At 33.9% G+C, this 72089-nt stretch overlaps 1 non-coding gene across 1 annotated transcript; it reads right to left on the bottom strand.

The window, feature by feature from the left end:
* Positions 1 to 49824: 49824 nt before the first annotated feature.
* On the bottom strand, positions 49825 to 49930 carry LOC121218100 (small nucleolar RNA R71). The gene has a single exon (XR_005914363.1). It is a non-coding gene; the product is annotated as a small nucleolar RNA R71 (small nucleolar RNA).
* Between the last annotated feature and the right edge of the window lie 22159 nt (positions 49931 to 72089).

The following is a 72089-nucleotide window of genomic DNA, read 5'->3' as shown; positions in this document are numbered from 1 at the left end:
TCAATTTTTGGACTAAATTGAATAAAATGCAAAACTTTAGGAAAATTATGTAAAATGAAATTAAGTTGTTATATGCATATACTAAGATGTTATAAGGCTATTGGAATTGATAAATTGTAATGAATTATTATAGATTTGGAATTAAATCAATCGAAAGTTAATCAATGAATAAAAGAAAATTTAGATTAGTCCCTCACACTTTGTGGTTGTCATTTTCTAGGTAAGTTCATATGGAACTTATTGTATTCTATTATTATGTTTGAATTTTGTGTTTATACCTCTTAATTATATATATACAAGTGTAATTTTGTTATTAATACGAAATCTGTCGGGCTAAATTGTAAAATAAGAAGTTTAAATGTTAATAGTGAATAAATGAGTAGTATTGATTGATCAAAGCTATAATATGATGGAAGGATGTGTATATGATGATAAATCACCATAAATGTATGTGAATTATTATCGAAACTAAAGTGAGTATATGACTATTGAGATTGAATTAGTATGAATACGATGATAGTACTCTATAAAATGAAACAGTTATGAGAAACGATGATATGTATAGAATGATTATTCAAAGATCAAAATGTTATTAAGACAATGGTAATGCTCGTGTGAACTTAGTGAATGATTAGGATACAAATGACATGTCATTAGGGTTTTAAAGTATCATGTACTATGTACCGGTGATTATATTATATCAGGTACTATGTACCAGTGACTATATTATCTGGTACTTTGTTTCGGTGTTTGTATTATATCAGGTACTATGTGTCGGTGTTTATAACTTATTAGGTACTATGTACTGGTGTTGGATACCTTACCGGTGGTTGAGATCTAGTATTCGTTGTGGATTCTCCACAAATCATGTGAGCAACATCAAGTAAAGGTTAATATCCATATTTGCAGCTCGTATGAGCAATTCTATCTCGAGTATCCAAGGTTAATTTACTATAGTTCTCTTGGAAAAAGCAGTAAGTAAATGGATTCAAAATGAATAGGAATATTAAATGAGAAAATCGGTTGTTACATGTATAAACTGAGTGTGAATAAGAGATTGAATGTATTAAATTGTAATGTTGCAAAACGAGCATGATTGAATGTGATGTGAAAGAAAACTTAAGTATTTGTGTTTATAAATAGAGCATGAATTTGGATATCACATGATTTGCAATATTAAATCATTGTATAAATATATGTGATTTGCATCAATAGTTCTTGATGTATTAATAAACTAATGTAAAAATAAACTAACATATTGGTTGTTTTTGAGGAAATGAATACAAAAGTAGAAGGAAGACAGGGATGCCATATTAATTACCAAATTGGTTTAATAGTTTCATTTAGTTTAAGGTCAAGCTATGTTGTGTGAATTCCATAAGAGCTTACTAATTATTCATAATGCTTATCTTTTTTGCTTTTCTATCTCTATATAGGTTATTTTGCAGAACACGCCGGTCAGATCAATCTGAAGCTCACACTATCTACCTTCTGTTTTAGTAAGCTTTTCCTTGTACTAGTCTAGGTTATGTAGCATGTATATAGGATTGGATTTGCAATTATATGGTTTTGAATAAATATAAGCTTGGCCTAGTGATGATATAGACCTTGGGATGATTTGGTAAGTTGTGCAAATGTGTGTGTGTAAATTTGCATTGTTGCAAGCCATCTGTGTGATAAGTGAATGATTAGGTCCTAATGTTCCACAAGTTGATATAACTGGTTTTGATTGCTAGAATTGTTTAGTTTTGAATCTGATTTGATAGTATAAGTTTTGGTATATGAAAATGATATTAAAAATGGTGTTAAATGGTAAATTTTTATATATAGGCTTAATATGTATAAGTGTAATTTGGTATGCAATGTTTTGACATTTGCATGACACTTGTTCATGACCAGAAGATGATATGTTTATGGGCCTTGCTAAATGGTTGTGTTATCTTGAATGTGGTTTGTTATGTGATCAAGGTGAGGAAATGTGTAAATGTGAATGTGAATTCAATATTAAATGAGGTGCAATGGTAAGCTAGTGAAAATGGTATAAGTTGCTCAAATGGATATAGTTGTAACATGTTATATGATATGTTTACAAGCCTTGATAAGTGTTTGTGTTCGTGAATGGTTAAATGTCTAGTTGATGGATATAGACTGGGATGAGTATTGATGTATGCTTGGTGGTTAATGGAATGAATGTTTTGATATAAAAATGTTTAGATGAATTGAGATGTTTTGCTTTGGATTGAATGTGATTGAGTTGCCTTGAGGCATATTGATTAGAAATAGGATATGATTATATCTTTGCCATGATTTTATACACTTTGAACAAGTTGAAATGTCGATAGTTAAATATGCATGGAAAATATGTTAAATTCGTTTTGGTAACTTGCTTTAAAATGGCATGTTTTTGCATATTCAGGCTAACATATGGCCGTGTGTCACACATGGGCATGTGACAAAGCCGTATCTAGGAAGTTCTTGTACTACACGGTCTCAGCTTGTTGCACAACCCAAGTACACAGCTGTGTGACTTTTAATGTTTTTTTTTTTGCATTTAGGTTCACACGGCTTCAATGAGATACACAACTTGGCTACATGATAATGCAACTCCAGTTCCACACAGACACAGCTTACCACACGGCCTAAGTACACAGCCGTGTGACCTTTATTTGTAGAAATTTCCATGCATTTTGTTAAGTTTTTATTTAAGTCTCTATTTGTCCCTAGGTTGATTTAAGAGCTTTCGTAAGCTCGATTAAGACTTGAATTTAAGTTTATATTACAATATTTGAAGAATTTATCTATGATATAATTGATTTGAAATTTTGAAAATGTTTCAATTTAGTCCTAATTAAATTTTGGGTCGATACTAGAGCTTATGTAAGCTCGTATAAAGCCGAGAGAAATTATATTTGGTGATTATATATTGATTTGATTATTATTATATGATTCATGTTTAAATTAAATGATAATTGTGTATTTATGAAGTAATTCTATGTTTATTTGAATAAATCAATGTGAATTGAATGCGTTCTATTCTAGCTTGACCGTAACACTGCATAGCTCAGGTCCGGTGACCAGACCGGGTGAAGGGTGTTACACAACTAGTAAGAACATGAATTTCCATCCAATTAGTGCATAAACCTAATTCCTTAGGCAATTACACATACTAATAATCGTGTAACTTTTAGCCATCATTCTAACTTAAGTAGAGCTCCATGGGGAGTTACTTAACTAGAAAATCTTGAGTGTATAACCATCAACTCAACATCTATTGCATCATGCACTACAAATGAGTCATCGTGGGAAAATCTCACTGAGTAGCATGCTTTGACTAGTTGTCCTCATTTGAAGATATAATTTCTTGACCTATCATACGATAATGCCTACCACAAGGGTCAGTCCAATTATCATTTGATCACAAAAGAATTCATCTTTCTTTTAGGAAATCTTCGTGGTTAAATCCATGCAGCAATCCTACCATGGTGTAGTGCACTTGTCATGCCATCACAAGAGACCATTGATGGAGGCCGTAGGTCTTGTTTAGGGACCTTCTCCCACTAAATATTTTAAAAACATACAAGATTTTTAATTTTTTATTTCAATCATAACTTATTAATATATACATGACAAGTACATGTGGCATTCTTTCGAAAATAATATGGCATGCTTAACTCATATATACATGACATGATTTGGAAATTTTATAATATTCACATTCATTTATTCACAAAATCAACAATTTTGATTCTCTACAGTTTTTCTTTTAAGGGAAGAAACTAAAGAAGTGAATGTGAACCGTGCACCAGGTAGGGTCCTAAGAAAGAGAGGTGGGTCATATTTGACCACTTAAAAACCAAGCCTTTTGCTTTCCAGAGCCAATCCTGGACATGCACCTTCTCATTACAACACTTTTCATAGTAATTGAATAACGTAAAGAAGTGAATAGAACAATACAACACATGTATTTTCTCATTACCACACTTTTTATCTTTAATCGCTCAAATGTGGATTATCTCATACATTTATGTCAAAATTATATCTTTAAAAAATACTAAACATATATATAAGGAGATGGGTAATTAAAATAAAATTTCCATCCAAGGTTTCCATGGCTTTATTTCTAGAAAATAAATGAAAAACCAAAAATTACATAGATTCACCACAAGGGTTTCCTTGTGTCTTCAACCTCCATCGCTCCATCTTCTTCTTGTCATGGACTCATTTTGAGAAAATTACATTTAAGTCCTATGACTGTTTCTGACTCACAAGAATTCTATATAAAAAAAATCCTACTTGGAGATGATAGTCCATGATCTATTTCCTAAAGACCACAAACTTCGCAAAAAATAACAATTATATAACAAATATATAATATCACATTCATTCTCATATATTTCCCTCAACATGTGAAAAATTATAGGAACGTCACATCTTTCCAAATATCAATCAAACAAGATGAAGAGAGAGATTCGGTCTCATTCTGCACTATAAACATAGAACAACCTAGATCTAATACCAATTGTTGGAAATATCTTAGTTTGAAAATGATTTTCTTGCACAACCGAGAAATATTAAAATTTTAAAAATTGACCCGATTTTTTATATTTATAGTAGATAACCCTAATAGAATTCATACCTATGTTTTTGGCTTAGTGGACGTTCATTGTTCCCAGGTTTTAACCAAAAGACCTTCTCCTCTATTCTCATACGACAATCTATTTCGAGTGTGGGCTCAAACCAATTGGATCGAAATACAGAACTAGGAAAATTTTTCTCTCTTTTTATTTGGGGTGAAAAAGAAAATTCTCTCTTCTTTAATAGAAACTAGTAGAATTATTATTCTAGAAAAATATATTTAATAGTTGAGAATAATTTCTCTCTATTTTTTCGTAGAGCAACAATCTCCCAAAGTTGTGTTAATAGCTCTTCCAGTGCTATCTATTTATAGGAAGAGAGGGTAGAACATTTGTTAACTTATAATGGTTTGTTTCAAATAGAAAAATAACATCCTATTTAGAGTAGTAGTGGGGTGGATGACACACTCTAGTATTCCTACTAGGTTTGTCGCCTCTTTCATGTTATATGAATGGTTTTGGGTCTCTCTCACATTGGGTCCAATTACGAGTGCTTCCTGGGCTTTTTCAACCCAATACTCTGTGATGTGATCTAACCCGATTTGATTTTTTATATTTCCCAAAATAAACTTTTATATTTTATATTTTATATTAAAAAAATTATTATCCTTATTTTACCCCTGGTAAAAATCCAAGAAAATATGTTAAATATACCATAACTCAACCTACTAATTATGACTAAGTGATTTATTTTCATTTTTGGTCTTCAAAATAGCTCAAAAATATAAACTCATTTTTCTGGTCATATTTAAGCAATCCATATATAATTGCAAATGAATCATTTCCATTTCCATTTCCATTTCCATTTTGGAAACCTACATTCATATTCAAATGATTCCATTTTTCCATTTTAGAAAATACCATAATTATTCCTGAATGTTTTCTATTTCTCTTTTCCTATTTATTTTGTTCATTTCTATTCAAACAAGTAATTCATTTCTAGTTTCAATGAGCTAGCGGAGGGATCGATTGGACATACGTAATTAGGGCTCAAACGATTTATAATTAAGTTTCAAATTTTTGCCTATTAATTATAAACTCATTTAGTCACGAAGTCATTCCACTACAGTTTCATGGCTAAGCTCTCCCTAATGACATATCGTTATGAAAGTAACTACTTAGTGCTCTTCCAATGACCTTGTTATAAGTGTGTTACCCTCATAGGATATCCTTGATCTCTTTGGGATAATATTCATTCTCCCAATATGATCCTATTTTATCTCTTGGTAAACATTACATCTTCCTTTTTGAAAATTCAATTATTATCAAATAGTAATTAAGTCATTCATCACAAAGACAGAAGACCCATGAACGTGTTTACTTTTCATCAACCATGTAATGCTAGTTAGAGGATATCATTTACCCATGTCTTGAGTCATTAATTCCACTGTTTTGAATTATGCTACATACTACAAAAGTTGTACACCTAATACTCCAGCTTTTGATTCCTTATCTATTTGAACTCAAGCTTTTACTTATGTCAAGGTGTACAAGTCACGCATATATAGTCTGCCATCTACTCAGGATTTATGCCACACTATGAATGTCACAAATGAATAGATCCATTAAAGGATTCAGGATCTATTCTACTTAGGCCTTGTCCAATGCACTGTCAGTCCAATCAGTCATATCTATGTCTCTATCTTCTTGGAGTCATCCGCTCTGATGCCTAAGACAAAGCATCTCCCCAATTGGACTTGATAGACGACAATATTATTCTTTCAATCAATTTCTCATTTTCGAGTAAACCAAGGACATGTTTAGGTTCATCTACTAATACAAGCTGTGTTTTCCTACTACGACCCAACCATGTAATACCGCTTAGTATTTATTACAAATTAGACAACCAATGAGTAACATTTGCTTCCATTTTTCTGTGCGTTCAAAAACCATTTGGGGACAATTTATACAATGTATATTAATTTAATTAATGAATTTATTTTATTAACCAAACTGTTCGAAATAATTACAAGTGTATATGACGAACATATTACACTTAGGGCACCGAATCCAACACAAGAATGTTTTTATTTATTTATTTGTTTTTAACATGTTTTATAATAGTGTAGTTTCGAGGTGTTTTGAAAGTTTTTTTTGACCATTAAAATGTTATTTTTTAAGTTGCTAAAGCTAGATTTTTTATATGGTGAAGTTTTGGGCATAAAAATTAGAATTTTGGGGGAAAATTTTAACCCAAGGAGTGATGGTATCAGTACCTGGCCCTAGAGGTAGTCAAAAAGAAGTTTGAAGGCCAAAGTGAGTAGCTTGATGAAATTTTAACTTCAAGAAGATTTAACCAAACCATAAAGGACTTTGTTATATCAATAAAGGTATGGAACCTATCACTTCTACAATTTTTGTTAAAGCTAAAAATGTGAGTTCTTATTTATTTGATGTGAGTAAAAAAGAGAATAAAAAACCTAATTGTTATCAGTGTAGAAAGGTTGGACATATTAGATATTATTGTTACAAGTTGATGACTGACCAAAGATGGAGAAATATAAAGCATGCTTAGGCTAATGTTTGCAACATTGAATAAAACATCACTTAGACAACAACATATATGTAATAAGAAGAAAGGTAAATCCATATGATTTTATTATTGGAAAGAAGGGCACATCAAACCCTATTATTTTAAGATGATGTAAGATTGGAAGAAGTTTAAGTCTACTATAAAATATGTTACAATGACAAGTGGACTAAGAAGAATGTGATAGAAATAAATTTGGGTGAGTAAAGATGGACAACATTTGATTTATGAAGATCAACAATCTATTGATGCTCATGTGAAACTTGAGGTTGCAACTTATGATGATCATATTTAAGATATTTCAAAAATCCAAGTTACTTCGTTTCATGAAAAAGATTATTTTTGTTCCTTTACCTATAAACCCTATTGCTAATCAGGTAGTGTTTAATCTTATCCCCTCTAAACAAAATGACGAAATTTGATAAGGTATGAATAGAGTTAGAGGGAGTAATGATGTTAATTTAGTGTGTCTGTTTACATTGGTTTCTAGTTATGCTACTATGGTTGTTTTAAATTTGCTTTTGACACATGTTATTTGACATGGTGGCTCTAAATGAATATATGAAAGCTTTTATTTAAGAGTGGTCAAAGTAGAAGTTGATGGAATCAATGGAAAATTGTGAGACCAAATTGAAGAAAACAAGGATTATTGAAACCCTATTATAATAGAAGATTGGAAAACCTTGAGTTTACCTACTATAGCTGCAAAAAAGGCACAAATTTTAGATCTCTTGAGAGCTAAATTAAACTCAATCAATGTTGAATTAAGAGTTTGATTGTCTATAAGATAAAGTTTGTTGAGATGATTTGTGATCTGGAGATGATCTCTTTGTAAAGCGAGGAAAAGTAACAACAAATGTTTGAATTTGAACTAAGATGGTGATTAATGGTTTCTAGATTACACTTTGCCAAAGGAGGGGACTTGGTGCAACAACTGGAAGCATTTGGTCAATGGTTCTACACTAATGTTTAAGGTATTCATTTTCGTTCAACTTGTTTATTATGCTCTATATCTGTTGAATGTATCTTTGAGTTTCTAGTGTATGCTTGGTTGATAATATGATGAATAAGTATACATGTTTATAATCAAATGTGATAAAGGGGGTTTTTAAGCATGCTATTTTGTGATGCATTCTTTTTAGGGGAGTCTTTTGTTTTCTTAGGTCAACTTCAGAAGGAAGAGTTATTTTTTGTATTTATGCCAAAATGGGGGACATTATTGGAAACAAATGACTATGCTAGTTGTTGATGATCATTGATGATGTTGTTTGAAATGCATGCTAATGGAAAGAGTTCTATTACGATGCTATGTGGTAGGGAGACTTGTTGAAAGCTGATAATAGGTGTATTAATCATTTGTTGATGTGTTTTTTCAAAATGCCAACCAAGAGACTTTTGGGATTTAAACTATTTGTGGTGGTTTTGTCTCATTCCATGTTCAAACATCTTTTGTGATAGCAAGTTATGGCAACACTTAGGATGGTGAGTTAGGATAGTTAAAGTGTCATGTGTTTATTGGCATTTTTTACTTGGTTCATCATTGTTATTTTTCTATGAGTAAGTGATCCTTAAAATGATGCAATTATTTTATCATGGATAATGATCTTTTTTTTCGAAGAGAAGGAGAAGGATCGAGTCATTCAAATCAAAACCTTATCTTTATCTTTAAGCTTTTAACTTAGTGTTACTTGGCAGCAAAGTCAAATTCGAATTTACTTATTTATAAATGATTGGTATTAAAAATTCAAATAGAGGATTTTTGTGCATAATTTCTTCAATTCAAAATGCTATTTTATCTCCTCAATTGCTAGAAAAAGGAGGTACTACTTTGATACATCTTGGAGGTGTGCATGTGTCATGATTTTGTTAGCGCTTTTAGTCGAGTGTTTGTTTCCCTTTGGCTTTTAATTTTTGCACTAGTGTTGACATTTCTTAGGGAGTTAATCTTGACTATAAGAGAGGATTTTACGTGAATGATTGTAACAATTGAGTTCATTATTGGGGTTATAATTACCATTGTTGAAATGATAGATTGGACTTTAGCCAATAGGTGATCTAAATCAATTATTTAATAAAATCATTCACTAAACAAAGTTCCACAAAATAGGATTGATGAATCCGAATGCACTAACAAATATCATATGCCTCTCTTTGAAAATAGTTATTAATCTGTCTTGATCCAATTTGGGTTGAAACATCAGTTGAAAGATCAAATTGGGAAATGTAGCAAACTGTCTTCTTTTTAGTTTTGTTTAGCATTTTTTTTATCCTAAAAATAAGAATAACTTTTTTATTTCATATGAAAGTAATCACATTTACGCTTTCAAGATACAAATAAGTAGGTGTGCTGCCATCTTTAATTGATCAACCAGGTAAGCTATTGGGACCACAATCGAAAAATTATATTTCTTAAATGAAAAAGACCATGTTAAAAACTGGAAAAAGTTTAATTTTTATTTTCAAAGTCATATATGAAAATTCATATTTGCATTTCTTAATGTCACGATTATATTTAAGTTATTTTGTCCATAATATTATTTGATTTTTTATTGAGTTGGTGACATATTCAATTGGATCACCAATTTGATTATGAAAATTACAGAAACATTTTTTTATATTAAAAATAAGTTATATTATCTGAGGATATTTTAATCTTTTTAATTACAAAATAAAAATATGGATATGGTAAGATTTAAACTTGTCTGAATTACATTGAAAACCTTTAAGTGTACCACTCAACCAAGGTTTTATTTTAATTTACTTATACATTTTTATTTTATTATTCACACTTTATTACCTCTATCAGTCTACAATTGTATGTTATTTTTAAATGCACATTTGTCTTATAAATTTGTGGTTTCCATAGATTTCTAGTATTTATTTAAGTTATTGAAATAATTTAATATCTATTTATCTATCTATAATATATATTATACTATATACTAAGAGTTTGACTAAGTTGGTGTCAACCCATTAACCAAACCCATTGTTAAATTGCCAAAACTCCATTACTTCAACAAAGCAATAAATACTATTTTGAGGATATATTTTTATCTTTTTATATTTTTTTATAAAATCCAAAAAAACATACATATGATATACTTTGAACCCAAAACACCATAACCTTCATTTCCTTAACTTTACCATTTTAACCAAAATTAAATTTGATTTTTATGTTAATTTTTATATATATCCCAAGCATCTATAGTTTCCAACGTTTGTACTTTATTATTCAACTAAACTTAATTTATTATTTATATTAAATTATTATAGATATATCTACTATATAATTTTATTTTTAATATAATCTAATATATATAATATCTTTCACTGAATTACGATAACGAGTTGGGTAAAACCAACTCAAATAGTGAAAGTGAAAAAAAAATCTTATTTTATGTGACTTCTCCTCAATAGGAAACTTTCCTTTATTTTTTTTCCTAAAAGTATACTTAATTCAAATGTTATTAATTTTTATTACAACATACAAGAGAATTAAGAATTTACATAATCCGGACTTAAGTAAATGAATTAAACTAACTAAACTAAAAGTCACACATGTCAACCATAGATGATGGAACTCAAAAATCTAAACATATAAGTATATATGCATGGTGAATCTCGAATCTGGATACTGGACACCTAACTTAATAGGCAAAATATAAAAACAATATTTGTTAATAAATAAACGATATAATAAACTTATTTTGTATTTAGCTTTATACAATATATTTGTATAATTATGTATGTTAAAATTGATTAAGTTTTAAATCTATTGATATTGTTGTTTTTGTAATAATAAAAAATAAGAGTGGATTCCAACGTGATTATACAATTTAAAATTTAAGACTTCTTGATATAAATTTTTTCAATGTGACGATTTACTGTTGTTATATGTAAATACCATTCGTGTTTCATTCATAAGTTGAACAATTATCAATTTGGAGTATAGTTTGAAAGAAATGTTACGCAAAGCATCATTAAAAGAAAGGTTTCGTTCAAAAATGGCATGCAAAAGAGACGTTTGAAAGACAGATTTGCATAGAGAGAGTTGAAAATAACGACCGGCCTCATCATGAGCTTGAGATGAGATCGCCCTTCTTTTAAATTCAGATGAATTTACGATTTTCTTTTTCAGAAACACGTGTTTCTTCTTTTTTTTCCATTTTTCGATCAAACTAATTAGTACAATCTGTCCTATGTTCTATTTTCTTTCAATCATTTCTGCCGCACCCTTTGTTATTTATTTATTTATTTCAGTTTTGGTTAGACCCTTTAATTCTCCTACATGAAAAGGACAGGTTTTTCGCATAAAAATTTAAAAACATTATTCTAAATAAAAATTATGGTTTATTCTGGTTTTTAGTTATAAAAAAAACCTTTTTAAAACTTTTACATTTTTTATCAAAAAAAAATACATATAATAGATTAATATAAATGATTTTTTTAAAAAAATGCATTAACTATATATTTTCTATAAATATAACCTTAAATAGTCAAGAAAATTTTCGGTGGAAGAATTTCCTTTTTCATATGTGAAAGTAGAATATGATAGTGGTAATTTTTTGTTGTGGAATTATATCTTTGAATGAAATAATTGCTTGATAATACGAAATTATGGGTTGAAATTATATCATTTAAATGTGGGTCCAAATTAAAATTCAAGATCTTGATATCTGGTAGGGTCCGACTTGGTGTTGATTACAAGCTTTTTTTTTTTTTTGCCAAGTCACTTATGCATGACGAGAAAGAAGGTTAACTGATTTAACCTTTATTTATGTTTAGCAAACTGAGAGGCCTTTGCTTTGAATATTTTGTAAAAAAGCAAACTGGTTAACGAAAAGAATAGGTAGAAAAGCATGCATGTTATTCTTCTAGTTCTACGGTTTCTCTTTCATTATTTTGTTCATAGATAAAATATTTTTTATTATTAACCTTTAATTATCCAACTATTGAAATATTAACTAAAGGTTTGAATATAAGTCTAAACCTATGATTCAATCAATGATTTGATGATTGATTTACTTTCACATCAGAGTACTAGTGTGACAGGATACGATTTAGCTCAAAGGCCGTTATCCTACATGGGATTGACAAATAATTCATCATGATAATAAATTTATCCCTAAAACCTTAAAATCATAATACCTAACCTTAAATCTTCGATGTTAAACTTTTAACTTTAATTACTAAAATTTAAAATTTAAATCTTATTCTTATATATATATTTTTAAAATATTTAAAACATAATGATAAATTAGGCCTTTGAAGTTTGCATCATCTTAATTTGATCCTTATTCTTTTTTTTTTAACTAAATTTGGCCTTTAACTTTTTTTAAAAAATTGGATTGTTATTATTTAATGGAAATATGGACTAAAATATTTAATTTTTAAACAGACAGCTCATATTGCAATCCACATGCATTGCATTTTTTTTATGAACTTTTAATTTTTAATTCATTTTTATAATTTTAAATTATTTGTTGACACGACATATAAGATAAATAAGGACATGTCAACATAAAGTACGCATGAATTTCAATGTAGGTTGCCATGCCAACATCGTTAAAAATTATTTTAATATGCATTTTCATTAAAAAAGTGATTGAACTTTTTTTTTGAAAGATTAATGGTCAAATTTAGCTAAAAAATAAGGACCAAATTGATAAAAGAGTCAAATGATTAGGGCTTAATTTTTCATTATGTCAAAATTAAACTAATGGTTGGGATATGTCCATAAATTCCCCCCTAAAAAATCACAAATTGTCGATCTGTAGGCTTTTATTTGGGCAAACTATATTAGTAGTCACCCAATTATGTTTTTTTTCCCTTGTTTGATCACCTAAATATGAAAAGTTACACAATGGTCATCTAATCAAAAAAATTTTTTTACCACCCAACTACATTGGATTTTTTGGTGTTTTTATTTTTACGTTAGCTAGCTAGTGACAAAAAAAGAAGGCAAAATTAAATAGTTTGGTGACTATTTTGTAACTCTTCATAATTAGATGTCTACAAAAAATTTACTAATAATTGGGTGACCTCTATTGTAGTTTACCTTTTTCTTTTTTAATCTAAAGGTCTAAAGGGAATTTCATTCAATATAATTAAAATGCATTTGCAAGTACAAAATGGTAAAACTAAATTAAATAATCTAAGTGAAACTAAATTGTACACACAAATTTTGACTCATGACTTGAAAATATGGAGACAAATTTTATTTATGAACTTGGAGAGAAGTTACAATCTCTCTGGATATTTTTCTTTAAATTTTTTTATTATTTATCTTTTAATTAAATTTAAATTAATTATTATATCATTTTCATCAATGATAATATTTTTCTTGACCCACAACAAATTTAACTTCACACGTAACTTTTATAATTGGTTGGAAAATTTTTTCCATCTACATGAAAATCATCTATACTAACTAAAGGCAATTTCATTCAACATAATTTTGATTTCTTCTTAATCGAACTTCAACGTTGGAGTCTTTGTTTATGTTTATAATAGACTTATTCATGGTCCGTTTAAGGATGGTATAATCATGGTTTATAATGATTTGGATAGGCGTGGATATTTGACATAAAATTTTACCCCATACTCATGAGCCGACCTTAGATAGTCAATTCTTATGATCTTTTCTTAGCAACAGTCCAAACTGCATAATTCTTTGTAAAAGCAAATGATTAATCCTTATCGTTACATCGATGACATCCGTTAGTAGTTTAAACTATCCATGAAAAGCTAAGGACAACCATGCTTTGATATAATATAGAAAAAGAAAAAGAAAAAAGAAAAGATGTTGATGTTCTAGAGATTGCATAATTTCTTTATCTTGTACTATGAAACAAATTAGAACAAGTGGTGGACTAAGCATTTAAATGACGTTTATACAACTAAAATAATACGAATTTGGCTGTCAACACTATTGGAAATACACACAAGAGATAAAGAGAGAAAGCAAAGGCTTAAAGAGTTATTGATTTAGTGTCAATCAATTTTGATTGATTATTAAAAGATACGCCCTACGTATAGATTTTTTAATAATAAATTATTTTGATTCTTAATTTTTAAATTTAAGGTTAATAGGATTTGATTTTTTATTATCTAACTTTTAAATTTAAATGATTGACCGTCAAAGGTTTTTTTTTGAACGATGTAAAAGAAAACAATAATGACTTAAATATGTATATGGAAATGTAATTTTCTGGAATAGTTGTTTTTAGGGTATTTCGACGTCATAGATGTTAAGATTCTTAAAATATTGTGGCATTTAGTTTTTTGAGTTATATTGGAATCAAGGCAATGGTTAAGAAATGTTTGAAGATTTTAAGTTTTTAAAACCTTAAATCCTAATTTTTGATATATTTGGTAACATATTTGTAAAATTTTAAACAAATTTCAACAACAATAGATATCAAGTTCCTAACTAAAATCTGTTACGAAATAAAAATTTTAAATTACTTTTTAAAATTATAGAAATTTTATTAAATTTATTAAATTACCTTAACACTTGTCATCTATGGTGTTAAGGTTTGTTTAAAAACATTTACCACATCCAATCTTGAAACCTTTTTTTTAAGAGTAGGGAAATGATGTCAAAAATTTAAAGGGAGCTTGCCACTTAAGAGTGTGAAACTCTTATTAAAAATTTTGATGAAGTCTTAACTCTAAAATATATAAATAGCCCATTTAGCTTATTATTTTTTTCACATTAAAACATTCCTCCTTTTTGCCTAAAAATGCTTACAATCAAATCAACTCTCATCAAGATTTGCTCTAAACCTACCTAGTTGTACCCCTCATACTGTACCAACAATTTTCTCAACCCTAAATGAGAGCTGCATATGGGAGGATTCTAAAACACGATGATTGCTACATGCCTTTTGATTGGTAACGAGTCTCCGTGTAATATATTCGCAAAAAAAAAAAATTTTGTGTCAACATCGTGATCTAAACTTGTTGCCCCCATTTGAACCAAAGTTCATTACACCTATAGTATGTTGCTTTAACTATTACAATAATAGGTAAATTCCGGGCGCCCTTCTACGCCTTGTTAAAACGCTCCACAATGTTTCTTGTCATATGGTCATATTGTTATCTCTATCATATTACTACAGTTAGTGCTCTATCAAGATTCTCTTAAGAAAACTTCTTGCATTTGTAACAGCTCGTTTTCAGTGAAATGAGAATAGTAGTTTCGGGACCACAAATTCGAAGTCGAAAGAAAATTTATTTTAATATTATTTTATGGTCTACATTATGATAGAAATATCATATAAAAATTTTGTTAAGAAATTTTACAGACTACATGTCTAATTTGATAAAAAGGACTGAATTGCACAAAGTGTAAAAGTTAAATTCTAGAAGCTAGAGGTCTCAAATAGCTATGGGTCTTAAAATTGGAGGTCCTTATATGGCAAATAGACCATTTTGAAGAGTTAGTAGATAAGGATGATTATTCATCATTGGAAATTAGTAAATTATTAAGGTTAATTTTGCAAAGATGATTAAATAAAAGATTATAAATGAATTAAATAATAAAATATCAGCATTTTCATCATCTTTTCTAAAAATAAAACATGGAAGCCTTAGCCATGGAAACCTAAGTTCAAGAAAGCTTACTTTGCTTGATTATGTAAGTATTCTTGTCCCGTTTTTAATGATTTTTATGTTTCCGAGATTGTAATAGCTTAATCTAACTATCTCGGGGATTAATTTGTAAAACTATTAAAGTGTTAGGGTTTTTTTAAAACTATTAATTTGTAAAACATGGATGAGTATAGTTGAATTATGAAGTTTTATGGTAGAAAATGAAAGGTTGTTGATAGATAAACAACTTTTGTTAATTTTGATGAAACTATGATTTGGGGACTATATTGAAAAGATGGAAAATTCATGGAAAAATTTTAAATTTTATGAAATACATGGGCTGCTATTATTATATATGAAAATCAACTATGCTTGGAATAAGGATTAAATTGTCTGAATTTCATTTTCCGAGCCTAGGGACAAAATTGTAATTAATTAAAAGTATATTGGAAAAATAGTAATTTTAATAAAGATGTGTATTGGACTAAATTGATTGTGATTTGTATTAAATTGAGCTAAATTCATTCGTATATATCCGGATAGACCTAGTACAGAATTGGATCGAGTAAAAGAAAATGTATCAGATTAGTAGCTTACAAATCTACATATACTTGTCGAGGTAAGTTCGTCTAACTAAATTGTATATTTGTATAATTTGAATTGAATATTGTTGTGCATGTGATTTGTATAAAATTCCATGTATATTATTGGTCGCATATCTAACAAGTATTAAGTCTTGTTTGAACCTTGGAAATTCAATGGATATAACTGACATTCTCATTAAGGTTTCCCGATTGGTTGTGGTCCTGCATGTGCTACGGACACACCACAACTTACAAGAGCGTCCCGTTATTTAGCTCTTTATGAGCATCCTGATATTTGGCTTTCAGGAGCTTCCCAATTAATGGCTCTCTAGAGCTTCTCGATATTAGCTCGCATGAGCTTCCTGATTACGGCTCTTATGAGCTTCCCATTACATGACTCACATGATCTTCTCGTTATATGGCTCAGAAGAGCTTCCCATTTATGTACTCGTATGAGCATACCTGCACATGAATTGACGGTTACAGTTTTGTACACTTTGTGTATACTACCCATGTATCCAACGATATTTTAAATGGTTCAACAGGCAAAGTTTTGATATGAGATAATATGAATTCAAGACAAATTATTGCGGGTATATATTTGAAATACATGGATATAATTTGTGCATGTTATATGGACACATGATGAAGAAAGAATATGTACATGGAAATTTGATTATTGTTGAGCTCATACATGTTTCTTGATATTCATATAAAATATATGACTAACATGATTGATAAGGATATGTGTTTAGGCTATTGACCAAATTACTTTGGATATATATATTGTATGCTTACCTTAAATGTAATTAAATGGTAAGTTAAATTCCATGTTATATGAACTTATTAAGCTTAAATCCTTACTCTGTTTTATTTTCCCTATTTTATAGTAATTTAGAAGCTCAATTTGGTTGGAAGCTGGTCGGAGTTACTTCACACTACCCATCGGCCATTTCAGTATATATATAGTAAACTAATTTTGGTTATAATTGCATGTATAGGTTAATTTGGCCAAAATTGGCATGTAAATGTTTGGTCGAGACCAGCCATTTGAGTGGCTTATGTTGGTATATTTTGATGTGTATATAAGTGGTTTTATCATGTTTGAAGTGTGAGCTTGATTATGCATATATATGCATTTGGTTATCTAGATAAATATGAATATTTGGTTGACATGTCTTTAAATTGTCATTTGAGGTGACTAAGGGCACATTGGTTGTATGTGGTAATATGTCATGTATAAGACATGATTTTGGTTTGTTTTTATTACTTTGATGTAGTTTGTGAATGCGCAAATTGTTGTGTTTAGGTTGGTACTAAATTGGGGTGAGAAATGTGGCTTAAAAGTGATCTATTTTCGTCCACACAGGTAGAGACACGGGTGTGTGTCTCAGCTGTGTGTGACACATGGCCAGGTGCCACGGCCGTGTGTCCTTTGTATCTTTTAATTAGTGCAAAATAGAATGCTCACACGGCCTAGCACATGGGCATGTGGCTTGGCCGTGTGACCTCTGCATCTTATTAACGCAAGTTAGTATTCTCACACGGCCTAGCACATGGGCGTGTGGGTTGGCCATGTAACCTAAGTCAGAGAGCTCCCAAAATTGGACATGAGTTGGGACACAACCGTGTGTCCCTATTTTGAATGCCCACACGGCCTGGCCACATAGGCGTGTGTCCCTTGCACCTTTTAAAAGTTTTAGTGTTTTCTAAAAAATTCTTTGAATACCCGGTGTTGAAACCATTTTTTTAAAAATTTGAAAAAATGGAATCGATTTTGAAAATGGAGTCGCCACCAATCTTTTATTGAGGTGTGATCGGATCACCTTAAAAATGATTTTAGGTCTACGAATTTTGAGAAAACAAGTTTCGGAGTCAGTTACGCACGAGGAAGGGTTGGTACCCTTGTAACGCCCAAAATTGGCACCGAATTGATTGTTTAATGTCTTAGTGTCGAAACTTGAAAAGATTTTTAACTAAGATCCCATGACATGAAAGCTGAAATAATTGATTTGGTTAAATTGACGGACCCATTTCAAAGAAATAGACCGCCACACTCAGTGAGTTAGAGTGCAACAGTTCAATCTTCGAAGTTAGAATCGTCCCTTTTTTTAAAATTTAAAAAAAACATGTTTTAAGAAGGATATTTGATTATTTAAATCAATCGAGAAATCAGAATCCAGTAAGTTAGGGTTCAGTTTCTCAAAATTCTTAAACATCAAATATTGTATTTATTTTAAAATCGAGATAACAAAATGTCGTATCCAGTAAGTTAGGATCCAACATTTTGAAATCTTAAGAATTTATTTTAATAATTGTGTGGTTTTAATAAAATGAACATTTGATTATCTAAATTCATCGAGAAGAATTGAAGCCCAGTAAGTTAGGGCACAACCCTCTCAAGAACCTATAAACACCAAGCCTTTTTTTTTAAGAATTATGAAATAAAATGATTATAATGCTTGAATAAAATACAACTCTTACAAATGGAACATGACTGAATAACAATACGTATAATGTAAAAGATAAAATACAATCTAAACTTAAACTAGAAACAATTAAGCAAGTAATAGGCAAATACAAACATTGACTTTAATCATATTATACAAACATCCATATTAAAAATTAAGCAACTCATAAATTCATAATCAATTAAAAAAAATCGAGACAATGAGAAAAAGAAAAAGAAAAAAAGGGTAATAACAATAAATAATACGAATATTTGATACAATTTGGTAAGGGAATAAAAAAACAAATAAAAGGTTTGAATAAATTTTAATGAAAAATTTAAAAAATTAAAAAAAATTAAAAAATGAAGTAAAATAAAAGTGGATAACTTAAAATTAATATCTACATTCTGATTTATATAAACAAAACCTAGTAAAATAATAGTATATACATAGTAATAATATATAAAAGTTTAATAAATAAAATAAAATAACAAATTTAAAAGGAATAAGGTTTTTATGCATAAGAAAATCATTAGAAATTAATAATATATTATTATATATATACACGTACGTATACTAAAAAAACATACTATATATGCATATATGTAAAAATATAAAGTATTATTATTAAAAATTTTGAAGTTAATTATATATATATATACACGTACATGAACAAAAACAAAAAAAGTATGTGTAAATTATATTAAGATAATATTTATAAAAACATGAAAAATATTTATAAAATTAAGTAATGAATACATAAAAGAATATTATATAATAAAAGAATTTATATAAAAATTAAGTTAAATAACATATATATATATAAATACTATTAAATATAATAACAACAAATGAAATTAATGATAATAAATCAATTAATTGAATGAAAGTGGATCTATTTTGAATTCAAACAAAATTCTAAGGGTTAATTTGAAATAGATGAGCAAGCATCCGCATTGAAAATCACTGAAAACAATAGGGACTATTATAGCGATTTAACGCAGAAATTTAGAATAATCAAAATATAACGTAGAAAACAGCACCGTTTAGGTTTTGATCTAAGTGAAAACAAAGTCAGATATGCGGTACAAATTTTAAAAGATAAAGGAAATCAGATTGAAACTATTTGAAATAAAGGGGGACATGTTGAATAAATAGACCAATCGATCCATATGCGTGAATCCTACCCGAATCGGGTGACCGTTGGGATCAAGTCTTCAAAACGACGTCGTTTCGGAGTCATTACATTGACTCCAAACGGTGGCGTTCTATTCCCATGCTTAAATGCCAAAACCTAAAGAATCCCTTTTATTTTCTAAAAACCTAAATAGAATCAGAGGAGTTCTGTGCCGCTCTGTGCACTGAGGGCATTCGGACAGTTTTCGATCCAAGCCCGTTCTCCGATGACGACGGAGAAGGCCAGGACCTCGTCACCAGGTACGATTTTTTATTATTATTGTTTTCTCTCTTAACTAATGACTATTGAACACAAAAATAAGAGAAAGAAAAAAAATTCTAATACTAGCAAAATGAACATGAAAAGAAACTCAGCAATCACCTTTTGGTATTTCGATTCTTTTTTTTTTTTGTATTCTGAATGCATGTCTGTGTAAAAAACATTACAAAGGTTTCGCCTTTTGTTTTATAGGTCGAAAAAATTAACAAAAATGACAAAAATGAAAATACATTTTTTTTCTTTTCTGCTGCGTTGTCTATTTTTTGTTTGTTGCAGGTACGGCCGTATGGAGGCGCGTGACGTGGAGGCTTGTGTGGGGGAAGAGCGGCGTGCTGGAGGCTACTGTTGCGGCGTTGGAGGCACTCTAGAAACCCTAGGGGTTTCTGAAAATTATTCAAATCGGGCCATAGTGTATTGAGCCTGGGGTTTTGGGTATTTTAGGCTGAATTAGGTTTGTGTTAATCTGTTTGGGCCTAGAGTCTGTAAATGGACATTTAAAATGGATTATTTTTTATTTTAATTTATTTTATATTTTTGTTTATTTATTTCCGATTTGGGCCGGGCAAATTTGGGTTATTACAGCTGCCCCTCTTTGCTCATTGTCGTATAACGGGAATGAAACAAAGACTTTAATAAGGCCAAATTTGCCTGGTCATGTTGGATCTTGGTGTTCTTCTTTAAGTAGCCTCATTCCACCCTACTGTATTTTTAGAGGTATAGGACTTACTTCGATCCACTCTACCACAACGTCGGGGATATAGGATTCGTAACTCATAAATCTGCTTAACTGTGATGTCGGGGAAGTAAGATTCGCTATTGTCAGTCTGCCCCACTGCAACTTCAGGGGGATAAGACTTGCTTTCTCAGTCTGCTCCACTGCAACCTCAGGGAGATAAGACCTGATGCGATCTACTCTACTGCAACTTCAGAGAGATAAGATCTATTATTTTAATCCGCTCCGCTGCAACTTTAGGGAGATAGGATTAGTGGCTTTAATGTACTCCACTGTAGCCTTAGGGAGGTAAAATCTGCCATCTTCAATTTGCTCCACTACTGCTTAGGGAGATAAGATTTGTAATCTTCAATCTATTCCACTTCTGCCTAGAGAGATAGAATTATTGGCTTCAATGTACTCCACTATAACCACAGGGAGGTAAAATCTGCCATCTTCGATCTGCTCCACTACTGCTTAGGGAGATAAGATCTATAATCTTCAATCTATTCCACTGCCAACCAGGGAGATAGAATTACTGGCTTTAATGTACTCCATTGTAACCACAGGGAGGTAAAATCCATCATCTTCGATCTGCTCCACTACTGATTAGGGAGATAAGATCTATAATCTTCAATCTATTCCACTGCCAACCAGGGAGATAGAATTACTGGCTTCAATGTACTCCACTGTAACCACAGGGAGGTAAAATCCACCATCTTCAATCTGCTCCACTACTGCTTAGGGAGATAAGATCTATAATCTTCAATCTATTCCACTGCCAACCAGGGAGATAGAATTACTGGCTTCAATGTACTCCGCTGTAATCACAGGGAGATAAAATCTGCCATCTTCGATCTGCTCCACTACTGCTTAGGGAGATAATATCTGAAATCTTTAATCTATTCCACTGCTGCCCAGGGAGATAGAATTACTGGCTTCAATGTACTCCGCTGTAATCACAGGGAGGTAAAATCCGCCATCTTCGATCTGCTCCACTACTGCTTAGGGAGATAAGATCTGAAATCTTCAATCTATTCCACTACTGCCCAGGGAGATAGAATTCACCATCTTCAACCTATTCCACTGCTGAACAGGGAGATAGGATTAGTGGCTTAAATCTGCTTCCCTACTCCTGGGGAAGATAAGATTTGCCGTCTTCGATCTGCTCCACTACTGCTTAGGGAGATAAGATCTGTAATCTTTAATCTATTCCACTGCTGCCTAGGGAGATAGAATTCAAAATTCTCGACCTATTCCACTACTGACCAGGGAGATAGGGCTGGTATCTTCGATATGCTTCGCTGTCGATGCAGGAAGGCCAAATCTGCTATCTTTAACCTGCTCCACTGCAACTAAGGGAGGAAAGGCTAGTATCTTTGATCTGCTTCGCTGTCAATGCATGAAGACAAGATCTGCTATCTTTAACCCGGTCCACTACAACCAAGGAAGGCAAGGCTTTGTTTTCGATCTGCTTCGCTGTCAATGCAGGAAGGCAAGATCTGCTATCTTTAACCCGCTCCACTGCAACCGAGGGAGGCAAGGCTTTGTTTTTAATCTGCTTTGCTGTCAATGCAGGAAGGCAAGATCTACCATCTTTAACCCGCTCCACTACAATCGAGGGAGGCAAGGCTTGTATCATCGATTTGCTTCGTTGTCGATACAGGAAGGCAAGATCTGCTATTTTCAACCTGCTCCACTACAACCGAGGGAGGCAAGGCTGGTGATTTCACCGATCTGTTCTCTATGGAACATGACCTGTATGATGAAACTAATTATGCCTAATGATTAGGATGACATGATTAAAATGAATCAAATGCTCCTAACTAGACATGTGTGAATGGTGTTTGCATGAATGCAAGATTTTATTTTTCGAAAATGATCCCGCATAGGTTATCATTACTCAAATTTTATTAAGGTTTTGTAACTGACGTGCTACAACACCTTCCTTCTCAACTGACGTCTTCAAAGAAACACTTAGGTAGATTGCCCCCACTATAAACCTCAAAGTTCAATCCATTGGGGTGTAAGATTTGTACCATCATTCTCCCACTAAAACCCAAGGGTAGAAAAATATGGCTTTTTCTCAATCCTTTCCTATCACAATTCAAGGATACAGGATTTAAACCTTTCTGGTCCCTTACACCATTCCCAGGGTGTCGTACCAAAGGCTCACGCACAAATGAAGGCTCTCTTCTTCAAGAAAACCTCTTCCTATTGTCTGATAATCATTGCTTTCTCGTTTATTTAAGCTTTATCATCAATATGACATTCTTGTCATTCTGTTCAATCAGTGTTTTTGACAACAAAATCCAAAGAGAAAGTCCAAATTTAGACTCTTCCTTATCAAATTTCCAACCTTTAAATTTAGTGTGCTCTAAACAATAGTCCTATTTCAGGTTCCTGTATTATTTAGAAACTTTCCAGAGTAATATACAAAACTTCCTTTGTAAAAGTTTTATTAATTCATTAATCATTATTCCAATGCAACATGCTTGCAAAAAAAGGGGCATAACAATGGATAAGAATAAACTTGGTTCTAAGCATAGCTTAAAATGAATAAATTATCCAAAATAGTAAAGAAGGAAAATAAAGAAATTGATTGGGAATGTATATCTTGGAAAAGAATAAAGTATTCCAAGAACAACAAATTCAATATAAATAATATGAGAATTGGGTGCCCCAGATATTGCAACTTGAACTTCTCTGTACAAACTTTCTGAAGACCATTCTGGGTTTGACATGTGTTTAGGAGATCTACAGTGCTTTGTCGATGCCCCAAGATGTCGCCTACCCTTTCATGTTGAATCAGGTATAACAAGATTACCACATGCCCCAATCTGATCAAGATACGAGTTGCTTTAATCACTTCATGCCCTATTCTGATCAATATTTGAGCCGTCCTTTTCGGGTTTTCAATTTAAATCCCCTTTTGCCTAAGGTGCCCTTTGCGGGTTTTCCCCTTAGCCTCTCCATTTTTACTTTTTTCAATTTTTCATTTTTCATTTTTTCATTTTTTTGACTCAAAGTCCCCTTTGCAGGTTTTCACCTTGGTCCTTTCTTCTTATTTAAACGAAGTATTTCTTTACTGGATCCGAGTTTATAGGATTAGCAATCTTGCTCAGGATCAGTGCTCCTCTGAAAAAGGTCTTCTTTACAATATAGGGACATTCCCGGTTTGGCATTCATTTCCCTCTAGAATCCTTTCGTTGAGGAAGGATCTTTTTCAACCTCCAGCCCTCTCGTGGAATTCTCTGAGATGACCCTGTTTATTATGGGCTCGTATCATTTGTTTCTGGTACATCCAACCCTGTTCAGTAGCTATTAACCCTTTTCCTAGGTTCAATTGATCACATTGCGATTGGATCCATTTTACTTCATCCAACTCTAGCTCAGCTAATACCTGGAGAGAGTGGATTTCAATAAGTAAAACTATCTCAATCTCGTAAACCAAAAGAGAGGTGTTGCCCCAGTACAGATGTTCGACAAGTAAGAAGGGCAAAGGGTAATTTCTCATGCCAGCCCTTGTAAGTCTTAGTCACTTTTCCACTATTTATTTTTAGGTAATATAGTGACGAACTGTGGTGTCTGGTCTTGAATTGACTACAGACTCAGCTATCGTACTATCATTCAAGTTTAATGCATTTTCCAATACCATATTCTCTAGAATTCTATATCAGCATATGATGACATTGACGCATGAAGCAGCCTCTACCCATTTGATGAAGTAATTAATGATCTCAATAGTGAAGCAATGCCCATTAGAAGCCTTCAATGATGATGATGTCCATGCCCCATTTTGCTCAAAATTTGAGTCGCCCTTTTCGGGTTTTCAACTCAAATCCACATTTGGTCACAAAGTGCCCTTTGCGGGTTTTCGCCTTGGCCTCTCCTTTTCTTTTTTCTTTTTATCATTTTCATTTTCATTTTGACTTTTTTCTTTTTTCTTTCTTTTTTCTTTTTTTTGTTTTTGTTTTTTTCATTTTTTTCATTTTCATTTTTTTGATTAATTTTTTTATTTCGATTTTTTTATTGATTGAATTTGAAGATCTTCCACTTTCATCTTGTATGCAAAAAAATCTTCTTTGGTATCAGATTTCTTTCGTAAAGCCTTACGACAGAAAAATTTGGATCTTCCTCTTCAATCAGGATAAACCCAACAAAAACTTGAAGAGATGGAAACTTGACTTTAAATGGGCAAAGCTATGATGAGTCAACGAGAAAGGTATTGCCCCGGTAAAGAAATTTCATTGCATCATTCATACTCCAAATTTTGACATGGTGCTATTGTGCAGATTTCATTATCAGCGTTTAACCCGGGCATATCCTGGTAGGATCATATGAAGACATCTTTGAACTCTAGAGGTAACTCAATAAGGTCTTGCTTTGTCTTTGCGGTCAGGTCAATTCTAATCTTTACTAAGCTCACAATTTCTAATGATTCCTTGTGAGGAAGGATCTGTCTATCCTCTTATTCTATCATCCTCAACAAGTTTGGAAATAGGTTACAATCTATGTCATCCTCTAAACACCTGTCTCACTCAAAAGGAGGTTTGAAATCTGTAGCAGCGTCACTCATGTCATTGATATCTAGGGACCCATAGTAAGTACCAAAGAATATACAAAAATGTATTATTTGTACAATATAATTATGAATGAAAGAATAATGTGGAAGAAAATCCAAAAGAATGAATGAATAATAATTCAAAAAGAATAAAAGAATATTGGCTCAAAAATAATGCAAAGATGTATTTTATTAGAATAATGACGTTTAGACATGAGCCTATTTCACAAAGGAATTTCTATCACTTTTAGGCTAAAAACAACAAAATTGTTCTGAACATTACTCTAAATAAGCTCTAAAAACTACAGGAATTTCTTTCGCAATCCAATTGCTCAGAACGCTCTAAGATTTATAAGGGCAGATATCTAACAAGGTTCCTTTTCTTTTGAGTCTTCATATATGACATTGATGTGAACGCTTCCTAACACTTCTTCGTACATCACATTCGCCTCGTCATCAATATAATTGGGTAGCAGATTTTCTGCACTGGAGGCCTCATCGAATTTGACAATGCCTATTTTAATGAGTCTTTCAACTATCTTTTTGAAGGCAATGCAATTTTCTATCAATGCCCCATAATTCCTGTATGATATTCGCACTGGGCGCTTGCGTCGTATCCTTTAGGAAATGGGGGCTGCATGGGTTTCAAGTAGAAGGGGGTAACAACGTGCGCATCGAATAAGCTTTGATACAGCTCCTTATACGACATTGGAATAGGCGTGAACTGAAGCCTTTCTGTATTTGTCTTTATGTAAGATTCTCGCTTTAAAGGACTCTAATGTCTGGTGGTTTCTGTCTTTGGCCTACCCACAGTGATTGGTTTTGAGTGGCCCTTGTTATACCTGCCTGCATTATCCCATTTATCCCCCTTCTTCCTTGGGTCCTTTATAGTATCTAGGTACTCCACCCTCGCCTATTTTATTTCTACTGGGTTATCAAGAGCAACAGGAAAATTGTTCCACAAATTGGATCCTAGGCCCGTCAAGCAATTCACTAGTGTCGATGTATCAGTCTGATAATGTTGGGATTTGATAGTAAAGAATGCCCCTTGTGAACGCCTATCTGGCTGGACCTGGGCACTTGTCGAAGTACAATCTAGGAAATAAGCAAAATCCTCATTACCAACCTCAGAGTGGTCCATCGGGTCCTTCATTTTTTCTAACTCTCTAGCTAGCAATTGGTTTAACTGGCTCATCATAGTTCTCTGTAATTCCAGCACCTGATCTCTCATCTCCTGTTGAAATTTGGTCAGTTGCTCTTGCATCTGTATCTGCATTTGCTCTCATTTCTCCAACCTTTGGTCCATTTCTCTAGTTTTGCGATGAGTACCATAAGGGTGTTTGGTATTCCAAATTAACTGAAATAAATTTACTAAATTAGACTCTTTCAATAGATTTTAATGCATGTGATGTCATGTAATGCAAATGCATGAAATGAATGCCTAAAGAGACGTTGATTCTGATTCAATTACATTTAGAAAACTTTACTAGAAGGTAAATTTCTTTACATAAAGCGGATATATGTACGGCCTTGCCCTCATATTCCAAGAGACAACATCGATCCCATATGTTAAATCTCGCTAGTTTCCAATGAATGTCTCCACTAGCTCCCCTTTTACTTGATCTTGGTTGCAATCCATCATTTTTCTATCCTCGTAATTCTTCATCAGATTCTTTAAGAGAATTGAAATGTCGAAGGCTTCCGGACAATCATCTTTAATCCTCAGGCCACGAATTAAAGTCACGAACTCTTCCATCGCCCTTCTTGTGTTTCTCAAAATATATTCAGATAGCCGTATTATTTTCTACTTTATCAAGAAATCCGTATTCCATGACAAGCTTTCTAAGTTAGTAATCAAACTTGAATCAACATCTCTTTCCTAAGATGCAAATGTAATGCAATCATAATCAAAACAAAACAAAACGGGTTAGTACAAAATAAAAGCAAATAAAAGAATACCTAATCGGATAAGCACTAGGGGTTTGGAGTGGCTCTACCTAGGATGGGTTCCTAAAGTCTTCTACATGTGGTTTGGCTCTAGAGTCAAGGTACCCGAACCAGTAGATTCCTCGATCTTCACCCATTATAGGCTCATATAGACCGAGTTCGGTTCAGGGCTGCACGGAGATGAAAATGTCACAAAGACATAGGTACGGATGTATCCCGAAAGTGATCCACTATCTGCACGGAGGTGAAAACCTCACGAAGGAGTAGCTTCTCACTTCCAGGTAAAAAGGTGAGACTAAATAGTCTTTATGCAATATGATGCCAAGATATAAAACCCAATTTACAGTAATTATACAAACACATGCAAAGAGAAGATCATAGTTTTCAAATCAAAATTTCAATTTTCGACAATAAGACAAAAAAACAATCAATGTTACGGCCTGACTCTCTTACCGTCCCCAGTGGAGTCGCCAAGCTGTCGAAACCATTTTTTAAAAAAATTGAAAAAATGGAATCAATTTTGAAAATGGAATCACCACCAATCTTTTATTGAGGTGTGATCGGATCACCTTAAAAATGATTTTAGGTCTACGAATTTTGAGAAAACAAGTCCGGGAGTCGGTTACGCACGAGGATGGGTTGGCACCCTCGTAACGCCCAAAATTGGTACCGAATTGATTGTTTACTGTCTTAGTGTCGAAACTTGAAAAGATTTTTAAATACGATCCCATGACATGAAAGCTTAAATAATTGAATTGGTTAAATGGACGGATCCATTTCAAAAGGATAGACCGCCACACTCAGTGAGTTAGAGCGCAACAGTTCAATCTTCGAAGTTAGAATCGTCCCTTTTTTTAAAAATTTAAAAAAACATGTTTTAAGAAGGATATTTGATTATTTAAATCAATCGAGAAATCAGAATCCAGTAAGTTAGGGTTTAGTTTCTCAAAATTCTTAAACATCAAATATTGCCTTTATTTTAAAATCGAGATAACAAAATATCGTATCCAGTAAGTTAGAATCCAACATTTTGAAATCTTAAGAATTTATTTTAATAATTGTATGGTTTTAATAAAATGAACATTTGATTATCTAAATTCATCGAGAAGAATTGAAGCCCAGTAAGTTAGGGCACAATCCTCTCGAGAACCTATAAACACCAAGCCCTTTTTTTTAAGAATTATGAAATAAAACGATTATAATGCTTGAATAAAAATACAACTCTTATAAATGGAACATGGTTGAATAACAATACGTATAATGTAAAAGATAAATAACAATCTAAACTAAAACTAGAAACAATTAAGCAAGTAATAGGCAAATACAAACATTGACTTTAATCATATTGTACAAACGTTCATATTAAAAATTAAGCAATCCATAAATTCATAATCAATTAAAAAAAATCGAGACAATGAGAAAAAGAAAAAGAAAAAAAAGGTAGTAACAATAAATAATACGAATATTTGATACAATTTGGTAAGGGAATAAAAAAACAAATAAAAGGTTTGAATAAATTTTAATGAAAGATTTAAAAAAAACTAAAACTAAAAATAAAAAAATGAAGTAAAATAAAAGTGAATAACTTAAAATTAATATCTACATTCTGATTTATATAAACAAAACCTAGTAAAATAATAGTATATACATAGTAATAATATATAAAAGTTAAATAAATAAAATAAAATAACAAATTTAAAAGGAATAAGGTTTTTATGCATAAGAAAATCATTTGAAATTAATAATATATTATTATATATATACGTACGTCTACTAAAAAAAACATACTATATATGCGTATATGTAAAAATATAAAGTATTATTATTAAAATTTTTGAAGTTGATTATATGTATATACGTACATGAACAAAAACAAAAAAAAAGTATGTGTAAATTATATTAAGATAATATTTAAAAAAACATGAAAAATATTTATAAAATTAAGTAATGAATACATAAAATAATATTATATAATAAAAGAATTTATATAAAAATTAAGTTAACTAACATATATATATATAAATACTATTAAATATAGTAACAACAAATGAAATTAATGATAATAAATCAATTAATTGAATGAAAGTGGATCTATTTTGAATTCAAACAAAATTCTAAGTGTTAATTTGAAAAAGATGAGCAAACATCCGCATTGAAAATCACTTAAAATAATAGGGACTATTATAGCGATTTAACGCAAAAATTTAGAATAATCAAAATATAACGTAGAAAAAGGCACCGTTTAGGTTTGGATCTAAGTGAAAACAAAGTCAAATATGCGGTACAAATTGTAAAAGATAAAGGAAATCAGATTGAAACTATTTGAAATAAAGTGGGACCTGTTGAATAAATAGACCAATCGATCCATATGCGTGGATCCTACCTGAATCGGGTCACTGTTGGGATCAGGTCTTCAAAGCTACGTCGTTTCGGAGTCATTGCATTGACTCCAAACGGCGGCGTTTTATTCCCGTGCTTAAATGCCAAAACCTAAAGAATCCCGTTTATTTTCTAAAAACCTAAATTGAATCAGAGGAGTTCTGCGCCGCTCTGTGCACTGAGGGCATTCGGACAATTACCGATCCAAGCCCGTTCTCCGATGACGACGGAGAAGGCCAGAACCTCGTCACCAGGTATGTTTTTTTATTATTGTTTTCTCTCTTAACTAATGACTATTGAACACAAAAATAAGAGAAAGAAAAAAAAGTCTAATACTAGCAACATGAACATGAAAAGAAACTCAGCAATCACCTTTTGGTATTTTGATTCTTTTTTTTATATTCTGAATTCATGTCTGTGTAACAAACATTACAAAGGTTTCGCCTTTTGTTTTATAGGCCGAAAAAATAAACAAAAATGACAAAAATGAAAATACAATATTTTTCTTTTCTGCTGCATTGTCCATTTTTTGTTTGTTGCAGGTATGGCTGTACGGAGGCGCATGATGTGAGGCTTGCGTGGGGGAAGAGCAGCGTACTGGAGGCTACTGTTGCAGCGTTGGAGGCATTATGGAAACTCTAGGGGTTTTTGAAAATTATTCAAATTGGGCCATAGTGTATTGGGGCTAGGGTTTTGGGTTTTTTAGGCTGAATTAGGGTTGGGTTAATCTGTATTGGGCCTAGAGTTTGTAAATGGACATTTAAAATGGATTATTATTTTATTTTGTATTTTTGTTGACTTACTTTTGATTTGGGCTGGGCAAATTTGGGTTATTACACCCAGTTTAGTCCCGATTTATTTCTAATATGTATTTTGGGTCTCGAGGGTTCACATAAGAGATAATATGATTGGTTTTGATTGGTTTCTAATATGAATACTAAATGATATAAAATGTCTGTTATTTGGTCTGTAAATTCTTGTAATGTTCCGTAACCTTTTTTCATCGACAGATTCATGTTAGGGGTGTTACAGCATCATTGTCCATTGTACATATAAGGGTCACTTTAGCATGGAATTAAGGTCTCTTAAGCTCATATTCCAGTCACAATAAAGTATTTAACAATCCCACAACAACATCATAATCCTTAAATTAAATTTAAGAAAAAAATATTATGTAGCAACATTTACAAGTTGGCAGCGTAATTCTTTATGCAGGCACTCTTTCTTGAAATTTTTTAAGATATGTTGAATATAGAACACATGATAGGAAAGTCTTTCAATGACCTAAGCAACATATCACCACAAAATTTTCAAAAAACAAATGAAAAACCATATTTTTCTCATCCTTAATATTGGCAAACACAATTGCCAGCATGTTTCAATTCCCATATTGAGTTATGACAACCAGGAATTTCTTTTTATGCTTCCCACATAAGAATGCACTATTTATTTGAACAATTAGTTTGAAGTATGGACATGCAATACTCTTGTAGTGGTGTCTTAACTGATTGTTCAAATAAATAGCACATTATTATGTGGGAAACAGAACGAGAATCCATCTTTGAATGATCAAAGAATTTCTTTTCGTCCTTCCCACTTAAGAATGTGCTATTTATTGTCTAAATGTCAAAAATAATTGATGGAATATATGCTTCCCCTAAACTAAATAGGGCCTAGAATATGCAAGAATCGTTTCCATTTCAACAATCGTACTTAGAGCGTATTCCTAAATTGTTTTCATCCAAAAAAACAAATCATTAAATGAATTATCACACTTTCTAAATAGTCATTTAGTTGCCTTTTGCTTCACTTTCCATTCTTTTTTTTATGTGAGAGAGAAAATTGATATCTAGATCAGATCTTGGACATCAAAACTTAAACATATATGATCAAATTTGCTTTGATCAACCCTAGGATGCTTTCACAGATTAATTTAGAATCCATATTTGAATGATCATGCAATACTCTTGTAGTGGTGTATGCATGACGTAATATTTAGAAATTTCCCATATATTTTTCTTGTATACAATGGGTGCTCAGATTTTCCAGTTGCAATTCTTTTTGAATTTTAAACATTTAGCCTCATAAATGGTTGGCATAGTTTCAAAGACTTTGTAATCCACAAACTCTCTAATGTTGCAGTCCTTTATTCTTCTAACTATAATCTTTTTTGATGGACATAGTTAGCTGATTGAGAGCTCACCAATGTCTTCAATCAGAGAGAACTTTAAATGCAACATTTCATGGGCATATTAAAAAAATTCAACCACATGAGTGTTTAGGTTGAAGGTCTAGTAATAGCTTTGCAAATTATATGTAGAAAGATTATAACTTACTGGGATTAAAACTTGTATAGAATTTATCTATTGAGATTTTTAATTCAGCGTTGAAAAATACAACTTTTACAACTATGCCATGACCTAAGAATCACATCAAAACTCATCTAAATTGACACATAACATTGCCAAATTGAAAGCATGACTTGTAATACCTAAAAGTTAAGTTCAAATGATCATTCACACCTACAGTAACACATTCAAACATCATGAACACAATCTTTCTTTAAAGTTATCTTATTTAACCATTAAGTTAACTTACGTAGGAAGGAAGCAACTCATCATTCATAAGCATAATCTTCGTATAATAACCATGTAACGCTCCTCACTAACCTTCGTCACTGAATTAGGGTTACGAGATATTATAACATTTAACATGACAAGAACATACTATTTCAATTCAAAATTCAATTTAAACAATTACTAATGGATAATCATTAAATTACTAAGCTATTCATACAAAATCAGGACTTGAATCAAACTTATGAAACACTAGAATCAATTCAGAAACAAGCTAGGTTTAATTTGTAACATCATAGAAAAGTTGGGTAAAAACAGAAAACAAGTGTCACATGTCTGTGTGGCCAGGCTGTGTGACAGGTTGAGGCTGTGTGGGTTAGAGCACACAGCCGTGTCCCCAAGCTATGCAACAAATTGATGCCGTGTATAAAATGGTCACACGACCGTGTCGACAGGTCGTGTAACAAACTATGTTTGTGTAGTGTGTACATAAAATCACTAAAATTAAACAGGCACATAGTCGTACCGCATGCCTATATGAGGCACACGATCTTGTGTCAAAGCATGTGGCAACCTGTGTGTGCCTAAAAATACCTTCAAATGTAAGTCATACAAATTCATGCTTACTTAGGCCACAAGTAAGCATTAAAAAATCATTCCACCTATTCAAATCACACCAAAAACATACCAAATAATGACAATTATCTAATTGTAGCCAATATGCCATAAGGAACGATCATATAATCAAACTTATGATTCACATCCATTTTCTAACAAATTCTAGCTTGCCTAAATAAGACCATATAAAATGCCAAATATCATCATTTCTTGCAACAACCAAAAAGTCATATACCTCAGCATGCAATTGACTACATGAACTAAGTCACTTAATCAACTAGAACATTTCAACTACAACCAACAAAGTACAATACTGCAACCAAGTATCAAGTGACCAAACATGTATATATATCTTTCAAAACAATTATACCATCATATACTAACTCAACTATGATCATCCATATCATCATAATAGAAAAATCATATAACTATGAAATATTATAACACACTTTAGTTATATCAAACACTTATATACACAGCTTCACTCCTATTACATGCCTCATAATCAAAATAGAACGGTTTCAAAATCTACCAAAGGAAAGATGGATAGTGCGATCTTCAAGCTGATCCAATCACTCGGTTTCATAAAAAAATCTACATGGAAATAGGAAAATAACTCGAGTAAGCTTCAATAGAGCTTAGTAAGTTCATAGGTTGAAAACGATACAACATACCTTATATTACATTTATAAATTAACAAAAAAAATTAACTAACTTTCAATCTTGTCATCACAACCGTGTCAGTAGGTGAGTTTCGTATACACAAATCATATAACTATTCAAGCTAACAAGATCATTTCATAACAAGTTACTACATAATATCTAGAAGCATATGCATATATATTTTCAAGTAATCAACAATACTTTATCATCAAGACTCAATACAAGTTGTTTTGTCGTTTAACAAAAATGATTCTACCCGATGAACGGATTTAAATTAGATACGGATACGCGATTATCCACCCAAAACATGCCAAAATGCTCAATCAAGCTAATCCAACCAAGACCACGCTTGGGCACCAAGTGCCTATCCCGTAGGTTAACATATCTCCAAAAACATGCCTTGTAACACCCCATACTTGGTCCGATCACCGGACCTGAGTTACAAGATGTTACTAATAAACCAGAATAAACTTGTTCAAGTTAAACATCAACTAACCATCATTACATATACACCAATTACTAAGAATGAAAAATAAGACTATTTTGAACTTTAAACTTTTTTAAAATTAGATTCATGCTTGAATATGGACTAAATTATAAAATTTAAAACTATGGACAAATATATTTATCAAAGAAATGAATATTGATATTTTATAACAAGTATCGATACGAAAATATTTATCGATACTATTTTGGCATTCTAACAATTCATGGTCTAGATGTTATTTTCAAGGTATCGATAAAAATTAGAAAATATCGATACTAAATAAAAATTTCTGATACTGAATCTTCATTCTGTTAATTTGAAATTGTTCATTTGGTTTGATATCAATACCTTTGTCTATTTTATCGGTACTTTTGTAAAAATGGTAAAAATCATAAGTTGAAAACTTCAATTACTACCCCAACCTAAAACCTAGTTTAAAGAGGCATATAGATAAACATTCAACATGTAAAATAAACATCATTCAATACATCATAACTCAATCGTTTAAACATTAACCATTCAAACTAAAATATAACTAACTTATCAAGCTTATTCAATTATCAACTAAACCAAAATTTTTAAATACAAAAATCATCCATTTATACCAAGTTTTAAAAGGGTTAACATGACCTAACCAAAACTTCAAAAATTACCAAAACAAAATGACCATTCCACAACATTTGATCAACATAGGCATCAAGTCATATGCAACCAATTCAAGTCACCAAAATACCAAATACATGATTACATCCCAAATGGAACAAAAAATCACCAAGATAATCATTGACCTAAACATACTAAAACCCTATTTACATGCCACTTATTAACTGCCTCTAGACCTACTAATGTCTAGTGTGTGAATATTGCAATAAAATAGAGAGTTATGAATCTGTATCTATAAGTATACGAGTCGAGTTGTAATATAGATTTTACAACAAAATAGGTGAATACTCCAAGGATTGTACCCAAGGGAGGCAAGTACTAAATCAATCTTAACCTAAACAATTAAAGATCTAATTAACACTTTAAGTCAATTATAGTACAAAAGTAAAATAAGAAATATGTTTAGAATTTGTAAAACCATAAAATAAAATGAAAAAAATAAAAAAATTGAAATTGCAAGAGATAGAGATAGATGAAGTGAATCAAATATGAAGATGGGTGATTATCACACTTTAGCAATCACAACCAATTATCGTCTCAGGTTCGTCGTCAATCAAGTAGTCGCTACCCTAGCAGGATCTTCTGATCTTTCACTAACATAACTAGTTAGCAAGAACTACTTATCTTTCGACCTCACAGTCCATATTGGTTTGGGGTCAAGATGTTCATGGATGGGCAATACCAATTTTGGGTTAATTCCTACCTTGATTACTTCTCAGGATTTTCACGCCTAGGGTTTGTTTCATGTTCTTCCATTCCTAAACAATTGATCCATTGAATTACCCTACAAAATAGTTAACAGATCATGCTTCCACTCGCTAATACCCTATAGAATGATTTGTTCCTCATGGCTTTCATAAACAACATGGAGTAGATATAATAATTAATTATAATGAATGAATAGTAGAGAGTTTAAGAAAAGCGTGGTTAATATTGACAATGAATGAGAATCCACAAGAGTCGATCTCCTTTACAACTCAGATTTCTTGAAAGAAAATAAAGAACAAAATGAACGAAACTTTGAAAACCTAAGAAAATGAAATTAAACCTAAAGAGAAAGTCTTATCTAATGGAATGGTGTCTCCAACGTGAGCCAGAAAGGTCTATTTATAGCCTTCAAGTAGCTATCGTCCTTAGCCCTAGGGTAGCTGACATTCCCGAGCTTTAAAGTTCGATTGTGCAGACCAAAATGCCTTTGCTTTGTGTTTTATTCTCATCACAGAGTCGATGTCGTGACACACCAAGACCTCTGTTGCGACATAGCAACCATCACGTCCTTTTGTAGCCATCTTCAGGGGTATGTCGTAACATTTTTAGCCTGTGTCGCCTCATTGAAGGTAGTTCCTCACTTTCTTTCTTTTGCTTTCTATGTTGCGATATCAGATCCCCCATGTTGTGACATAGCATCCGGTATTGCCTTCAAATGCCTTCTAATGGTCTCCTGCACACTCACAAAGTACGTTAGCTCTTTCTTAAGCCTTAATCAGCCCTTACAGTTAATAAAAGACTCGATGTACACATTTTATTGAATTTAAACAAAATTAAAGAAACTGAATTAAAATAGAACAAAATGCTTGTATTCAAACTCTTTAAAGGTGAAAACTAGTTTAATCTACAACACCAAATTATGACAAATCAAACTCCCCCACACTTAAGTCATTGCTTGTCCTCAAGCAACACAAACAAAGATGAAAAATGAAAAATGAGAACCCTTGAGCAGGTATGGTACAAGTATTTATTTCGGAGCATATGACTTTGGCATTTCATATTTACTAACAATTTTAACATAATGAGTAATTGACTTACCAGTTTTGATCACAAACATCTAAGTTCAGTATGTTATTAAATATACAATTATTAAGGTTATCACCCATAGGAATCCATCAACAAATCATACAAGTACTTTGATTATCCAAGTAGAATACAAATAATCGTTTATGTGAGTATTTAGTATGATGTCCATTCATGTATAAGGATATTTAAGTCACATAGGGCTTTTCAACTTGTAATGTTCTGAGGCTTAGGATAGGTATGGAATTCAAAAACATTAAGCATCAAAAGGTTACAAACACGAAAGTAGTTTGGCACATCGTATTGATCCCTATTCTCTGCCTTAATGACTCTTTTCCCGTTTACTGTCTTATTTCTCTTTTTCTCACTTTCCTCGTCTCTCCATATATAGGAATTCATAGCATGACATAGTAACTATGGCTAGCCTTACGAGTTTTTGTGCCCTAATGAACGAGTTTTTCTTTCTTTGATGACTTTGTGACTTTTCTCTTTTTCATTACATCTCACTAATGAATGCTTTTTCACTTAGTTTAAGACTTTTTCTACTCGTACCAATTCTCTCTTTGGATTTTTCTTTTGATTCACACATTTGGGCCAACTTCTGGTTTCTATATCACACTAATCTTTCCTAATTCACTCTAGTTTTACAAACTCCTCTGTGATGTATCTACTTAACCCTCAATACATATGGTCGGGCATCTATAATCGTATGGTATAGAAGCAAAGAAAAAGAGCATATACAAATTAACATTTTTAGGCTTGGGGTTTGTACAGTGGTTCATTAAGAAGTATTAAAAGGCTCAAAATTGGTACTAAAGGTAAAGTACAAATAGGATAGTTTTTTGGCTCTTGGATTGTTCGAAACAATGTTTTAGATAATCCTTAAATATCTAATCATGCATAAATTTAATCAACTAAACAAACACAAATTCAACCATTTATCATTCATACTAGTATGCTCATTTTCTTGTATTTTATATATCACTTGGTACAAATGATATCTAAATACCTATCTACAATGTAACATATAGAACTTTAGCAGTCTAATAATAAAAAATTTAAAATCTCCTACCGTCATGCCAAATTTATTCATAAACACAAGCAACCTATGTGCATGCTCTAAACCAATCAGTTGTCTTTCTACAAGCTTAAGCACACTAAAAGACAAGAAAAAATAAAAGAAAATGTAAAAATTTGAAGCAATTTTTTTATGTTACCCCCACACTTTAGTTGAGACATTATCTTCAATGTGTAGCTCATCAAAAGATAAGAAAGGAAGTTACCTGATTGATTGCTATTACTTGAACTCCTATTGGTGGGTGCTTCCTCTTTTGATCGTTGAAAGTTTGAATTTGTTCGTGTCTCCTTCGTGTCGGGTTCCTACATAGAAAATTTTAAAAAATGCAACAAAACTAAAAGAAAATCTACTTATTAATCCTACTCCTACAAAGTCTAAATTAAAATTATCCAAAATTAATACAAGTCTTTTAAATAAGAAAAATCGATCAATCATCCTCGTCATCCTCCTCTTCTTCTCCTTCCTCTTTGTTTTCTAGTGCTTCTTCATTCTGTTCCATATTCATCAGGCCGAACATATCAAGTGTATAATTAGGGACTCGTATGTTCTTTTGCCTCGTAAACTGTTAAAAAATTAATCTCAATTCTTGCATCCAATGACTCATCCAATCTAACTTTAGATGACTGTCCTCACCAAAATCTTGCTAAGCTCGTGCCAGCCTTTGTGACGAGGTGGGTGTAGCTGTCGTTTCTTGTTGTCTCTTGTAACACCCCAAACAGAGCCTAGACGTTACGGTTGGATCTGGCATGTCACATTGAAGTGTCTTTCGAAAGATTGGACTCGTTGGTAAAAGTTTGTTTCTAGGTTGAAAAACCCCGTAATTATTATTTAAAAAATCATCTAGCCAAAATGTTTTCCTTGTTGTCTGCTTTTGATATAAAAGGTTGATTTAAAATTGCAGAAGCTTTTGAAAACTCTAATTTTTCAATTTCGTGTCTTTGAAAACAGTAATTATTTTGAAAATTCGTCATCTCCTAAATTAGCAGTTTAAAATAAGTAAGCAAGAGCCCAATTAAAAATTTAAACAAACTTAAAGACCTCATTACATAAACAAACCCAACATAAACATTAAATTTAAATGAAAGCAAATGTAGAACTGCTGTAGTCGTGTGGCCACCTCCAACTCCCTCGCAGCACAAAATTGCCTAAGACTGAGGATTACCTGTACGGTTAAAAGGAAAGAGTGAGTTTATGAAACTCAATGTGTAATCCCCTATCAGTCAATCAGTATACAACAAGCAGTGACAGTCTAGGCCTGAGCCCTATTCAGTAACAGTACAGTGTGGGCCTTAGCCCAATATAGTAACAATGTGGGCCTTAGCCAATATAATAACAATGTGGATCTTAGCCTAATACAATATCGGTATAGTGCAATAATGCAACCCATCCCAATCCAGCCAACACACCACTATGTACCACTAACACACCATGTGGGGATAAAATCGACCCACCCAGCCAACACACCAATATCGTAGCAAAGCTGGCAGTAAAATAAACAACATATAGCCATCAGTAGGTCCACAGTCGTTTTGGGCGACCTATGCAACCTTATCAGTACGGTACACTTCCTCCAAAGATAACAACCCATCCCCATACAATATGTTGTGACATAATATCGTACGTGTATGCAAAATGTCATGCTCAATCACAATCATACATATCATAGAGCAAATCATTCATAACATAAGGCTATAACAGTCATTTCATCTCCTAGGGGTATAACAGTCATTTTACCCTATGGGGGTATTTTGGTCATTTTACCCTATAAGGGTAATTCAGTCATTTTACCCTGTGGGGGTAATTCGATCATTTTACCTTGTGGGGGTAATTTGGTCATTTTACCCTGTGGGGTAATTCGATCATTTATTGACCTCTCGAAAGGTCCGTAGTCGCCTCGACCGACTCAGGTAACCTAAATGGTCATAACAGTGTAAATGGTTCCAAGGCCTAGTACTCTGCCCAAGTGGGCTCACACGCTTGTGCGACCCACTCAGCTTAGATTTTGCCACGGTTATAAGATCTACACAACCTAGTCCAAAATTTGCCACAAATCGTGGATTTCATCCATGTGGACCCCACAAGCCCACCGAGCCCATATGATCCATTTCGGCCCAACGTGGCCCATTATGTCCCAAGCCCATGAATTTTCTCATGGAGGCCTCTACAGTCAAACGCCCTTGTTTTACGATTTGGGCTTGCCACACGAGAGATCATACGCCTGTATGGTCTCAAACACCGTATTTTCAGCTTTTCGACTTTTTGTCGTTCTACAGTTGAATGGGGTGTTTACACACCTTATACGATTTTTTATATGCAAACGCTCCTGATGTGAACAGCACCTGAGAAGGACAATCCCATGCGGTCATGACTTAAACTACTGCCATTAAGCTAACAAGAAACGATATCTAAATATATTGTTTACCCTAACCATTCTGAAAGATAAAAAAAACTATCCCGCATGAAAACCCCGTTCGTTATGATTTGTTCTTGCTAAAACAAAATTTGACACAACTAAGAGTTAGGAACCTATCAAAATAAATAAATAATAAATGAAAACTTCTCCAAATCAAGTGAGGGATAGCCCTCTTACTAAAAGACTTACCCACCGACGCGCCAACATTGAAAAGACAAAAGACCGTTTCAGGAAGAAATCAACGGAAAAGAGAGAATAAAGGTGAGTTTCGGTAGAAACAAGGTGAAGCAATCTCCAACAGAGAAAAGAAGAGATTTTGGCAGCAACATAGGGAGATTGAAGTCAAGAGAAAATGAAACAAAAGATGTGGGTAAAAAAAGGACAGAATTCGGCTATGAAGGCATAGGAAAAAAAACAAAAAGGAAAGATGGTAGAGGAGGAAGAGAGTAACGTTAGACTTGTTGGAGGGATTCTGGGAATGAAACCGAATTTGGGAAAAAATTAATGAAAACAAGATATTCTCTCAATCCCAAATTTTTCTCCTAAAATCTCTCCAAATAACCCTCCTTAATTCTCTCTATGACTAGTTCAAACTCCATTTAATAGTATTTCAATCCAACTCTACCACCCACATGAATTAGGCAGCAAAATAAATACTCTCTTTTTTTATGCGCCACCACTCAAACCTTAGACCCCATGTACACTCCACACACCCCTTACCACTAGACCAACAACTCCTTTATATCATATTTTAACCACAATAATTTAAGAACCTACTATCTAGATCCAATGATTTTATTCACTTAAAAGAAAATTTTTTTTGCATAAGCCAAGGCTAGAACCCAAGACTTCTCAGACACTCCTAAACACTCCTAAATCACTTAACCACTAAAGTAGACATTCATTTATGTCACTTCCTAGCACAACTAAATATTTATGTGCAGTCTCCTATCTATTCCCTTGTTCAAAACCTATTTCTTTTAGGCCCAAAATTCGGGGTGTTACATCACTTGTTCCTATCTTTGATTTGCTTGGCCTGCAAGTCGACGTATTGCTGGGACATGGTGTCTCTGAAAATGCTTCATTATGGTTTCAACGATTGCTCAATTGATGTCATAGGTACACCTACCTTTTTGCATAAATTCATCACTAGACAGGGAAAGAATACTCCCACCTTTTGGCTACTAATGCATCTTCCCATGTTCTGGTGGACCCATTTGGCAACACACACCTGCTATTTATACAAAATAGCATAGAGAAAAACTTCTATAAAGGTATTAATGTTAGAAACATTTAAAGCAGATACAATTCATGTGCAAATGAACTAAATCCACATATTAGCCTTAGGGAACATAATGGCTTGATGAAAAGATACTGGGATATTAGTACCTACATGATACTTTCATTCACCCCTTCCTTTAGTTAAAAAGTTTATAACACTATCCATATTTATGTCTCTAAAATATTCTAAGTCAATTTCACTAATGAAATCATTTTCATAATTTAGAGTATTATAAAATTCACAAATTATTCGAAGCTTTACTCCCACCTCTTGCCCTTGCACAAGTATTGTATCCCATATATGTCCTTCGGTATTTCTAGACTCTTGGTCTGTAATGATGTGTAGAATTCTTGAACAACAGGGACCACAACATATCATTTGTGATCGTTGAAAAATGCTCCCATTGATGATATCTAATCAAAGGCCATATTTATTTACGTAAAATCATCGATGGATCAAATCCCCTCTTGAATAAATATTTTTCCCTGAAGTTCATTAAAATTATTTTCAACATTCTTATTCAAAAAAGTAGAGGGATTTTGAACCATTAATGGCTTCGTTTCCATTGTTCGCCTAAATTTTCTAGGAGACATAATGTTCCTAACAAATTGCTAAATAAATAATTCAACAAAATAGTAAAGAGTTTGAGTTTAGGAACCCTTAACCTTAAATGTATAGTTGAGGTTCATTTGACTTCCTTACTTGCCTGTGATTTCCCATTCCTTGTTGCACCAAGTATGTGAAAAGGAATTTGGGAAATTGGGGCTTTAGGGTTTAAAGAATGTTGATAGGTTTGAGAGGGTTTGAGGAAATAAGAGTTAATGGGTGTTTTGATTAGTAGCAGATATAGTATTGGGGTTATAAAATAGGGTTTTAAGGGTTAAAAATCTGGTAAAGTTAGTGTTTAAGCCGCTAGGTTGCGCAGGGGATTGGGTTGACCCTGCAAAAATTTGTAGCGGTGTCATGACATAGGGGTTCCGTGTTGCAACATCCCTAGCAAGCTATTGATGTCATGACATGGGGGTTCTATGTCACGACACATTCGCCAATTTTGAGATTCTCAGAGACTCGTCCCTTTGGTGCAATGTCGTGACAACGACTCCAGTTTGGTCTAGAACTTGAACATACATCAAATAAAAGTTAGAATCTAAATTATGGGGTTAGTTAAATATGTAGTAATTTACAAAAAAATCATGCAACAATTCACATATTTTAAGTTATACTACCAAATTTATCCAGCAATATTATCAATTCACCCGTGGATGATTTATTTATTCTATCAGTATTAGTCCATCGACCATCGTGCCATTCCACCTTTGCCCACTTGTCCTATTCTTTAAACTTGTTTATTCTTTCTACATTCATAAAGGGAAGTATTCCAATTGACTTAGGAACGTTAGAGATGAATAATTTTTTGCAATGCTCTCTTAATATCCTCCGCTCTTCCTTATTCAGTTGATAGCCATAGTTGAAGATTTCAGTCTCACTATTAATTTTCATAGTTAGCTCATTTTTCTTTAAAGCAATGGTGGATCTAGAAGTGACCATGAAAGGTGTTCCTAGTAAGATCGGTATCTCTCGATCTTCTTCAAAATCAAGTACTACAAAATCTGTGGAATAATAAAATAGTGCACCTTGACTAGGACATCTTCTAGTACTCCTTTTGGATGTATTGAAGACCTGTTAGCTAATTGTAATGTTATCTGAGTTGTTTTAAGATTCCTTAACCTGAGTGTTTCAAAAATTGATAAGGGCATTAAATTGATACTAGCTCCTAAATCGAATAGAACACTATTAAAGTGAATGCTCCCTATTTCTATGGGAATAGTGAAACTTCCTGGTTCTTTTAACTTCTGAGGTACTTGTCTTAAAATAATCATACTACAAGAAGCAGTTAAATTAACTTGTTCTCCTACCTTATTTATTTTACGCCTTGCCATAATCTCCTTTAAAAATTTGGCGTATTTGGGAACCTTCTCAATTAGCTTGATTAAAGGTAGGTTAACATTTAAAGTTTTAAACAAATTCAGAAAACTTACAAATTCATCCTCGTCTCACTTCTATCTTTCTTCTAATCTTGATGGAAATGGGACTTTCGTGATTTCGGCATTTTTAGATGTCTCTTTTCCTATCTTAGTCATTGGTGCACTCTTCTCTTTTGATTTAGGACCGTCTTCTAATTCTATGGAATTATCTTGAGGTTCATTAGTATTATCCATAATCACCTCCAGAGTAGGTATTTCTGGGCTACTCAGTACCTTGCCTTATCTAAGTGCTATAGCTTTCACATGTTCTTTACCTTTCCTCCGTGGATTATCTTCCGTGTTACTGGGAATGCATGAGCTAATTTTCCTTTTGATATCACCCATCATGCTCATCAATTTTCTCATTTGATTCTCGAGCTTAGTTAATGTTCTTATTGAATTGGTGCACTCAAACTACACCTGCTTGACATCTGTTCTCATTGACTGCATCTCTTCCTCAATTCTATCCAAATGTTGACCATATACATTTTGGTCACTTGGGTTGGTTCTGTCCTGGGGTTTTTGCAAATAAGGAGGTTTATAATTAGTATTTCTAACTTGATTTGATTTGTTACCTCCTCCTTGGTTTCCTCCCCATCTCAAGTTCAGGTGATCCCTCCAGCCGGAATTAAATGCATTTGAATAAGGGCTTCCACCCATATTTCCATTGTAATTCACATCGTCGGCAAGATTATTGATATAATGGAAGAGCGGCTTGTCTCCTACATACATAGAAAATGTAGAAACAGATTCAATATGGTTTAATCTGTCCATTAATTATTGATAGTCATCATCCTCTTGAATAGCTTTGACCGTAGCAGTTTTCTAACCAAATGTGAAAGGTTCAGTTGGCCACTGATACGAGTTTAATGCCATATTTTGAATAATTTTGTATGCATCATCGTACGTCCTATTCATAAGGGCTCTTGCTACTGCTTCGTCTAGTCCAGATCGTGCGTTTGCATTCAACCTGTTATAAAATACCTACAGTTGCATCCATTCAGGAAATATATGGTGCAGATGTTTTCGAATTATCATTTTGAAGCATTCCTATGCCATATAGAACCTTTCTCCCTCCATCTGTCTAAAGATAGTAATCTTTCTCCTTAGCTGAACTGCTTTGCTAATCGGGAAGAATTTTTGTAAGAACTTTCCAGTGAGTTCATCCCATGTCGTGATAGATCCTACTGTCTGGGAGTCTAAGCAAGAAAAAACGTTATGAATCAAAGAAAAGGGGAATAATCGAAGATGAATAGCATCATCAGTGACCAGTTATACTTAAAAGTATCATAGATTTGGAGAAAGCATTTCAAATGCTGATTAAGGTCCTCTGTTATAGTGCCCCTAAACTGCAGATTATTTTGGATAATTTTTATCATCGCCGGTTTGATTTCAAAACTATTAGTTGTAATCGCCGGCCTTGTTATACTTTTCGAAACCATGTCTAGGCTTGGTAGGGTGTAGTCCATTAAACTCCTTTCATTTTGAGCCATCTACTAATTTGTGGGTAATTGTGGTGTTGGTGGGTCTCCTAAGGTGTTATTGTCGACATTGCTGAACAATGGATTGTCACATGGTACGTTAACTACAAATGGTGGTGGTGGATCTTGCATTTTCTATTGTTGCTACTGTTAGCGATTTCTTCAGATTTTTTCTGGATCTATGGCTGCTAAAATAGGTTTGCCTCTAGTGCGAGTCATACATCAAAACTAGAAAGAAAAGATTAGTAACACTAAAATAAAATAAAATTGTATGTATAACTGAAAAATTTCCTAATTATTCTTTTAAAAGTGAAAACTAAAATCAATCTAGTGACATTGCCTCCCCAGCAATGGTGCCAACAACTTAACCGCCTCTAGACGTACTAACATCCAGAGTGTGAATATTGCAATAAAATAGATAGTTATGAGGCGGTATCCACAAGTATACAGGTCGAGTTGTAATATAGATTTTATAGCTGAGTAGGTGAGTACTCCAAGGATCGTACCTAAGGGAGGCAAGTACTAAATCAATCTTAACATAAACAATTAAAGATGTAATTAAAACTTCAAGTCACTTATATAATGAAAGTAAAATAATAAATATGTTTAGAATTGGTAAAATCATAAAGCAAAATGAAAAAAAAAAGAATTGTAATTGCAAGAGATAGAGATAGATAACGTGAATAAAATTTGAGTATGGATAATTAGCTTGCTTCAACAATCTGAATCAACTATTGTCTTGGGTTCTTCGTCAATCAACTAGTCACTACTCTAGTAGGATGTTTTGATCTTCCACTAACATAACAAGTTAGCAAGAACTACTTATCTTTTGACCTCATAGTCTAGACTAGTTTGGGGCCAAGTTGTTCATGGATGGGCAATACCAATTTTAGGTTAATTCCCACCTTGATGACTTCCCGGGGTTGTTAGGCCTAAAGTTTTTTTCACGTTCTCCCTTTTCCAAACAACTGATCTGTTGAATTACCTTACAAAATAATTAAAAAGTTATGCTTCCACTCACTAATCCCCCTTAAAAGGATTAGTTCCTCATGGCTTTCATAAACAACATGGAGTATATATAACAATTAATCATAGTGAATGAATAGTATAGAATTTAAGAAAAGTGTGATTAGTTTTAATAAGGAATGTGAACCCACAGGAGTTGATCTCCTTGACAACTGAGATCTCGTGAAAGAAAACAAAGAATGAAAGAAACAAAACTCTGAAAACCTAAGAAAACAAAATTAAACCTAAAGAGAAAGTCTAAGCTAATGGAAAGGTGTCTCCGATGTATGCTAGAGAGGTCTATTTATAGCTTTCAAGTAGCCATCGTCCTTAGCCCTAAAGTAGCTAAAGTTCCCGAGCTTTAAAATTCAATTGTGCAAACCAAAATCCCCTTGCTTCGTGTTTTAATCTTGTCATAAAGTTGATGTCGCGACACACTAGGACCTGTGTTGCAATGTAGCAACCAACATGTCCCTCTGTAGCCATCTTCAGGGGAATGTCGTGACACTTTCAGCTTGTGTTGCAACATTAGAAGCAGTTTCTCACTTTCTCTATTCTGCTTTCTATGTTGTGACATTGGATACCTCATGTTGTGACATAGCATCCAGTATTGCCCTGAAATGACTTCTAATGGTCTCCTGTACACTCACAAAGTATGTTAGCTCTCCCTTAGGCCTTAGTCGGCCCTTACGGTTAATAAAAGACTCAATGTGCACATTTTATTAAATGTAAACAAAACTAAAGAATATAAATTAAAGTATAACGAAAATGCTTGTATTCAAACTCCTTAAATGTGAAAACTAGTTTAATTTGCTATATCAAATTACGACAGATCACTTATAACCAGACCAAAATAAACAAATAGCTGCTAAAAGAGTTGTTGGATAGTGTGATCTCCAATGAAGTTTTGATCATCAGCAAGAGTCCGACAATCTACAAGGAAGAAAACCAAATCGGGTAAGCTTACTTAAATCTTAGCAAGTTCGAAAATCAAAACATTACATACCTATCATTTTAAGTTTACAATTGATACATAACATGGAATTAATATTCTTGTTCTTTGTTTCACAATTCGTACCATATCAAATGGTTAGGCCTAGATAAATCAAATCATCAAAACAAAACATGCCAAGATTCATATACCAAATTATAATCCACATAACATAATTCACCATGTCATCTTATTTCATTGCCATTTCAACAATGATATATTTTTCCCTGAAAACTATAGTAAATTGACTTCGAAAACGCGGGAGGGTAAGGCTCACACAAGTTGACAAACGAGATATTAACCAATACACAATGTTGCTCACACAAGCTTTAGAGAATATGCAACACATGTAGGATCTTAAGCTATCGGTACGGTATCCACCACCGGTTCACAGTACCTTGAGCTGTAAATGACACAGAGTGCCTGAAATTGAAACACCAGTACATAGTACCTAAAATTGTAATCACTGACAACTAGTGCATGGAATGCCCTAATGACATGTGATTTGTATCCTAGCTATTCACTAAGTTCACATGGGCTATAACCTGTATGTTTTAAACTTTTCATGACATTAACCATATACCAATATTGCTTTGATACCAACTCTCCATAGCATAACATGTTTCAACTTTAACAAATACAAATGCCATATTTTACCACTCAAGTCTTTCATCACATTTGCAACTTACCTTGATCAACCATGTTTATTATACACATATACACATAAAAAATATATATACAATTATAATTTTAAAATTAATAAGAATAATATCATCTAATACATACTTACCAAAATGCAGTAGTTACCAACACTTCGACGACGACTATTCAACGACTTTCGCTTTCTCGTGATTATCAACCGACTGATCAATTTCTTGATCTAAATATAATAATTTAATTCAGTTAACCAATTCAAATACCTTAAAACACTTAAATTAACATATTTCAAAATTTATCAACATTTTACAATTTTACCCTAAACTTTTACCTTTTATTCAATTTAGTTCTTAAACCCGAAACTTTCAAATTTATCACAATTACACCAACTTCATACTAACTGAATTTTTCCCTATGCAATTACACCCAATATTTATTAAAATATCACAACAATTTCATGCTAAGTTTAATATTTTATCAATTCAGTCCTTAAACTTAAATCTAACCAAAATCACTTTACGAAATAGTCCTCTTTTACAACCAAGCTTGTAAATCTATCATCAAACATTAAAAAATCACAAATTCATCAATGGCATATGTCAAAACATGTAACATTTTTACGAATTAGTCCCCAGGTTAGCTAGATTAAGCAGCAATTATCTCAAAAAAATAAAAATCATCAAAAATGGGTTGAAACATACTTACATGCACAACAACTAAGCTTGACCAAAGATTTGGTGTTCTTCAACAATGGTTTTCGGTTCCAAACAAAGGAAAGGAAAAAGATGATGCTAATGGACTTTTTTTATTCTTTTATTAATATTTTAACATATATACCTCTTAATTAAAACATTTTAAACACAGAAAATTACATATTTTTTCCACCCACTAATCGACCATTATAATAATTAGGGTTTAATTAAATTTTAAAACCTTCATATCATAATTTTATAACCATTTAATTCAAATAAACCTATAGCAATTAACTTTTGTAACTTTTACAATTTAGTCATTTTACTAAATTAACCATCAAAACGTTAAAATTTCTGGACCAAATTTCAGTACACCTATTTAATAACTCGAAAAATATTTAATAAAAATATTTACGGATTCAATTTATATAAACAAGGTCCCGATTTGAATGATGCTATTCTGAGGTGGAAGAAGGCTCTTTTTCAATAGGGAAATTGGCAAGGGAAATGGTAAAAAATGTAAAGGGAATGGAAGGGAGAAAGTAAGTGAAAAAGAGAGAGATGTGTGAAAATGAATGGTGTGTCGAAGGAGGTAGCAAAGGTGGGTATTTATAGGTTTGGATGGCTGCTAAAAATAGTAAATAATTAGCAACCACACACTCTTCCTTGGTCGGCCATACAACAAGTAAGTTTCAATGTTTCAAACTTGTTATTTTAAGCAAGGGGCAAAAGTTTGAAGGCACAAAAAGTGGAGGGGTTTGAATGGAGTGAGGACTATTTTACAACCCTAATAATCAGAAAATTTTAGCTAATTGGGTCAGCTTGTTGGACGGTTTTGGGCTGCCAATTTGCTTGTTGGATCTGTCTTCAATGGTTAGAGCACTAGGCTGCTTTCTCCTTCAGGCTTTATATTAATTTTTAACCCAGTTAGATTTGGATAAAAGATAAATATAAAGTACATAAAATAATCCTAATTTGGACCATCCTTGGTTGGAAAAGAATTATGCCTTGCTCTCGGTTCACTTGATGCACAAATTCCCAATGGTTCAAGCCTTTTGAGGTGTCTGCCGAGCCAATTTTCACCTTTTGTGCAAAATTGTCGAAAATAAACCAAATTTGTAAAAATTTATTATAAAAATAATTAAAATTCAATATCTTAATAATTTAAGTGCAAATTAATTATTTTATAATTAAAGTGTGAATTTTGACAAAATTTACTACGAAACTACATGAATTAGAACTCAAAAGATGTTGAAAAAGTCTATATATTTTTGTGTTTCAAGGCACCCTCCAGATGTTTCAAAACACTCTACAGTTTTGAGGAAATATGACTAAGGACCCAAACCAACACTGAAAGTGGTTCTCCAACTCTACGACACCTTTATATATAATGGGTTCACCGATGATGTTATTAATCTTCAGCTGCTCCCCTTTTCTTTATGTGATAATGCGGCTGATTGGCTTGACTCACAGGCTCCAGGTTCTATCACTACATGGGATGAGCTCATTGGAAAATTTTTACACAAATTCTTCCCTATAAGTAGAGCCATCTAGTTTAGACATGATATTTCCAACTTCAAGCAGATTGAGGGTGAAAACCTATATGAGGCATGGGAATGCTTTAAATTGTTCACGAGAAAGTGCCCCCACCAAGGGATGCAAGAATGGATTTAGAAGAAAATCTTTTACAATGGCATGCATAGGAATTTGAAGTTCAGTTTAGATGGCGCATTCGATGGAGCATTCATGAATAACACTTATGAGCGAATTTGTCACCTAATTGATGACATGGCTATGAACTCATATAGGTGGCCAAATGAGAGATTCTCATACAACCTAAAACCATCAATAGTTAAATTGGTCCATGAGGAGGATAAATACCAACAAATATTGGAAAAGTTGCATCGCTTGGAAACCACTGTCAAACGACCCATGAATTACTCGGCTTGAAGTTATGGGCCATGAGAGCCAGTCAAAAGAGGTAAATTATTTGGTTAATAGAGGTGGAAACCTTTATTCAAATACCTACAATCCTCGTTGGAAGGCCCATGTTAATATGAAGTGGGGAGGTAATCAAGGAGGTGGAAATCTAGTACAAAATTAGTCGAATCAGCCTTATCAACCTACGCATATGTAGAGAGCTCAGGAACAACCAAAGATGAGTGACCACATTGTATATGGTCGAAGGCTAGATAGAATAGAAGGAACAAGTACAGTAGATAACAAGCATGATGAATGAAATGAGAAGAAAAGCGAGCACAAACATCCCAAGTAATACAGAAGACTATCCTCGAAGGGATGGGAAAGAACATGTGAATGCCACGTACTCTGCTCGGGTAAGACCGTTACAAACTCGAGTGAACCCATCAAAAGGAAGGATAATTTAAAATATGTTGTGGATGATCCTATTGAAGGAAACAAGCTTGAGGAGCAAATTTAAAAGGTAGCCAAACCGGTAGTTGAGTCGATACTCGTGAAAAAATTAAATCTTATCACAAAGCAGATGCCATTTAATCGAGGTTGGAGGAAAAGCAAAGAAGGGATGAAGTGGAATATGTACATTTTTTAAAATTATTTAAATCCCTCAATGATAATTTGCCACTACTAGAATTAATCGATAAAATTCTGAAATACACCAAATATTTAAAAGAAACCATGTCTAGGCATAAGATATTAAAGAACAGTGAGCAAATTAACATTGATGCTTCATGCAGTACAATAATTGCAAGGAAAATACCCCAAAAATTAAAAGATTTGGGTTGTTTCACAATTCTTGTAGAGATAAGGGATAAATATTTTAGTAAGGCCCTTTGTGAATTAGAGGTCAGTATTAATTTGATGCCCATGTTATATAAAACTAGGATTGGGGAAATTTAAAATTACGTCCATAACCCTATAATTAGCCAATCGATCCTTAGTACGTTGTAAAAGTGGACTTGAGTACATATTAGTTAAGGTGAGGAGTTTCATAATACCTGTTGATTTTGTTGTCCTCGATTTTGAAGAAGATCAAGAAATTCACATTCATTTGGGTAGGTCACTTTTTCCCACTTATAAATAAACCATCAATCTAAAAAATGAATTAATTATGAAAATAGATAGAGAGATAAAGGTGTTTAAATGTAGGCATGATTCCCAAAAGGTGTTTAAATGTAGGCATAATTCCCAAATTATAATGGCATGTACAAGTGGACTTATGTTTAATGTTAGTTGAATGTTGGTTGATGATTTTGGTATGTATATATTGTTTTGGCACCATAAGATGTTGGTTGGTTTGAGTTATCTTGGTACCTTTGATGTGTAATCAGTATGGGTTAATGTAGCTATGGTTTGATGCATGTTTCCATATGGTCAAGATAGGGTATGTTTTGGAAAAGTATTGGACTCGATGTGGATGATTGAAATGTGGAATGTATACATGTTTAGGTAAGATTTGAATGAATGCACTTGAGGTGCCCTATTTAACATATTGGTTGAATGGAATTAGCCTTTTGAATTGGCCATTTCATGCATGTTATGGTATGGTTTTGATGATTTGGTCATGTGCACAAAATGCTTTTAGGTACATGTTTTATTTGGTGATGGAAATGGCTTGATTTTGGCCAATTTCATGTCTACACGGCCTGAGACACGGGCGTGTGACTCAGCCATGTGTGACACATAGCCAGGTGAGACGGGCGTGTGTCCCTTATATTTTTTCAGGTATACAAGTCAGGCTGTTACACGGCCTAACACATGGCCAGGGACACGGGTGTATGGCTTGGCCATGTGACCTTACTCAGAGAGTTACACGAGTACAAACACGAGCTAGGACACGACCATGTGTCCCTATTTGGAAAGTTACACGGCCTGAGATAGGGGGTGTGTGTCTTAGCCGTGTGAGTCACATGCCTGTCCACACAGCCATATGACCCCTACAGTTTAATTTTTCCAACTTTTTCCTAAATGTTTCAAATGTTTCTAATTTAGTCCCAGATTGTTTCTAAAGTATTGTTTTAGGGCCTTGAAGGCTCGATTAAGGGACGTTATGTATGTGATTGAAGGTAATTAGATTATGTTTTCGTTGATGCATGAGATGTGTGTTTTAAAGTTACGTTTTTATGGTAATGCTCTGTAACTTTATTCCGGTGATAGATATGGGTTACGGGTGTTACATTTAGTGGTATCAGAGTTATAATTTAGTCAGTTCTTGGACTAAGCGTAACATGTACGAGTCTAGAAATATATGACATTATATAACCTATGATAGTGTGATAACTCCTGACTCGATATAAACTATGTATTCATATAGATAAAATGTCATCCAATTGAGCTGATTCGGATGAAGTAGAGAGTAACGGGTAAGTCTCCGTTCACAGAGCAGCGTCTAGTGAAAGTAGGTCCATATCTGAGGGCCGGGGAGGAGAGGCTAAGGAAGCCTTCTTCTAGTTGATGAATGAGTGGTTCACTAGTCGCTACTCGTTGAATTTGTGGCCCCAAAACCACTGTTTCAAACAACATAGAAAAAAGGGATGATACAACCACATTTTTATTTGGAGCAACTTTTCAGACGCAATTGCCAACTGATGCAAAATGATCAACCCATGGTAGCTCACTTACATTGGTAGCAATATTTATTTGACGATCCACCCATACCATAAGCACAAATTCGTGGAAAGTTATTGATGGCTCAACAAAGGACGTTGTGCGATTATGCACTACTAACACTAGACGTCATTTAAGGAAATATTGAAAGACCAATGATTAACACCAATAATTTTGAGATAAAATGGATACAATTCCAATGATTTAGAACACCTTGCAATTTTGTGGGAACATGATAGAGGACCAGAATCAGCACTTAAAGTGATTCCTTCAACTTTGAGACCAATTAAAATATAACAGGATCACCGATGATGCTATTTTTCATTAGTTATATTCCCCTTTTCCTTATTTGATAATGCAACTGATTGGTTGGATTCATTTGAACCTCCTTCCATAACTGCATGGGAAGATTTAGCTAAAACGTTTCTACAAAAATTCTTTCCTATTAGCAAAACTATTCAACTCAGACTTGATATTGCAAATTTCAAGCGGATGGAGGGTGAAACTTTCTACTAGGCTGGGAGCAATTTAAGTTACTGTTGACGAAGTGTCCCCGTCATAGAATGTAAGAGTGGCTCTGCTTGCAAATTTTCTACAACGAATTACACGGTAATTTAAGGTGTACTTTTCATAGCGCATCCGAAGGAGCTCTTATGAACCACACATAGAGCGAGCCTGTACGTTAATCGATGACATGGCCATGAACTCATGTATATGGCCTAATAAGATATTCTCCTACAATCCCAAACCTTCAACGGTAAAAGCTATCAATGAGGAAGATAAGTATCAACAAATTTTGGAGAAGCTGAATCATTTGGAGACGACCATTAAACTATCCATGACAGAACCAGCTTTCTGAAAGCCAACCTAAAGAGGTAAATTATTTGTGCAATAGGGGTGGAAACCCCTATTCAAACACATATAACCCAAGCTAGAAAGATCAACTGAACCTGATGTGTGGATGTAATCAAGGAGGCGAAAATTCAATGAAGACTCGACAGATTCCTCCTTACCAACCTTTGTATGTATAGAGATCTCAAGATAGACCCATTAGGAACGACCATACTAAATGTGAACCAAAGCTAGATAGAATATAAGAACAGATGCACACGATGAAAACGGATCTTCTAGAAGTTTATGGCAAGTGTGATCGACTCGAGTCTCAGATGGATAGCCTTTATGAAAAAATGAGTCAAATGATGAGCTTGATGAAAAAGAAAATTGACCACGACATACCTAGTGATATGAAGAATAATCCTCAGAAAGGTGGGAAGGAGCACATGAAAGTTGTTTCCCTACAATAAGGTAATACACATGATAATTCGAGTGTCACCATCCAAGAAGATGAGGATTTGCAAAATTTTACAGATGAACCCCTTAGAGAACAACGAGCCTGAAGAGCCAATCGAAGAGGTAGTCGAACCAATTGGAAGATGAATAAGGTAATGAAAGTAGGGCTTTGATGGAAGCCAATCCAAGGAACTATGTTCAACTAGCACGGTTTGAACCAATGGAGTTGTAAGCTCATGAATTCACACAACCAAAGTTGTTAATCGAGAAACCACCAAAAACTTGAACTAAAGGTACTTCCCATTAGAAATACGTTTATTTGGGTAACAGTTTTACTCTACCTGTGATTGTTTCAATAGAACTAATATAACATAAAGAGGAGTAATTGATCGAAGTTTTACAGAAATTTAAAAAGTTGATCGGGTGGACCATAGCTGACATGTAACACCCATAACCCTTCTCTGTTGCCGAATTAGGGTTACAGAGTATTACCGATCAAACAAAAAAATTTCTTTATAACAGAAACAATTACATAATTTAAATACAAACATATATCAATTGAATCTAATCATGGCAAATATTACACTTATGGACCTTGAATCGAGCCTATAGGGCCCTAAAAATAATTTAAAAATAATCGGGGATAAATAAAAAAATCAGAACATTTTGGGAAAACATGAAAATTTAGAAAGCAGGGGTCACACAGTCGCGTGACCAGGCCGTGTGACCTAGCCCAGACCGTGTGAACAATTGAAGTCTGGACACACAGTCGTGTTCCAACCTGTGTGTCTACCTATGTATATATTCGAAAAAGGGCCAGGAGGCCCTGTGCCAAACCGCGTGTGCATTCGATGTTGGGCCACACGGTCGTGTCTTAGACCGTGTGCCAGACTATGTTACATACTGAATTGAAATACACGGCCATGTTGCAGGCTGTGTGAAACCTACACCTAAAACAATAAAGACACACGGCCGTGTAGAGGAACCGTGTGTGATACACAATTGTGCAACATGCCCATGTCATCTAAAAGATCACCATCAAGCACTTGTTATCCAACTAATCACCGTGTTCTCAAATCTTCAAGTGCCAAACACAAATCCAAAAGTAAAACTAACATGTCTAACATCATAAAATGCCTACGCAATTAACCTTACCATATTTTAATCATCATGAAAGTTACCAAATCAAAACAAGTTTAACCAATAGGCCAAACATTTCCGTACAAAAATACTATCATCTTGAGACTTAGCTTACAAAATCACAACCACAATAACTTAGTTACAATTCAACTAAAAAAGTAACCATAACCACATCAAGTCTTATATACATGCCACAACAAAAATTACTCAAAGACAAAAGCCACAGAAGAGAGTATGGATAGTGTGAGTGTTAAAGTTGATCCATCTGAATTGTTTTGCAAAATGTTAACTACAGAAACAAAAACAAAAATAGCTAAGCTTAAGAAGCTTAACAAGTCGATAGCTTAAGAAGCTTAAGAAACTGCATAAGCATGTGTTTACATGGTTTTGGACTCTGAGAGCTATAATTAGTGATGAAGGATCTCACTTTCAAAACAAATGGCTTAGGTGGTTTCTTGACAAGTATGATGTGAAACACAAAATTGGCACTGCTTATCATCCATAGTCAAATGGGCACAGTCAAATGTGCAAGTTGAATGAGTAAATCATGTAACACCCCTAACCCGTATCCTTCTCCAGAATAGGGTTATAGAGCATTACTGGAGTTTACAAATTAATTTTCAGACATTTCATTTCATCAAGCATTCATATTTATAACCAATCAAAATCAAAACATTTATGAGCTAGCATCAACCAATTTAACTTATACAAGTCATTAAAATAAGAATCAAATCATCCAAAATTACCAATAGAACCAATGGATAATGTTATATATCTCCAACAAGCTTCCAACCCAATCGAGCTTCCGATAATCATTTCAAAACATCTAATAATTATACCTATTACCAATAATAATTCAATTCCAATAATAAAACACACACATATATAATATTCATTACCAAATAGCATTCACTTCTATTAAAATTATACAAAATATAGTTCATATGAACTTACCAGGATAAATTGCAAAAATAGCAAAATTCAGAGACAATTTGGAAAATTTCTATTTTTCTCAAATTTCCACCCAATCTTGATCTAAATTAATATTTCATTCAATTTACTAATTTAAATAATAAAACAATTCATTTCATGCAATTTGGTCACTTTTTGACATTTTTACAAATTTACCCTTAAAGTTTCACATTTGTTCAATTTAGTCCCTGAACCTAAAACATGTAAATTGGTCATTTTTAATAAAAACTCATGCTAGTTGAATAATCATATATTTTCCTCCTCCTCCTCCTCTCTATTCCACATCCTTAATGTATATAACATGCTTATATGTAACATTATCTATAATTTCACCATTTATTTATATATTCATTCATAGCTGTCCACTTGAGTCATAGTCACTAAATTATTTATATCTTGAGCTAAAGAACTCCAAATTGAGATTCTTTAATTTTATATAAAACTAGAGTCACATATATTCTTACCATAAAATTTTTAGAATTTTTAGTTTACCCAATAAGTACATTTTATTCTTTAAAGTCACATTTGTTCTGCTGTCTAACAGTTCTGACCCTTCTTCACTAAAACTTAATTATATCCATGTAAAAAATTTGAATGATATTCCTATTTATTTATATCGAAAATATACTCCTTAAAGATTTTAAAAATATAAATTATAACCCATAATTAGTTTTTTACAATTTTTTATGATTTTCCAAAGTCAGAACAGGGGAACCCGAAATCATTCTAACTTTGTCTCACAAAATCTATTGTATCTCATGATTTGCAATTTCATTATTTACACCGTTTATTCTATGAGAAACTATACTCAGTAAGCTTTAATTCCATATTTTTTTCATTCTCTAAATTCATTTCCACAATTTATGGTGATTTTTTAAATTTAACCTACTGCTGCTGTCCAAAACTATTTTAGTGCAAAATGTTAATTACTAAGTTTATAACTTCCTTATTCCCTTTCTCTATAATATTTCCCATCACTTTCACTTATTTCTCTTCACTAATATATCAAGAACATAAGATTTTATATAAGAAAACTCTACTAGAACATCTTTTCCATGCTATTTCAATAATATCAAACTTAAAAATATATTGAAATCTCAATGTTCTTACCTTGTCCTATTGATTTCATTCTTTAACTTGATTTTCTCTCTCCTCCAGCTTCAATTTCTTGAATCCAACTTGATATTCTAGCTCCCCATAGTCTTCTTATTATCTTTCTCTCTTGATGGATATGGAAATTCTTTTGATTTCTAGGTGAAAATGGTAAGTTTTTGGAGGAAGGACCAAATTGTAAATAAAGCAAAACTTTTCTTCTTTCTCTCGTCTCCCCATGTTGGGTGCATGGAAGATGATGGGTTGGTTGCTTTTCATCTTTCTTTCCACATATATATATACTAAATAAATTAATAATAAAATAATAAAATATCATTTAAAAATTAAATTAAAATATTAATAAACTAATATTTATTTATTTAATTAATCTAAAATATCACCAACATCATCATTGCCTTCTAGATTTCTCTCTCTTCTAATTGACCATTTATAAAGATGTATAAAGAAAGAACTAAGAGATGGCATCTCGTGAATTCAGAGAAGGTCAAAATGTTTTGTTGTTTAATTCAAGGCTAACGTTATTTCTTGGGAAGCTCAAATCCCGATGGACTAAACCGTACGCCATTCATTAAGTTTATCCATATGGCGCAATAGAATTGCATGACGATAACGCAGGTACATTTAAAGTTAATGGTCAATGTCTCAAACACTATTAGAAGGGTGAAGTTGAGCGAGTTGAGACCTCGTTCAATTTAACATACCCTTGATTTTTCTTTTTTTTTATTTTTAATAAATGGCATATTTAGAAATTATTTTTCCTGAATTAGTACATTAAATTAATTCTGTCTAAGGAGATTGGAACTTAAGCGGGATAATTTTTGACTCCTCCAACCATTCCTAGGAATTTAATTTGATGTAACTTTTTAAGAAGAAACTTTTCTAAGTAGCCCGAAAAGAATTTTTGTTTTTATTTTCAATTTCAATTTAATTTTTTTCTGTTTAACAAGATGGTCAAATTGGCCCAAGTACTAATTAGTTTATTTCGTTAAGATCAGTTTAATTTTAAGTACAGTTGGGTTTCAAGGCCCAAAGTATTTAAGAGAAAATTACCCATCTAATTTTATCCAAAGGGTCCCTCAAAATCCTACATTTCTGCCATTTTTTCTTCGCTACATTCCTTGCAGCCTAAGTACCCAACTTTTAGCTAAATTTTTGCTACAAATTTACCCTAATCTAATACTATATAAACCCCTCTTTACCATCATATTTCTCACACTATTCAAGAAATTAGCTTCAATCGTAGCCACCTATATTCTTTCTCTTCGTCGTCAGCCTTAAATCCTGAAAGTTCTTCCCAATTTTCCCCTTCTATCGCAAAACCTTCCTATCATCATCGCAAACATTTTCCTAGAGCAATCCCACCACCGTAGCAACCATTGTAACTCGCCCTCTTTCCCCGCCAAAAACCTCTTGCTATCTCACCATTTTGCTATCGCAACCCCTAGTCACCATAAAACCACCTCGTCAATTTCCTTTTCTCTCATTGTCAAAATTTTCCTTGTTTTTCGAGAAAAGTCACTATGTTTCGTAAAAGAACACGATCTTCAAAAACTTCTGTTGAAAATCCAATTGTGATTCAAGATGATGAAGCAAGGGAAAGATTTGATTCCATCTTCAAAAATCAGCCCATGATGTCAAAAAAGGTTTCAGTTTAGAGAGCAAAGACAATATGATTATTGACTGCCTCTAGACGTACTAACATCCAGAGTGTGAATATTGCAATAAAATAGAGAGTTTTGAGGCGGTATCGGTAAGCATACGGGTTGAGTTGTAATATAGATTTTACAATGAAGTAGGTGAGTACTACGAAGGATCGTACCCAAAGGAGACGAGTACTAAATAAATCTTAACCTCAACAATTAAATATCTAATTAACACTTTAAGTCAGTTATAGTATAAGAGTAAAATAAGAAATATGTTTAGTGTTTGTAAAATAATAAAATAAAATAACATAAAAAGAAATTAAAGTTGAAATAGATAGAAATAAATAAAGTGAATCAAATCTGAGGATGGGTGATCAGCTCGGTTCGGCAATCCCAATTAACTGTCGTCTCAGGTTCCTTATCAATCAATTAATCATTACCCTAGTAGGATATTTTGATCTTCCACTAACATAACGAGTCAACAAGAAGTACTTATCTTCTGATCTCACAATCCAGATTGGCTTGTGGTAAAAGTGTTCACGAATGGGAAACACTTATCTTTCGACATTCTAGAGAGATGTAACGACAGGGCCACCAGATTTCTTGGTGGCCTAGGGATTTAATGCCTTATTTACCTTCTCCATAATCAATTTTTCCAATTATTGACTTACCCTTAATTCCTAATACATTCCATAGCACGTTACAGTGTAAAGTTTTTTCATCAACAATCGAGTTGATTGTCCCTCAAAATAGGGTTTCACTCTTTGACCGTTTATAAGAAAATGACGCCCCTTTTTTCAATTATTCAGGGGTATGTCGCGACATCCTTAGCCTATGTCACGACATTGAAGGCAATTTCTCATTTTCTCTATTCTGCTCTTGATGTTACGATATTGGATCTCCCATGTTGTGACATAGCATCCATTATTGGCTCAAAATGCCTTCTAATGGTGTGTTGCACACTCACAAAGTATGTTAGTTCTCCCTTAGGCCTCATTCAATAAAAGACTCAATTTGCACATTTTATTGAATGTTTGTAAAACTAAAGAAACTTAATTAAAACATAACAAAAATGCTTGCATTCAAGCTCCTTAAATGTGAAAACTAGTTTAATCTACAACACCGAATTATGGTAGATCAAACTCCCCCACACTTAAGTCATTACTTGTCCTCAAGCAACATAAACAATGATGACAAAATAAAACTGACGACCCTTAAGCAAGTATGATACAAGTATTGGTTTCGGAGCATATGACTTAAGCATTTCACATTTACTAACAATTTCAACATGATGAGCAATTAACTTACCACTTTTGATCACAAATATCTAAGTTTAGTATGTTAAAAAATATACAAGTATTAAGGTTCTCACCTATAGGAATCCATCCACAAATCATACAAGTACTTTGATTATTCAAGAAGAATACAAATAGTTGTTTATATGAATATTTAGTATGATGTTCATTCATGTATAAGGATATTTAGGTCATATAGGGCATTTTGGCTTGTAACGTTCTGAGGCATAGGACAAGTATGGAATTCCAAAAATAGTAAGCATCAAAGGGTTACAAACACGAAAATAGTTTGGCACATCGTATTGATCCCTATTCTCCACCTTAATGACCCTTTCCCACTCACTGCCTTATTTCTCTTTCACTCACCTTCCTTGTCTCTCTGTATATAAGAAATTATAGCAAGCCTTATGAGTTTTTGTGCAATAATGAACGAATTTTTCTTTCTTTTGCAACTTTGTGACTTTTTTCTTTTTCAATACATCTCACTCATGAATGCTTTTTCACTAGTTTAAGACTTTTTCTACTCGTATCAATTTTCTCTTTGGATTTTTCTTTTGTTTTGCACATTCAAGCTAACTTATAGTTCCTATATCACACCAATCTTTCTTATTTCACTCTAGTTTTGCAAACTCCACTGTGATGTATCTACTCCAGCCTCAATACTTATGGCCAGACATCTACAATCGTGTTGTACAAGATTAAAGAAAAAGGGCATATGTAAATTAACGTTTTCAGGCTCGAGGTTTGTACTACGGTTCATCAAAAAGTGTCAAAAGGCTCAAAATTGGTACTAAAGGTGAAGTATAAATAGGATAGCTTTTTGGCTCTTGGATGTATTCCAAACAATGTCTTAGGTCATCTCTAAATATTTCAACATGCATAAATTTAATTAACTAAACAAACACAAATTCAATAATTTATCATTCATACTAGCATGCTCGTCTCCTTGTATTTTCTATATCGCATGGTACAAATGATAGTTTAATACCTATTTACAGTGTAACATATAGAGCTTTTGTAATCTAATAATAAAAAATTTGAAATCACCTATCATCATACCAAACTTATTTATAAACACAAGCAACCTATGTACATACTCCTAACCAATCATTTGTATTTCTACAAGCTCAAGCACACCAAAAGACAAGAAAAATCAAAGAAAATGTAAAAATAAGCAAATTTTCTATGTTACCCCCCACACTTTAGTTGACACATTGTCCTCAATGTGTAGCTCATTATAAGATAAGGAAAGAAGTTACTCGATTGATCATGATCGCTCTAACTCTTATTGGTGTGTGCTTCCTCCTTTGATCGTTGTAAGTTCGATTTTGTTTCTGTCTCCTTCGTGTTGGGGTTTTTTTAAGAGAAAAAATGTTAAACAAATTAAAAGAGAGATAAGAAAACTTATAAGTTCCTAACCTTAAAGACTGGTTTATAATATTCCTAATATAATTGTTACAAGCTCTAAAACTTAAAACATTCAATTTTTCCTAAATCCATCTACTACTATAACTAAGATTCTACTAGATTTATTCTTGAATATTAGCATTCATCTTCCTGAAATCCTCTTCTTCCTCTTTCTTCTTTCTATTTTGTTTGTAGACGAACAAATTGTTTGAATAAATCATCCTAGAGTAATTTCATTGGTGGACTTATAGTTTTGTCCATTCGCTCAATAGGTACTCCTGCCCTTCTACACAATTCCGTAATTAAATGAGGGAAAAATATCCCCATTCCTAAATTCCTTGCACAGTCAACCATGTTCTTATATATCCATGTTCCAATAGTTATTTGTTTCTTTTAGAGAATCCTATATGCTATGATGGTTTGAATTGGGCTAATCTCAGACATCTCTACCATAGGCCATATTCATAAACAAACAAATTTCATCCACATCTTGGACCTTAGCGTCATTAGTTCCTGGTTGAATGTTTCAGGTATTGTTGTTCCTATTTGATATGTCCACATATCCTTCCCTTCTGTTAGGAATCTCAATATTTCTTCTATATCAATATTTTTGAATTCTTTCAGATCTGTTTTATAAAGGTAATCTCGATAATAATATGGTGGATAATAAATTTGGCAAATACCCATCTTAGTTACCGGGACATTAACCCCTTTTACCTTTACAAAAGAGCGTAACTCGTAAAGGGTCTGACTGTTTCCTTTTGTTTTAGTGCTAAATAAAAGTCTTGCACTACAAGAATTATTAAGGGTTCTTCGGTTGGCGGACAAAAATTTTGTCCATTCTCTTTCAGTTGCATTCTCCCATTTTCCTATACAATTCCTCATCTGAAGATCAAATCCCTACTCTTGAATAAAAGTATACGGTTGTAATTGTTGCAGGTATTTGCCCATATCACTTTATTGAAACTCAACGGCTGGGCTTGAATCACCTGAACTAGAACTTGCCATAAGATAATATTTCTTTCCTGTACTTTAATCTTTGTTGAATGGCAAAAGAGTGTAAACAACAATTTAATCTTTGATAATAAAATAGAGTGGCTATCTGTCCTATTTATAAGTTAGAAAGAAAGAATAATTTATTCAAGAGTTATTATCTAATTCTACTAAATAAACAGTTAAAGAACTAGAATCCTAATATAATTAAACTATAAAAAAAGTCACTAATTAGGTTAATTTGGAAAACAGAGTTTAAGTAGTGTTGTCGCGACATCCTTGGGTGATGTCGCAATGTCGAGAACAAGATCCAAAGTAAAAAAATATTCCATGTCGTGACATTCTAGAGAGATGTAGCGACAAGGCCACTAGATTTCTTGGTGCCCTAGGGATTTAACGCCTTATTTACCTTCTCCATTGTTCATCAACAATCGAGTTGATTGTCTCGATTCTCTAACATCTATCACATCCTTGTACGAATTTATAAGCATCTATGTTCATAGTGCACCAGTAAAATTCTGATTGTAATATTTTCTAGGATGTCTTTTTCCACCAAAAGGTCCTCCATAGGGACATGTGTGGCATCCTTGTAAAATATAATTGATCTCTTCCTCTGCTACACACCATCAAACTAATTGATCTGCGCATTGTTGAAATACCTATGGTTCCTAAAGGTGATCATGGGACGTGTGACAGCCCAAAGTTGACCCTAGTCGGGAAGTGGTTTCGGGACCGCTAAACCGAGTCACCGAAATGTTTGAATGTGATACTTATTGTCTAAAATATGTAATTATGAATGTGTGAAAATTTCAAGCTTCAATTTGGTTGATTTCATGTGAATTTAGTCAATAGGACTTATGTGAGAAAATTCTAAAATGTGATAGGTCAATGTGTGAGGACCTATTAGTGCATGTGGACAAAGGGGGGACTTGCATGTCAAATTCCCCCCTACTAGTAGTGGCCGGCCATGACAAGCATGGTAGACCAAGTTTGATGGCCAAGACATGTCATAGACATGTTTTGTTGGTGCATCATGGGTGGAAAAAAATAAAATAATAGGCATGGAAATTAAATAATGAAAAGGAGTATGATGATTACACAAAAAAAAGTGTGTAGTTGATTCTTTTCCCCCCCATTGCCGTGAGCTAAAGAAAAGAGAGGAGAAGATCTTTGTTCATCCTTTTCTCACCTTCATTTAGCCTAAATTAGAAAGAAAAACAAAGAAAAATTTTCTCATCCTTTGGTTCATCCTTGGCCAAAAATTTTATGGAGGAAAGAAGAAGAAAGGTGAAGAGATTCGGCCATGCATGTAGCTAGGCTAAGGTATGTTTGATGATGTTCCATGAGATGCATGCATGTTTTAGTTGTTAGCTTGAGTTCTACCTAGCCCATGGTCTAAATCTTGCTATGAGATGGAAATGGCACTTGACCATGGATGCATCATTCTTGGTTGATGTTTGATGTTGTGGTGATGAGGCATGAGGATGAGTTAAGATTCGGCCTAGGTGGAGGTTGTGTTAATGCCATTGCATGCAAAATATGAAGCTTGTTAATGATGCATGTGATGATGGCTTGATGATTCTTGAACCTCCTTTTTAGCATTTTTGTGTGAGCACATATGTGCATTGGTTGCTAAATGGAGAAGAATCGGCTAGCAAGATGTGTGCTAAGGCCGAATGTAACTTTGCATGTTAATGAGCAATGCATGTGTTAAATTGATGAAAAGGGGGAGGATGCTTTACTAGTGTGTATATGTGTGTATTAAGTGTTGAAATCGACCCAAAAAATAGACATGCATATTCGGCCAAGGGGAAAGAAATTAGCTAATATGTTGTGTTGATGCATGATTTTTGCATGTATGAGACTTTAATGTCTAATGTATAAATATGGGCTAAGTGCCTTGTGTTCATCTTTTTGATGCCTAAATGATGAAATCAATTTATTTGTTTAATTAAGCTCAAGAGCAAAGGGGAAATAAATCCGATAAAGGGAAGGAAAAAGTGGTCGAATAGTTAGCGGAATCGTTCGACAACACCCGAGGTAAGTTCTTGAGTAAGAGAGCTTAAATTACGATGTGATTAAATCATGCTCTATGTGTGGCTATTGAGCCGAATGTGCAAGGACGATATGTGCCTTGTGTTTGAGTTTCGCAAATGAAAATGAAATATGAATGTGCCATGAATTATTGTTAGATGTGCATGATTAATTGAATGCTGTCCGGGCTAAGTCCCGAAGGCTTTGTGCTAAGTGAATATATCCGGACTAAGATCCGAAGGCATTTGTGCGAGATACAAATTCCGGGTTAAGCCCCGAAGGCCTTTGTGCGAGATACTAAATCCGGGTTAAGTCCCGTAGGCATTCGTGCGAGTTATTAAATCCGGGTTAAGTCCCGAAGGCATTCGTGCGAGTTGTTAAATCCGGGTTATGTCCCGAAGGCATTGTGTGAGTTACTAAAACCGGGCTATGTCCCGAAGGCATTTGAACGAGGAGCTATATCCGGTTAAATCCCGAAGGTACGTGATTTGGTAATGAATGAGCTTGCTGTAAAATTCCAGCGAATACTCGAAAAACATCCCAATATGGGGATATGTTACGTATGTGTTGAATTTAATCGAGCCCTTACAAATAAATGTTCGCTCAGTTGATAAACGAGCTACCGGCCTTCGGCTAAGTTAGTCTATTGTGTATGTACATAAGGGTTGTTAATGTTGTGAAGCAAGTTTGATATCGGTAAATTGCGTATTGTGAAATATTCCGTTTAGCTAAATGTGTGTTATTCTTTGTTTATGCTGGAATTCCTTGCTCAAAACTTACTAAGCATAAATTGCTTACTCGTTACACTGCTCCTCTATTTTATAGATTTTTGGTTCTCCAGCTATCGGACTCGGGATCTTGAAGTCGAAGTCGCCCACACTATCAAAGGCTCTTTTGGGTACTATTTTGGTTGAATTTTGATATGGCATGTATAGGACTACCCATTGTTGTTTTTCGAGTACTTTATGAAATGTATAAGTGTACAGCCATGCGAAAATGGCTTGTAGAAGTGGAGTATGGCATTAGACCATTCGTGTTTATGAATGTATAGATGGTTTCATGATGTAACTATAGTTGGAATGGAAGTGTTGAGCAAATGATCAGCCATTGGAATGGCTAAGTATGATCATATGTGGGCATATGTATGACAAGGCCCTAGTTGGTCCATGAAACCCCGAAAATAGGTAAGGTTTACTTTGAAAACAGAGGCTGACAGCAGCAGTGGTGTGGATTGGAAAAATCACAAGAATTCGTAGGAGTGGAATTAAATAGTGAATAAATTATGTAATCGAACCTTGATGAATCTACTTTCATATGAAAGTAACGAAACAATCATATGAACAGTACAGTAAGAGATATTCAGGTCCTTGTGGGACAGGGCCAGAACAGTTTCTGGATTCCCTGTTCCGACTTTGGAATTTCACTATAAATTGACCAGAGATAATTAGGGGTCATACAATATATGTATGGATTCCTCTCTGAGTCTAGTTTCAATAGAAACAAACGGCATCAGTATTGAAGCTCTGTGTAGAGAGATATCCAAGTCGTAATGGGAAAAGGTCAGTGTAGTCGACCCCTGTAACATGGGAGACTTTGACTAATAAACTGTACTAATTGGCCCGACCAAAAATTCTAGAAAAAAATACATAGGTGGGGACATGAGTCTAGTTTCAGGGAAAAATCACAAAACTGATTTTCGAGTTGTGAAACTCAAGATATGATTTTTGAAGCGACTAGTACTCAGACTGGGCAGTGTCTGGAAAAATTTTTCAAAGTTTGTTAACATCTCGTGTCCGACTCCGGTGTCGGTCTCGGGTTCGGGGTGTTACACTAAATTGGTATCAGAGCTACGGTTTAGTCGATTCTAGGACTACCGTCATGTGTTGGGTCTAGCTATACATGTCATTTTATGTGATTACTTGATAGTGTGGTGACTTCTGACAATTGAAAATGTGTTTATAGTAATGGATCCCGATCGTGACCGAGAGGTAGCTGATGATCTTGAGAGTGTAGCGCCTGCTCCCGCACAAGGGACAGTGCCGGCAGACTCTCAACCTAATGCTAGTAATCCGAATGATGAAGCTAGACAAGCATTCTATAGCGTGATGAATGATTGGTTCAACCAATACATTCGAACTAATATGGCTGTTCCACAACCTCCATTCCCGACAAATACTACCCCCGCACCTACAATACCACCGGTAACGGACCAAATAAGGTCAAATAAGCCCCCAGTTGACAGAATCCGAAAACATGGGGCTACTGAATTTAAGGCTATGGATAGCGATGATGCCGAGCAAGCTGAATTTTGGCTGGACAACACTATCCGGGTACTCGATAAGCTATCTTGTACACCCGATGAATGCCTAAAGTGTGCTATCTCCTTGCTACGTGATTCTGCCTACTATTGGTGGAGTACTCTGACTTCTGTTGTGCCCCGAGAGCAAGTAACTTGGGAGTTTTTCCAAACTGAGTTTCGGAAAAAGTATATCAGTCAGAGATTTGTTGATCAAAAACGGAAGGAATTTCTTGAGCTTAAGCAAGGCTCCATGTCGGTTACTGATTACGAGCGAAAATTTGTTAGACTTAGCAAATACGCTCGGGAATGTGTTTCGTCCGAAGCTATTATGTGTAAACGCTTCGAGGATGGGCTGAATGAAGATATAAAAATGTTCGTTGGCGTTCTTGAAATACGAGAGTTCGTGGTACTTGTTGAACGAGCTTGTAAAGGCGAAGAGCTTAGAAAAGAAAAGCAAAGAGTTGATGAGGGAACTGGAGAGTTTCGTAAAAGATCCTCGGGAAGGTCTCTTCAACAGACATCGAAGAGATTTCGAGATGATACGGGCCAGTTTAGAGGCACTTCGGGCCTTTTTAGACGAGATCGTGATCGACCCCCTGTGGGTACACGAGGCACTTCGGTCGCCAGTGTTGGGAATGAACGTCGAGATAGAACGAAATGTCGATATTGCGGTAAATGGCATTCGGGGAGTTGTAGATTCCCTGACCGCTCCTGTTACAAGTGCGGATTAGTTGACCACTTCATTAAAGATTGCCCGAGGTTGTTTGAACAGAATGAAAATCAGAGTGGGAAACCGGGTGCTACCACTGCTCGAGGTAGACCATCTGGAAATACGGGCAATGCTAGTGGTGGTCAGATAGGATCTAGAGGTGATATAACCAGATCCGAAGCTCGTGCGCCTGCTAGAGCTTATGCTATACGTGCCCGCGAGGATGCTTCTTCGCCTGATGTTATTACCGGTACATTCACTCTCTTTATACTAATGTAATTGCTTTGATTGACCCCGGTTCTACTCATTCTTACATATGTGAAACCTTAGCATCCAGTAAGACTTTACCTATTGAGTCTACTGAGTTCGTAATTCGGGTGTCAAATCCCTTGGGTCATTACGTGCTTGTCGACAAAGTGTGTAAGAAATGTCCCCTGGAAATTCGAGGTTCCTGTTTTCCGGCGGACTTGATGCTTTTGCCGTTTGATGAATTTGATGTTATCCTTGGTTTGGATTGGTTGACCGCGCATGATGCGATTGTGAATTGCAAGAGCAAGACTATTGATTTGAGGTGCGCAAATAGCGAAGTAGTAAGAATTGAGTCTGCGGACTTGGAGGGGATGCCAGCTGTAATATCAGCAATGTTGGCACAGAAATATGTAAGAAAAGGGTGCGAAGCATACCTTGCGTATGTACTTGATGACAAAGAATTAGAAAAGAAACCCGAATCTGTGCCGGTGGTTTGTGAATACCCGGATGTTTTTTCGGAAGAATTACCGGGTTTACCACCTGTTCGGGAGGTAGAGTTTGGTACTGAGCTTGTACCTGGGACTACGCCGATTTCGATAGCTCCGTATCGTATGGCACCAACCGAGTTAAAGGCGTTGAAACCTCAGTTGCAAGAACTGACGGATAGAGGTTTCGCTCGACCAAGTTTCTCACCTTGGGGTGCACCAGTATTGTTCGTGAAAAAGAAGGACGGAACCATGAGGTTGTGCATTGACTATCGTCAGCTGAATAAAGTGACGATAAAGAACAAATATCCGTTGTCGCGCATCGATGATTTGTTCGACCAACTGAAGGGAGCCTCAGTGTTCTCAAAAATAGATTTGAGATCGGAGCTTTTTGGGGCTCGCCGGTTATTACCGACAATTTGTGAAAGGTTTCTCGATGATAGCCACGCCAATGATGAAGCTACTTCAAAAGGATGTTAAGTTCGAGTGGACGGAGAAATGTCAGAAAAGTTTCGACCAACTGAAAACTCATTTGACTGAAACTCCAATTTTGGTGCAACCCGAATCAGGTAAAGAGTTTGTCATTTATAGTGACGCATCCCTACTTGGGTGGGGTTGCGTATTGATGCAAGAAGGTCGAGTCGTGGCCTATGCGTCGAGACAATTGAAGCCACACGAGAGGAATTATCCGACCCATGATCTCGAACTAGCTGCCATCGTGTTTGCTTTAAAAATATGGCGACATTATCTGTTTGGTGAGAAGTGCCATGTATTTTCGGATCACAAAAGTCTCAAATATTTGATGACTCAACGAGACTTGAATCTGCGACAAAGACGTTGGCTTGAGTTGTTGAAAGATTACGAGCTTGTCATTGATTACCACCCGGGAAAGGCTAACGTGGTTGCGGACGCCTTAAGCCGGAAGTCATTGTTTGCTTTACGAGCGATGAACGTGCATTTGTCTGTTCTACCAGACAATGTGTTAGTAGCTGAATTAAAAGCTAAACCATTATTGACTCACCAAATTCATGAAGCTCAGAAAGTCGATGATGAATTGGTTGCAAAACGGGCTAAGTGTTTTTCGAACGAGGAATCGGAGTTTCAAATTGATGATGATGATTGTTTGAGGTTCAGAAATCGTTTGTGTGTTCCAAGGAATTCGGAACTCATTTCGATGATTCTGAACGAAGCCCATTGTAGCCGAATGTCAATTCACCCGGGGAGTACGAAAACGTACAACGATTTGAAACGTCAATTTTGGTGGCATGGTATGAAACGGGACATCTCCGACTTTGTTTCGAGATGTTTAATATGTCAACAAGTGAAAGCGGAACATCAAGTGCCTTCAGGATTACTCCAGCCGATCATGATACCCGAGTGGAAATGGGATCGAGTCACAATGGACTTTGTGTCCGGACTGCCCTTGTCAGCAAGTAAGAAGGATGCGATATGGGTTGTTGTTGATAGACTGACTAAGTCGGCTCATTTCATCCCCGTACGTACGGATTTTTCATTGGATAAACTAGCTGAATTGTACGTTTATCAAATTGTGAGATTACACGGGGTACCTGTTTCTATCGTGTCGGATAGAGATCCGAGATTCACCTCACGATTTGGAAGAAATTGCAAGAAGCTCTGGGTACCAAGCTGCATTTTAGCACTGCTTTTCACCCCCAAACCGATGGTCAATCCGAGCGGATAATTCAGATACTTGAGGATATGTTGAGATGTTGCATCCTCGAGTTCAGTAGTTCATGGGAACGGTATTTACCTTTGATTGAATTCGCTTACAACAATAGTTTTCAATCAAGTATTAAGATGGCACCTTACGAGGCTTTGTACAGTCGTAAATGCCGTACACCATTGTTTTGGACCGAGCTCGGTGAAAGTAAAATTTTCGGAGTTGATTTGATTAAAGATGCTGAACAGAAAGTAAAGGTAATCCGTGAAAGTCTGAAGGTAGCCACGAATCGTCAGAAGTCGTACGCAGATTTGAAACGAAAAGACATCGAGTATCAGGTGGGAGACAAAGTGTTCCTTAAGGTTTCACCTTGGAAAAAGATACTCAGGTTCGGCCGTAAGGGCAAGTTGAGCCCAAGATTCATTGGGCCGTACGAAATCTCCGAACGAGTTGGTCCGGTTGCGTATAGATTGATTTTGCCCCCGGAGCTTGAAAAGATTCATGACGTCTTTCATGTTTCGATGCTTCGACGCTATCGATCTGATCCATCGCATATAATTAGCCCATCAGAGGTTGAAATTCAAGTCGACATGAGCTATGAAGAAGAACCGATGCGTATCCTAGCTCGTGAAGTGAAGGAGTTGCGAAACAAAAGAGTTCCGCTAGTAAAGGTGTTATGGCTCAAACACGGGATCGAGGAAGCTACTTGGGAGACCGAGAGCTCGATGAAAGAACGATACCCAAACCTATTTACCGGTAAGATTTTCGGGGACGAAAATTTCTTAAGTGGGGGAGAGTTGTGACAGCCCAAAGTTGACCCTAGTCGGGAAGTGGTTTCGGGACCGCTAAACCGAGTCACCGAAATGTTTGAATGTGATACTTATTGTCTAGAATATGTAATTATGAATGTGTGAAAATTTCAAGCTTCAATTTGGTTGATATCATGTGAATTTAGTCAATAGGACTTATGTGAGAAAATTCTAAAATGTGATAGGTCAATGTGTGAGGACCTATTAGTGCATGTGGACAAAGGGGGGACTTGCATGTCAAATTCCCCCTACTAGTAGTGGCCGGCCATGACAAGCATGGTAGACCAAGTTTGATGGCCAAGACATGTCATAGACATGTTTTGTTGGTGCATCATGGGTGGAAAAAAATAAAATAATAGGCATGGAAATTAAATAATGAAAAGGAGTATGATGATTACACAAAAAAAAAAAAGTGTGTAGTTGATTCTTTTCCCCCCCATTGCCGTGAGCTAAAGAAAAGAGAGGAGAAGATCTTTGTTCATCCTTTTCTCACCTTCATTTAGCCTAAATTAGAAAGAAAAACAAAGAAAAATTTTCTCATCCTTTGGTTCATCCTTGGCCAAAAATTTTATGGAGGAAAGAAGAAGAAAGGTGAAGAGATTCGGCCATGCATGTAGCTAGGCTAAGGTATGTTTGATGATGTTCCATGAGATGCATGTATGTTTTAGTTGTTAGCTTGAGTTCTACCTAGCCCATGGTCTAAATCTTGCTATGAGATGGAAATGGCACTTGACCATGGATGCATCATTCTTGGTTGATGTTTGATGTTGTGGTGATGAGGCATGAGGATGAGTTAAGATTCGGCCTAGGTGGAGGTTGTGTTAATGCCATTGCATGCAAAATATGAAGCTTGTTAATGATGCATGTGATGATGGCTTGATGATTCTTGAACCTCCTTTTTAGCATTTTTGTGTGAGCACATATGTGCATTGGTTGCTAAATGGAGAAGAATCGGCTAGCAAGATGTGTGCTAAGGCCGAATGTAACTTTGCATGTTAATGAGCAATGCATGTGTTAAATTGATGAAAAGGGGGAGGATGCTTTACTAGTGTGTATATGTGTGTATTAAGTGTTGAAATCGACCCAAAAAATAGACATGCATATTCGGCCAAGG

Source organism: Gossypium hirsutum, chromosome D05 (genome assembly GCF_007990345.1).
Source record: "Gossypium hirsutum isolate 1008001.06 chromosome D05, Gossypium_hirsutum_v2.1, whole genome shotgun sequence".
Taxonomy (NCBI): Eukaryota; Viridiplantae; Streptophyta; class Magnoliopsida; order Malvales; family Malvaceae; genus Gossypium; species Gossypium hirsutum.
Note: the sequence above shows the minus strand (reverse complement) of the source record. Positions and strands in the feature narration are given on the sequence as shown.